This window comes from Danio rerio, chromosome 11 (genome assembly GCF_049306965.1).
Source record: "Danio rerio strain Tuebingen ecotype United States chromosome 11, GRCz12tu, whole genome shotgun sequence".
Classification (NCBI taxonomy): Eukaryota; Metazoa; Chordata; class Actinopteri; order Cypriniformes; family Danionidae; genus Danio; species Danio rerio.
Window position 1 is genome coordinate 46,826,721 of NC_133186.1, and position 72,089 is coordinate 46,898,809.

The following is a 72,089-nucleotide window of genomic DNA, read 5'->3' on the forward strand; positions in this document are numbered from 1 at the left end:
AACAGGTGGAGTTTTGGTATAACGTCACTTGTCAGTCATTGTTCAGTCCTCCATTGGCCGCACCTTCGACATACTTCCTCTTTTTCTACGAATTCTCTGCACAACAACAAAGCATACATCTTTCTGTGTTCTGTGTTCAGTTTTAACCTCTCTCTTCAGACAGGAAGTTTCTGCAGAGCTGAATTTAATTTTGGACCCGCATCTATCTACTTCTGCAAAAATGCTAATTAGTATGCACAGCACTCACACACAACACTAGAAGTTCAGTTAATATATGACCCTTACATGACCAATACAAATAATTGTTTGATTAAAAGAAAAAGAGACAAAAATAATAAAAAATGATTCGTATTATCCAACAATATATATATATATATACCTTTTATCCTTTTTCTGTAAAATTATAGAACATGAATTTTGGTCAATGCGTCTATTTAAAATGTTTTGATTTATATGTTATAAAATATATAAATAATCTATTCATTTCTTTATGTTTTGTTTGGTTTATTTCTTCATAATGATCGCTCATGATATTACATCAAGTTATGAATAAACAACTTATAAAAAATATTGGGCTCATATATAATCTGACTTGTGATGTAAGAGTTAGTTTTAGGTCTTTTTTAATACAAAAAGTGTCAATTTTGTTGTCTTTACTTCTTTATTTTTACAATATTAGCATAATATTATTTTATTTCATATTTCGTGGCATTTCATTCTCTCTCCTTTGCTATGAAAATGGCGTAGTTAGCTGGTATAATGCAAAAATGTGCTAAAATAAAATAATATGATGAAGTATTCCTGTAAATAAAGTTGTGAGATGGGGAAGTTATCTGGTGTGTTTTTGTTGATGATGTGTTTTGAAGTGTGCTGCTCCTGTTGTCGTGTGCAGGATAAGGTTGTGATTGCGGTGGCGTTTGACTGTGTGGATCAGATGATCTACTGGTCTGATATCAGCCAACCGGCCATCAGCAGAGTGGCGCTGCAGGGCGGACAGAGCAGCGTACTCATCAGCAGAGGTCAGAAGTACACACGCAAAAAGCTCATTGTTTGTACTATTTTCTGAGGTACACTTATTATGTATGAAAAGACTTTTACATCAAAACATGATCATTTTGAGGTACTTGACTATTTTCTATTGTGCTCGGTTTGAGTGGGCGTGGCCAACTGTAGATTCAGAAGGAAACTCCCACTGCTCTGGGGTGCATTTCCCATACAACGACAAAAGTCACAGCTAAACTATCATAGTCTGATGCATCGTTTGGGAAAAGAATGATATAGTGATGAGTGTTCACCAAAACCCCTAGTTTTTCTGTCACAGATCCATCGTTAAAGATCTTATTTTAATAGTTTTTTTTTTAATTATCAGCTATTTCATATGTTATTCATCATTATTTCACATTCATTTTTAATATAGTTGTATTGATTTATTGTGCCTTATATTTATTTTAGTGATATTTGCATTTTAAATATTAATAAAAACATAAATATCATATAGTCAATAAATAATTTCAACAAATAAAAATTAGCATTTTCAGAAATTCATCAGTTTTAAGTCATTATGATTGTATTTCCTACAATGTGGGCATCAAATATCCCCACAAGTATAGTAATACCAGTACATTTTGACCTTGTGGGAACAATTTCTTTGGTCTCCATCAGAACAACAGCTCTTTTTTAATTTTTTAAATGTAAAAATGCAGATTGTTTGCTGTGATGATTTATTTAGGGGGGGGGGGGGATACAGTACAGTACAGTACAGTAGAAACCTCATTACACCTGTAAAGAAAGATGTACAAGTGTGTGTGTGCTGATTACTGTCTGGACTCTAGTATTGACCTCTGCTGTGTGTTTTCCTGCAGATCTGGGCAGTCCTGAAGGAATCGCCATCGATCATCTGTCCAGAAACATGTACTGGACGGACTCAGTGCTGGACCGGATCGAGGTTTCCCGTCTGGATGGCAGTAACAGACGCGTTCTGTTCGACAATGACCTCATAAACCCGCGGCCAATCATCGCAGAGCCTGTATATGGGTACGAATGCATGACACGGCTAAAACACGCTAAAGTAGAGCAGCGCGAACGTTTAAAATCAGAATCAGAATGAGCTCCAGAATGTGCAAACATACAGAGTACAAACACACACACATCAACACAAGAAGACATTGAAATAAGTGGAATAATGAAGTAAAAAATAAGATGTAGGAGCCGGGGCTTTCTGTTGCGAATCATTCCCTTAAAGGAATCTAATGGTTAGAGAGGATATCAAACAAATGTTATCATCGGATCAATCAAATCAGTGCATCTGAATTGGTTTTGAGCGCTATACTAAACACATGCAGACGAGTGACTCTAGTTTTCCCTGTCCTGCAGTCGTCTGTACTGGGCTGATTGGAACCGAGATGGGCCGAAGATCGAGAGCTCCAGCATGGATGGGACAGAGCGCACGGTTTTGGTGCAGGACGGCCTGAGCCTCCCCAACGGTCTGACCTACGACAGCCAGAGCCAACTGCTGTGCTGGGCCGACGCTGGTGTGTGCCGTTCTGAAAATATATAATTAAATATATATAATAAAATAATTCATAAATATAATAAATCATATATAATAAAATAATTACTCATTTTTGTCATTTAAATATTTGTTAGTTATTTTCATATATTATAATTTTTTACATTTAAATGTTATTTATTTAGATCACTATTTTGTGTTAATTCTTGATATTTTGATTATATATTTTTTTATAATTTATTTTTATTTTTTTGTAATTATTTTACTGTTTTTTATTTTATAGTTTTTTGATAGATTTGTTTAGTTTTTCTTTGTTTTTTCTTTATTTAATTATTATATTATTTATTTAATTATTTTATTTAATTATTTATTTTATAGTTTTTAATTTATTTAAATTATATATAAATATATATATATATATATTTTTTTTTTTTAGATTGTTTTATTATAAAATTATTGTAAAGATTTTATATTTTGTTTAAATTATAGTAATTAATTATATAAATATTTTTAATATTACATTTTAAAAAGTATTAATTACATTAATTACACACACACACACATATATATATATATATATATATATATATATATATATATATATATATATATATATATATATATATATATATATATATATATATATATATATATATATATACTTTTATTACCTCATATTTCGATTCTTTTATGTTTTTATGTCAAAATATATTTATTATACAATACATTTTAATTTAGTTTCTTTTTATACTCTTCTGCTTTTAGTTGTTTTAAATTATATTTAAATGATCAAATTTTTCATTTTATACATTTTTTATTTGTGGAACATCTTTTATTATTTGAATTATTTAACAAAATATTTTACAAATGTTTCAGGAACTCGTAAGGTGGAGTGTTTGGATCTGTATTCTCGCGTCAGAAGAAAACTGACCGAAGGGATTCAGTATCCATTCGCCATCGTGTCCTATGGCAGAAACCTCTACTACACCGACTGGAGAAGGTGCGCTCAGAGTCACTGATTCACCTGAAGTGACTCTTATGAATCAGTTCATTTGATTATTCCATCAGTTTGAATCATTGAAATGAATCATTGAAGTGGCTAATGAAAACACCTGATTCCATGACGATGTTTATTTGACAATGTGCTGTTAAACATGGAAAATCACAAAAGACAAATGAATATTAATGTATAAAAGTATTAAAAGAAGATCTTTCTTCTCATTGATGAATTTCTTGGAGGAAAATATTGTAAAAATAATTGATAACATGAGCAACATGGGGGCTCAGTTGTTATTACAGCAAGAAGGTTGCTGGTTTGAGTCCCAACTGGGTCAGTTGGCGTTTATTTAGTATAGTTGTCTTATTTTGGTTTGTTTTTAAAGTTTTTATTTTAATTTGACGTCTATATAATTTGATTTATTACGTTTTATTTTGATTTTTTTAAAGATTGGTATGTAATGATGTAAACAATCATTTGTTGAATTTTTTTGAGTTATGATGAAACATTTGTTAATTTTTTTTATTTTATTTTTCATATTAGAAAATTATTCATTTTAATTATTCATATGCTGTCATTTTTAGGAAGATTGCTTGACTATGCTATTTGAATTTTGTTTTCCAGTGTTTCATTGATTTTTACATTTTTGTGATTATTTTAATTTTAGCAAGTGTTTTATTAAGATAATTATTTATTTTAAATAGTTTATAATAATTGTTGTTTTATTCTGATTTTAAATTAAATTAATAAACTTTTACATTTTTATATTTTTTATATTTTAATTATTCATACTCGTGATGTAATTTTATCCAGCATATGTTTTACACAGCAGATGCCCTTCAGCTGCAACCCATCACTAGGAAACACCCATACACACTTAATAACACTCATACACTATGGCCAATTTAGCTTACCCAATCACCTGTACCTCATCTCTTTGAACTTGTGGGGGGACCGGAGCACCCGGAGGAAACCCACACCAACACAGGGAGAACATGCAAACTCCACACAGAAACGCCAACTGACCCAGCCGAGGCTTGAACCAGCGACCTTCTTGCTGTGAGGCGTTTGTGTTACCCACTGCGCCACCGCGTCTCTTCAAATTTTTTATGATTTTTTATATTCAATTGTTTATGAATTTTCATCAGTTGTGTTTTACTTTGACATCAAATTAATTATTATTTATTTTTATTATGTATTTAATTAAATTTATTGGACATATTTATCGTTAATTCATTGTATTTGATATGCATTTATATTATTATTATTATTATCGGATGTTTGATTGTGTGTGTTTTTATGGTGTCTCTAGAGAAGCAGTGGTCGCTCTGGACCGTCATGATGGGATGGAGCTGGAGGAATTTCTTCCTCAGAGACGTTCACGTACATACGGCATCGCCATCACTTACCCACAATGCCCTGCAGGTCTGAGCTCAGATTTATTGCATCACAAACATTAAAGTTCAGTTCACGTTTATTTGTAAAGTGCTTTTGCCCCATTGACTTCCATTATAATCACATTTATTGATTGCAAATCCGTGACAGCAGATAATCCTGGATTCTTGATTGTTGCTGGTTTTCCCTGTTGGGACAAGGGGCAATGTGTCATTTTACTGTTGATCATCAGTCAGCAGTGTGAAGTGTTTTATATGGAGTTTAGTGGAGTAAATCAGCAGCATATAGTGTATGTGCAGAAATACACTGACTGTGTTTACTGGGTTTATTTAGATTTTCTCAGACATATCAAGATAAGTATGCAAAGGTCTCACTATTTGAAAAACAGCAACAATCAAGAATGCATGATTATATGCTGTCATGGCTTTCACAATAAAATTGTGAATATAATGGAAGTCAATTGGGCGTAAACAGCACCAACATTTGAACAATACACATGAGTTAATCACATGACTGTAATCCGCAGGTGGAAACTACTGCTCTCGCGATAATGGAGGCTGTTCTCATTTATGTCTGCCACATCCGGGTGGATTCACCTGCCGCTGTCCCGACGCCAGTGATGCTTCATGTGTCGAAGATGACCAAAACTTCTGAGAACCGAACAGCAGCTCCGTCCCGTCAGGAGGACACAATCAGTACAGTGAGGGAGACTAGAGATTCTAATCTGCCAATAGCAGTGTTTTGCGCTATTGTATTGTTACGTTATTGTTCGTTGTGGTTACTAAGAGACGTCGATCAAATCAGGGATTCCTTTTCCTTAAAATCTTTCAAAAGTACTAAACTGTATGGAAGCTTGTTTCGATCATGGAAGAAAAAACGTAATTGTAAATTCGTAACTCTTTCCTACATTTATAGATTTATATCTTATTAATTTATATCTAGCAATGCTGACTTTTTTCGCTATTACGAATTAATATCTTTCGACTTTTTTCGCAAGTATTTTTTTATATCTTACAATTCTGACATTTTTACAATTACAAGTTTATACCTTGCGCAATTATTACTTTTTTCGCAATTACAAGTTTATATTTTGCAATTCTGACGTTTTTTTTCAATTATGAGTTTTTATATTGCAACTATTTTTTTTTTTGCAATCCTGACTCTTTGTCAATTACGAGTTTATATTACGCAATTCTGACTTTTTTTTTTTTTTTGCAGTTGTAAGCTTATATGCAGTGAGTTTATATGTCGCTATTCTGACTTTTTCGCAATTATGAGTTTATGTTGCAATTCAGACTTTTTCGCAATTGTGAGTTTATACCTCGCAATTGGGACTTTTTCACAATAACAAGTTTATACATCGCAATTTTGATTTTTTCGCAGTTAAGAGTATATATCTCCTAATTCTGACTTTTTATCAGTTACGAGTTTATATCTTGCTATTCGGACTTTTTTGCAATTGCGAGTTTATATCTCGCAATTCTAACCGTTTCGCAATTACAAGTTTATATATCGCAATTCTGACCTTTTCGCAATTGCGAGTTTATAACTCGCAATTCTGACCTTATCGCAATTACGAGTTTATTTCTCGCAATTCTAATTTTTTGCAATAACGAGTTTATACCTCGCAATTTTGACTTTTTTTCAGTTACGAGTTTATATCTTACAATTTTGACTTTTTCTTAATTATGAGGTTATAACTTGCAATTCTGACTTTTTTCACAATTACGAGTTAACATCTCGCAGTTCTGACTTTTTTCGCAATTACGAGTTTATATCTCGCAGTTTTGACTTTTTCTCAGTTACGAGTTATATCTCGCAATTATGACTTTTCTCCAATTACAAATTAATATCTCACAATTACCCCTTTTTCTCAGGAAATCGGGCTTTTCGCAACTGTAAGTTAATTTTTACGTAATTTTGACTTTTCACAGAATGAGTATATTTTATAATTCTCCTTTTTTCCGCAATTACAAGTTTATATCTCCAATGTCTGCCTCATGCGAACTGAGTTTATATCTCACAGTTCTGACTTTTGCAACGGTATTAGCAAAGTCAAATTTCTGCATTTTTATGTGTCTACATGACAGAAACAAGTTTCCATACTTACTCATATTTTTACTTCACATATATAGTTTTCACCTAAGATTTCAATTTTGTTTGCTCATAAAATTCTTTAATGTGAATGTTTTTTTAAAGCAGGTAAAATAGTAAATATGTATTATATTAGGAGCCATTTTAATAATATTTAAAAAATATCAATTGTTTATATTATTGGATTTCAACAGCTGATATGACATCTGCGTATATAATGCTGATACATAGCCTATATTATATTGTTTAATTAATGACAAATTAATTACATTTAATTGTTAAACATGATCCACTGATGAAACTATTAATATTTATATAAATCAGGATGTCTGTATTGATGCATCCCTACTTAAAACCACAACTTGAAAACATGAATCCAGTTGAGCAGTTTTAGTTGATTAGTTAGTTTAATAAATATGATTTTATAGTAGTTTTTTATAGGTAAAATATTAATTACAATTATATTTTTATCTGATTTATGAAACACCAAAGATTTTCCTTTTGTTTATTGTAAATATTAAAAGTATATCATCGTTATCCGCACTGTATTTCTGGTGCTCTGGGGCTGAGAGCCCAATTCAGGCCATTTTATGTGACGTTTACATCTGGACGAGACCCTCCTCAACACACATGGGAAATCACACTGATTGTTTACACATTGCATGATGGGAAGTCGGACCGCTGTGTATACAGCTGGACAGAGGATATGAGAGACACTGATCTGTACAGCTGTTCGATTAAAACACATTTTGTAAGAGTTTTGAGTCCTTGTGTTTTATTGTTCCAGACATGTTCAAATGTGACTTACATAACAGCGTTACAACATATGTTTATTACTGAGAATATTCAGAGCTTTGACCTAATTATTAAAATACACACTTCTCAACAATATTCATTGGTATTGCAGTCAATAAAAGTGCCTTTAAATTAAAATTACAATTAGAATGATAGTGTACAAAAAGTTCTGAAAGGTCTGAAAATAGTCACATTAATATTTTTTGTCTATATAATAATAATTTACTTGAAAATGTTAAGGGGATAACCCATTTCTGATTACTTAATGTTTTTTGGTTAGCATGCTAACATTATCTGGACTTTATTCTGCTAATCCTATCAATTAAATAGAGGAAATATGCCATAAATTAGGGATTCATACTTAGAACATTTGTAATGAATGGATTCTTGGCCCACCCTGCTGAGAAATCCAGCTTAAACCAGCCTAGGCTTGTCAGCTGGTTTTAGCTGGTCGACCAGGCTGGTTTTAGAGGGGTTTTGACCACTTCCAGGCTGGTTTCCAGCCATTTCGAGCCTGGTTTTAGCTGGTCAGGCTGGGAGATTACCAGCTAAAACCAGCTTGACCAGCCTAGCCAAGCTGGAAGTCCAGTCAAAACCAGCTATATCCAGCTTAAACTAGGCTGGTGGTCAGGCTGGTTTTAGCTGGATTTGACTGGTCATTTTCCAGCCTGACCAGCTAAGACCATGCTGGAAATAGCTGGAAACCAGCCTAGAAATGGCCAAAACCCCTCTTAAACCAGGCTGGTTGACCAGCTAAAACCAGCAGGGCAATGACGGCAAATTACAATAAGTATCAAATGTATGACAATAAAAGCAGGTGTATCGATTAAATAAAAGAAAAATACTCAACATGTTTAACAATAATTTAGAGTATTTGACAGTTTATCAATCATGTTAAGGCGGCCATTTCATTGGAAGATGTTATTAAGCGGCGCGAAAAGTTCCCGGGCTTATTTATAAATCGGAAGAGAAACACGCTGCGGCTGATCGTTTTCAGCTGTAAACAAAGGTAAACAACGGTGGAATTGGATAATTACAAATAAAAAACAATATTAGTATACATCTATGCAGCAAATGTGCGTTTGAGGAGAAATCTGCTTTGTATTTGTTTATTAAATGGCGTCGCGTACAAATGTGACGTGAACTGACTGGTAAAAATAGCAATGGAGGTGTAAATTAAGGTAAGTGGCGTTTAATCTACTAACTTACATGCTATATATCTATTTAACGTTTCACAAAACTGTTCTAGTTAACATTAAGCGCCGCTTATGACTGTATTTGACTGGTGTGAGTTCAGGAAAACAAAAAACGCTGGCTTTTTGTTAACATTACGTGTAAAATAGTAATATGCAGGTGGACATCTGATCTGATAGCTTTGTTTTTGACGAGTCTTTCACTATATTTTAGACTTTCACAAGCATGTCAAATAATCGGTTTCCTGCTGAGGCCCAGCAGCTGTTTGCCTTCACGCTGAGCTGTAATCTCTCTCACACACACACACACACACACACACACACACACACACACACACACACACACACACACACACACACACACACACACAGAGGAGAGAGAAACTACACGAGTTAACATAACACACACACACACACACCAGACAAGTTCACACAACACTCACATTTGGAAACCATTTATCTGGTACAAGCATGTGAAAGTCTGAGGTTTTTTCAGTGGACTACAAATGCTCCAGTACATACAGATATGCAAACACACAACTGAAACTTTGTTTATATGTGACCCTGGATCACAGAGATAAGTCATGAGAGTCAATTCTAGGATTTATGCATCATCTGAAAGCTGAATAAATAAGCGTTCCTGTAGTGTGTGGTTTGTTGGGGGATGTGATAATATTTGTCTGAGATACAACTATTGAAAATCTGAGCAAAAATTAAACCGTCTAAATTATACTATCTCTGCAATGCATATTACTAATTTAAAGTTAAGCTTTTATCAGTGCTGGTCAAAAAATTAATCATGATTAATAAACAAAATAATACTTTTATCTTAAACTTTTTGACATAATTTAAGTGTGTATGGTGTAGATTTATTAATAACTCATCTCTAATAACTGATTTATTTTATCTTTGCCATTATGACAATCATAATATTAGACTAGATCTTCTTCAAGACACTTCTGTAGAGCTTAAAGTGACATTTAAAGGGTAATTGGGTTAACTAGGCAGGCTAGGGTAATTAGGCAAGTTATTGTATAACAATGGTTTGTTCTGTAGACAATCCAAAACTAATAATAATTATTCGAATAATTCTGACTTAACAGTAAATACACACATGCATGCATGTATTTGAGAAAATGTTTATTTATATATATGTGCACATGACACATATTTAAATTGATATAATTTGTAATATAATGTTTGTTTCCATGTATGCGTGTATCACATATACATCATAAAAATATATAGAATACAAACACATCTATTATGTCAAAAACTTTTATTGTGGATGTGATTTAATCACGATTAATCTTTGCCCAGCCCTACTTTTTATATATTTACATAAGGAAATGTAGATAATTTTGACTCACACTTTGTATTTTTTGGCTATTTTTATAAATATACCCATGCAACTTTTGGTTTAGTCAAATTTCCAGAATAGTTTTACTATCTTGCAATTTGGACTCACTTTCTAAATTCTGAATTTTTTACTTGCAATTTATAGAACAATTCATAAAACTTTAACTTAAAATTGTAAAAACAATGCCTATGAACATGCAACTGCAACAAAAAATGTTTCAAGTAAAAATGGTAAGGTATAAATAAAAAAAAAAATCAGAATTGCAAGATATATACATTTAAATTGACTAATACTGTTAAATAAATGAGAAACTGCGAGATAATTTCCGTTTTTGTTGCTTTTTATTGTGGCAGAAAGAATAAAAATAATAATATATTTTACAAAAAACACTTTTTTTTTTTACATACGGTTTAATTTGCAAATGCTTACCAAGTACATTGCCAAGTGTAATAAGAAAACATCACAGCAGTATTGCAAGTGTATTTGATGACGTGTTATACTGAATTTATTTTAACTTTAAAAAGACAAGCAGAATAATGACACTAGAGTGAACATGAGCTGTGCATTTCTATGTTAGATTTATCTTATGAATTGATTTTCTTGAGTCTTTCCAGGCACATTGGGTTCATGCAGCTCCACCTGGTGGGGACAGACTGAAATGATTTCCACAAACATAATGCAGTTATACTCTATATTAGGGGTCACCAAACTTGTTCCTGGAGGGCCGGTGTCCTTTTAGCTCCAACCCTAATCAAACACACCTGATCAAGCTAATCAAGCTCTTACTAGGTATACTTGACACACCCAGGCAGGTGTGTTGAGGCAAGTTGGAGCTAAACCCTTGGTGACCTCTGCACTATGTATTAAAAGTTGAGAGTTTGGCGATGCTGTATTGAGTTCTTCCACTAAAGTGTAGTTTTATAATTGTAAACACAAATGTGGAGATGATGGAGGCCAGTAACAGGGAATATTCTCATTTGCTTGTTATGATCCGTGATGTGTTTTGGTGGTCAGTGCAGAAGCTGGTAAATCTTTTGGATTAGTGTGACGCTCAGTCTATAAAACTCATATTTCCCACAAATCACTGTGGTTTCATCAGGACCAGCGCACCAGGATTTTGTCGCCATCCTCCACCGAGTAAAACTGAAGCGGCTTCAGATCGTTGTCAATCTCAATCTCTCTGTCAGCCATCTGGAGGACAAATATAAAACAACACATCCAGTTTCAGATACTTTCTCTTAATGTTGTATTATTTACGATATAGTTCACCATAGGGCTGCATCATATTGGTATTTGGATATTGTGATATTTTTTTCCTTAGCGCTATATTTGTGATATAAATATAATTTTACCCAATGTCCTAAATATCTCTATTTGGAAAGATTTCATGAATTTAGGCCCCATTTACTCTAATGCGTTTTAGTTTGAAAAGGCATGAGTTTTGCTATGGTTACGCCATCCGTCCACACTAAAGCAGAGTTTTTAAGCGCCGAAAACTGAGTGTTTTGGAAACGCTGGAGAGGCCAATTTCATTCTGAAGCGCTGCTGCTGCGTCTCAGTGTGAATGAGGGAAAACGGAGACATCTGAAAACGGAGGCGGGGCTGCTGAGATTCGCTACCTGATTGGGGCTTTTGTTTCATTGCGTATCCTTCCCTTATTCGTCAAGCCCCTATCACATGACTATAACACATGGCTTTAACACTACCGGGAGACAGCAGACCAGCCTTCACTGTAAACAACAACATGGACACAGAAATGGGAGCGTTGTTTGCACTATTGTGAGTTTTAGGCGGCATTGTGCAGTTATTCATTTGTTATGTTTAGTAGCAACTCAACCTCGTCGTCTGTCCACAAAAATACCTCTCTTGCTTTCTTTCCCATCGCGTTCATTGTTCAACCGGCATTTGTTGACTAACAATAACAAAATGCAGAGCGAGACACATGCTTTCTGTTTATACAAGAACGTGCATGCCCAGAGTGCGCGAATGGTCACGTGATGTACGTTTTTGGTGACGTAGTGTGGACGGAGATATGTTCTGAAACGCTAGTGTGGACGCGCCAGATCGTTTTTGATCTAAAACAACGTTTTAAAACTAAAACGCACTAGTGTACATGGGGCCTTAGACTAATTGAGATGAGAGTGCGTCTGCATAAAAATAAACAAATGAAAAACACAGATAAATACAGCAGAGATGAAGATGAAGAGGAAATAAATGATACTTTATGGATTTATCAATATCCAAATACAGAAACTCAATAATTAATCTAAAACAGCACTGTATAGTCGTCACTGTATCAATGATTAAATCACTGTTAAAGCTACAAACATGATCATTTCTTGTGCTTAAATGTTATAAATTAGCTTGAAATGTCTTATGCAAATGAAAATCCTTCATTCTATTAGGGTGACACATTGCAGTGACTCCTCTAATCTCATGTGTTCTCAGCTGTGGTGTCTGCGTATTATTAATCCAGTTTAACTTTGCAGATTCTGTGATGTTTATTGCATATTCACACATTGAAATAGATAGCGATGCTGATTTGACATATTGTGCAGCCTTCCTAACAATAACATTAAACACAATCGTATATTAATAATTATCCTTATTGTGCTTGTGCTTTAGCCTTGTATGTTTAATCGAACATGTGGTAAAAGTCACCTAATCTCATATTAAAAGGTATTTAAAATCTGTATTTCATACAATTTCTTGGTTCATGTTTTCTAATCCTCTTGGCGCCCCTAAAATGTAAGCATTGATCTAGTAAGTCTGATCTAGGTGCAGCTGTTAAATGCCATGAAGCTGAAGTACAGTATTCTTGAAGACACGCTCTGTGATTATTATCAGTGGTTTTACCTTGGCGCAGGTGTATGTGAGCTTTAACTCCACTCCTGGTAATTTGAGCAGCCGGTGTAAAAGCCCCTTCACCTTCTGAACGATCATCGACCCTGAAAACAACACAAAACAGAAAACAGACTGTGTTTTAAGTAAGGGGTAATGTACACACAGCTGATTATGACAGAATAAAGCCCAACAGGTTTGTCAGCAGCTGTTGTATAAAACTGATGGGTTTATTCTGTAACATCAACCAGCTGGATGAACATTATCCTGGTCACTACACGGTTGCTGACCACAACACTTAAGTATTGGATCTGAACTTTTTAATCAAATGTTCAGCTTGCAGAAAGGAAATTGCCACTAACCTGATTATTATTATTATTATTAATATTATTTAGTAAAAAAAATAGCACCAAACTGTCAAGAACAGCGAAGTGATGGATATATGAATATAGATGTAAATATAATAAAAATAAGCACTAGGGCTGTGCAATTAATCGAAAATCCGATTTCGATTTTTGGCTTCTAACAATTATGAAAAACCATTAAACGAGATAAACGATTATTGCATCATATACCAACACACGCACATGCATAAGCACGCGATCAGCATTCGGTCTCATTCGCACACTGAGATGAGCAGAGGAGCGCAGACATCTAAAGTAATCTAAACGTGAGCGCTTTAGTGGTCAAATAGGTGTCAAAACGCGGTGTTTAGTGATTATTCATATTAACCCTCATTTGCGTAATAAACAAACGAGTTGAGAATCAAAAGACACGTGAAAGAGAAACCATAAAGTGACAGTGCGAAATGCTGCCGCCTGTTTTATCATTAATCAAACGACGAGAACATCCCTTACTGCTCCTGACTGAAGGATTTTTGTAGCTAAAGTGTTTTTCTTAGGGTGAAGATGCTTAAATCACAGTTTGTTTCATATTTTTATTCTATTGTATTTATTTCTCTTTCCTTTGCAGGGTGGAAAATAACTGCACATATATATATATATATATATACAGTTGAAGTCAGAATTATTAGCCCTCCTGAATATTAGCAACCCTTTTCCTCCAATTTCTGTTTCATTGAAAAGTTTTTTTTTACGTATTTCTAAACATAATAGTTTTGATATCTCATGTCTAATTACTGATTTGTTTTATCTTTGCTATGATGACAGTACATAACATTTTACTAGATGTTTTTCAAAACACAAGCATTTAAATTAAAGTGCAGTTCAAAGGCTTAACTAGATTATTAAAGTTCGTCGAGACAAACTTTAGGCTGGCTTGAGAAAGTCTGTTGGAAATAGTTTGTTTAATTTAAACAGTTTTAAAAAGTATGAAACGAAGATAGATAGATAGATAGATAGATAGATAGATAGATAGATAGATAGATAGATAGATAGATAGATAGATAGATAGATAGATAAAAACAGTTTATAGATAGATAGATAGATAGATAGATAGATAGATAGATAGATAGATAGATAGATAGATAGATAGATAGATAGATAGATAGATAGATAAAAACAGTTTATAGATAGATAGATAGATAGATAGATAGATAGATAGATAGATAGATAGATAGATAGATAGATAGATAGATAGATAGATAGATAGATAGATAGATAGATAGATAGATAGATAGATAGATAGATAAAAACAGTTTATAGATAGATAGATAGATAGATAGATAGATAGATAGATAGATAGATAGATAGATAGATAGATAGATAGATAGATAGATAGATAGATAGATAGATAGATAGATAAAAACAGTTTATAGATAGATAGATAGATAGATAGATAGATAGATAGATAGATAGATAGATAGATAGATAGATAGATAGATAGATAGATAGATAGATAGATAGATAGAAGATAAAAGCAGTTTGAAAAAGGATAGATAGATAGATAGTTTTGAGGTCACAAAGTTAGATCTATTGTTAAGTCAATGACAGTCTTTTGCAATAAAAGTCTATGGGACAGTTGTTGCTAGGGTGCAGTATCTGGTAGTTAGGGTGTGGCTAGAAAGTTAAAAGCTCATCAGTGATTGGCAGTTTGGTAGTCTGAGTTAAATGAGCTCAGCCATTAGTCTGTATGACAGTCTGATGCAGAGTTATGAGCTCACAAATTTTGATCCCATGTTAAGTCAATGAGAGTCCTTTGAATGGAAGTCTATGGGACAGTTTCTAGGGTCCAAAAGTGGTTGCTAGGGCGTGGCCAGAAAGTTAAAACCTCATCAGTTATTGGCAGTTAGGTAGTCTGAGTTAAATGAGCCTATTAGAAGTCTGTGTGACAGTCTGACGCAGAGTTATAAGGTCACAAAGTTTGGTCCAATGTTAAGTCTATGGGATTTTTCCGACGGTCCCGGGACGTTTTTCGGAAAATCGAAAGTCGGATCAGTCGGAAAAGATATGGCATACCGAGTCAGAATAGTTTGGAGGTCTGGTGTGAGTTTGGGGGTCATAGCTCGAAAGCTCTAGGAGGAGATAGATTTTGAATTTTAGTCTCAGAAGAAGAAGAATAATATATAAAAAAAATAATAAGTTTAAATAGGATTTCAGTAGTCTGGCTTGTTTCTCAAGCCAGCCTAATTAGAGTAATTAGGCAAGTCATTATATAACAGTCGTTTCTTCTGCAGACAATCAAAAAATATATTGCTTAAGGGGGCGAATAATATTGACCTTAAAATGGGTTTCAAAATATTTGAACCTGCTTTTATTCTAGATAAAATAAAACAAATAAGACTTTCTCCAGAAGTAAAAATATTAGAGGAAATACTGTTAAAATTCCTTGCTCTGTTTAACATAATTTGGGAAATAGTTATTTTAAAAAAACTAAATTCTCAGGAGCGCTAATCATTTTGACTTCAACTGATAATCGTTTAGAATAATCGTGATTACAGTTATGACCAAAATAATCGTGATTATGATTTTTTCCAAAATCGAGCAGCCCTAATAAGCACTAGGGGTCAGGATGACTCGTAGTACCTGGATGAGATGAGTAATTAGTGATTAACACGCCTTGTAATGTCATTATTGACCAGAATCAGAATCAAGTTTTCCAGACAGCCTTGTTATAATGTGTTTTTACCTGGCAGCTTCTTCTCAATGGGCTTCCTCTCCAAATCCTCTGGACAAAGAAACGTTATGGCTGAAACCAAAGCAGAAATGTTGAGATGAGACCATATATTGATGTTATCAGTGGTCCTTATAGATTTCACGATGGTGATTTCATACTTAATAATTGATTTTTTAGAGCAAATGGTTTCTGTTCTCTTAGCTCGCCCTCATCTGGAGCGCCATACTCTAAAACAAACAAAGACATCAGTTGGGTTTAACCACACAAAACAAATTCGTCATCAATAAAACCTAACAAAAATTGTTAGGGGCCGATAGGGTTGTCATGATGCTGGAATTCGATACCAATCAATACTTAAATGTTAGCGAGAAATGGACATTTTCAAAATTTAAGCGCTATTGAGCACTTTTTTAAACAGCTCTGATTTGCCATTGTGTTCATGTGCTCAACAGAAATGACTGTGATTGGCTGTGAAGGTCATCAGTTCACCGAACTCACCGCTGTTTACTGAGTGTAAACACAGATACAGGGACACTGGAGCATTTCTGGTTTATTTATAAGCTGACATAGGAGCGATCCGCTGTTGAATCAACTGATCTTCACTGTATTGAAACGCTCCAGTATCCCTGTATCTGTGATATCTAATTCCAGTATCGTGACAACCCTAGACAACCTTGATCACGTCAAACATGATTTTTTTTTTTACTTTGGAAAAGAGCAGTGCACTGTCCTTTTTTGTGCCTAACTGTTATAGCGCTTGACCTTGGGTGCTTTTTCAATTTGGAAAGGTACATTTTTTTTAACTGCATGTGCACACAGTGCTCTGTCCAAAATGTGAGGCGTACCGCACAACCTTATTTTTTACTTTAGAAAAAAAGCAGTGTACTGCGCTTTTTATGTTGCTAGGTAACAACTGTATCAATGGTCTTGGTGCTGGAGTGCATGACATCGGGGGCTTTTTGAAAAATGTTTTTAAAACTAAATGTGCACAGTTGCCTAAAAACATAATGGCTAATTATGATGGCTAAAACACAATAAACAGTTTACAAACGTGAAACATATTAATAGAAAGTCATTTTTGAAAAGCACCTCTCATTGCAAAATAAAACGTGCTCAGTATGATCAAGACCTTAAACAACTAATAAAATTAATCAAAATGTCAACAAAAAATTAGGGGATTCATAAAGATAAATTAAAAAATCCAAAGCACTCGAAGTGCAAAAAGTTTTCATTAACATGGTATCGTATAAAAAAAATAAATAAAACAATAGCCATGTTATTAGCTTTTTAACTTGCGTGGACTTGATTTTTTTATTTATTTTTTTATCTTTATGAATCCCTTATCCAAAAATCACTGACACATCACATCAGTTTGATTTTGCATTTATTCACTAAAAATGTAATTAGCCAATGGGATTCCACTGGGGGTGGAGCTTCCCAGCAGAGTTTAAACAGAGCCTCACTCTGGATGAGCGTGAGGTATCTCGGGTGTTCAGTCATGAAGTCTGTGTTCGGGTTGTTTTTCTCCGCTTCTCTGTGACCTCCAGCCCTCAGCCATGCAGATCCAAACATCTTACAGTAATCCAGCTCCGCACCCCTCCGCTCATCCGACAAAATCTGAGAACAACACGAGACATCAACCTTATTAATTATATCCGACAGGCCTCTGCATCTTAGGAGGTTTAATGTGGAGTCGAGATTATAGTTGATCAGCAGCACAGGTCACAAACATAATAGCTGAACTCTTAATTGTACATTTTTATTTGATGAGCAGTACTGGGACTGCACAATATATTGTTTCAGCATCACTAGCTATGCTTCCATTCACTTATTTCTAGGCTAAACGCTTCAAACGCTATTGGCTATTTATGAAAAGGGGGAGGAGCTACAATATGTCCCGCCCTGTCCTCATGTTTCAGTTGAGATTACGTCAAACATCAACTATAAATGCACAATTAAAAGCACTTCACAGGATTTGTTTAAGTAGTAGGCACTGGACTCACCTGTCTCATGTCGAGCAGCTCTAGTTGACCCAGCCGTGCGATCATTATTTGTCGCGCCGTCTCCAGGTTTTTCTCTTTATGCAGCAGCGGGTTCCTCCTGCAGGATAAATAAACCAGAGACGGCAGCTTCTCCAGCTCATTTACCACACGCCACTGCACACACACACACACACATTAAATAAGCAAACTAAAAAAATGACTATCAAAATTAATACTAGAATTAAAGTACTAAATCTAATAATAACAAATAAGGCTGTGCAATATGACAATATATATCTTGTGGACAAAAATAAAAAGTCTTATCGTTTCATATTATGCTCTATAGTTTAGTGGTGTCGTGAAATACAGTTTATAGCTTTTAATAATTTATATGAGCGCCATATATTACACACCATAACAGAGATGCAGACAGAAACATGACTTACAGCATCAAGAGAAAGTTACAATCTTATAGTTTTTGTATTTAATTTAGCCATATTTTATGTTGGGCCTTTAATAATTTTATATTTAATTCAGATTTATATATATGATTATTAGGATATGAGATTTTACATCTGCTATAAATGCATCTCAATGATAATGAAATAAACAGATTCACTAATACTCACCTCTGATATGTTGTTGTCGTCTAGTAAAAGTTCCTTCAAGGCAGGAAAAAGTGTTGTCTTCTTGCCTTCACAGCACACAAATATTATTTAATATATATATTTTTTTACATCAACACATAATAAAAATATAAAGACTGTCGTTGTAAATGAATATACCTGCTGGAACATCACTGAACTTAATTTCTGATAAACTGGTGCTCGACAGATTCAACCTCTCCAGCCTGAAGACACAAAGATTTATTTATTTATCATACAGTAATGATGTTTAGGATTTTTCTTGCCATTATTTATTTATTTTTACCGGGGTAAATGTGAGATTTCCAGTACAGTCTCCTGGGCTATTTGGTTATTGGACAGATCCAGAACTGTTAACGCCTGTAGCACGTGTTCTGGTCTGAATAAAGGAAAGTTATTTGCATATTGTTCTAATACTCATGTTCTGTGATATGAATGTTATCATTTAGTGACATACCTTAGTAATTCTGTGATGTTGTTGTCAGCCAGATAAAGTTCCTCTACCTGCTGCCACATGGGGGCGCAATGAAGAACCTGACAAAAAATAAAAAATTAATTACTACTGATTTCTCATGCACTACTAGTCAAAAATGTAGAATAAATGCACTATTCTGCTCACTAAATTAGCATTTTTAAAAATCAAATACACAGCAATATTGTGCAATGTTATTACAGTTAATAACAGCTAACATCGATAGTAATCAGAAATGTCTTTCTATAAGCAAATATGCATTTTTAAATGTCTTTTGAAGAATCATGAGATAATTAAATTTTACAATATACTGACAGAAAAAAATGATATTTTAAATTGGAATATTATTTCACAATTTTCTCTTATTTGCATTTTTTACTTTACGACTGAATCAAACAAATGCAGTAAATAACATTTTCCAAACCCTTTGTCTAGTAGTGCACTAAGTACATAATATAAAGTACAAAGTAATCTAGTTGACCAGTGAATCAGCACAAATCAAATCTGTACTACATTGAGTTTGGATTGATCATTTCAGACCTTCTTGTTCATACAGTACATGTTACCTGAGTCCAGGTGAGCGCGCAGCTGTTGATTGACAGGACCCTCAGATGGGAGAAGGCGGAGCTTAAAGAACTGGGGGCGCTGGAGATGCTCAACCTGTTGTGACTGCAGAGAGGTACATAAAGCACTTTGAGCACTCGGACCTGATCTATTCAGACACTTGTAATGAGATTTAAATATAAGTAAGAATTAAGGATGTCACTATTATGACATTTGGCTTTTGATTAATGGTTCAAGAAATAATTGCGGCTATGCAATAAATTGTCTGTTTTAGGGCTCATACAGAGTGTATATAATATTGTAGGGAAAATATTTAAACACACTCACTGGCCACTTTACTAGGTACATCTGTCCAACTGCTCGTTAACGCAAATTTCTAATCAGCCAATCACATGGCAGCCCCTCACTGCATGTAGACGTGGTCAAGACAATCTCCTGCAGTTCAGAGTGAGCATCAGAATGGGGAAGAAAGGGGATTTAAGGGACTTTGAACGTGGCATGGTTGTTGCTGCCAGACGGGCTGCTCTGAGTATTTCAGAAACTGCTGATCTACTGGGATTTTCACGCACAACCATCAAGGGTTTACAGAGAATGCTCCGACAAAGAGGAAATATCCAGCGAGCCGCAGTTCTGTTAATGCCTTGTTGATGAGGCCAGAGGTCAGAGGAGAATGGCCAGACTGGTTCCAGCTGATAGAAAGGCAACAGTAACTCAAATAAGCACTCGTTACAACCGAGCTCTGCAGAAGAGCATCTCTGAACACACAACACGGCCAACCTTGAGGCGGATGGGCTACAGCAGCAGAAGAGCACACCGGGTGCCGCTCCTGTCAGCTAAGAACAGGAAACTGAGGCTACAATTCACACAGACTCACCAAAACTGGACACTAGAAGATTGGAGAAACGTTGCCTGCTGTGACTCACGGTCAAGTCACAATTTGCCCTCAACAACATGAAAGCATGGATCATCCTGCCTTATATCAGCGGTTCAGGCTGGTGGTGGTGGTGTAATGGTGTGGGGGAGATTTTCTTGGCACACTTTGGGCTCATTAGGACCAATCAAGCATCTGGTCAACGAATAAGGCAGTTCTGAAGGATAAAAGGAGTCCAACCCGGTTCTAGTAAGTTGTACCTAATATAGTGGCCGGTGAGTATATATATGTGCATATTAGTAATTCAAATGATTGAATTTAGATGAAGTCCAACACAATCACAATACAATACAGGCCCAGCCCTACCTAGTAGGACTAGAATGACAGTAATGAATGACCTGAGATGCAGCTCCTGCAGGGAGTCCAGCTGCTCCGTAATGGCTGCCAGCACTTCCCATGAGCTCAGCAGATTTCCAGAAAGATCCAGAGACTGAACGACTGAGAGACGCTGTTAAAGGTGCTGTATGTACGTTTTTGACTCCTATATTTAAGAAACGTGCTACTGTAGGTGAACATACTTGTTCTTCTGAAAAGCAATGCTAAAGTCAGTTATTCTGATTATACAATTATAGTTTTAATACACACATGAGGTGCAAACAGTTAATTAATTAGCAAACAATATTCAAATATTCCAAATGTAAACCTTTGATTGGCTTAAATGTAATGGTGTGCTGTGAATAACCTGAGGCTGAATCTCAGCTTGTACAGGCATTCAGAAAATGTGACTTAATGCCTTGTGTTAATGTTATTATTATTAAATGACATTTATTCACAAAGAGTTCATTCGGATGTCAGACCAATGTTAAAACCAAACACATTACAAGAGCAGAGCAATAAAATAATACATATTAAATGACTGTAATTACTTTATCCTGGATTCAAACCCAATCTGTCAGGAACACTAACCGCTCCACTACTAATGTCCTGAATGATGTATTTGGGTGTTCTCAGTGAAGGATACATGGTGTTGTGTTTCTGATCTCGTTCTCTGGGCCCGGAGCTGAAACTTCACATCTCCTCAGACCGACTTCTGTCAGGTTCTTCACACTGTGACCGCACAAACAACATCACAGATCACTTCCTAATAGCAGAGTTATTCCTATAGATATGATGATTACATGTGCTACACATTGATGGATTTGCTGCTCAGCGTTTAGACCCTCAATAGTGACTAATAAACCACATCGAACTGAGCTGAACTTAAATGCTGAACTAAACTGTTTCAATGTGCTATGATCTTTTTATGTGAAGCTGCTTTGACACCGTCTACATTGTAAAAGCGCTGTACAAATAAAGCTGAATTGAAAAAATTGGCCAAAATATGCAAAAACAAACACTTAAGTTATGCAAGCCGTTTTATTCCTTAAAACTCTATATTTTAATTGCATTTATTATTTAAAAATCTATTAGATTTTTATTTAGATTTTAATTAAATTTTATGTTATAGTAGAGGGCAAAATTATAAGCCCTCCTGTAAAATATTTAGTCTTCTTTAAAAAATGTTCACTTGATATTAGGGAAAATTTTCACAGTATTTCCAATCATGTTTTTCTCCTGGAAAAAATCTAATTAGTTTTATTACGCCTAGAATAAAAGCAGTTCTTAATTTTTATTAAAGTCATTTTAAGCTCAATATTATTAGCCCCTTCAGCAATATTAGTGTTGGATTGTCTCCAGAACAAACCACTGTTATACAATGACTTGCCTAATTACCCTAACTTCACCCTAATTACCCTAGTGAAGCCTTGACATGTCACTTTAAGCTGTATAGAAGTGTCTTGAAGAATATCTAGTCTAATATTATTTACTGTCATCATGACAAAGAAATCAGTTATTAGAAATTAGTTATTAAAGCTATTATGTTTAGAAATGTTTCATCTTCTCTCTTAAGGCAAGGCAAGGCAAGGCAAGTTTATTTATATAGCACATTTCATACACAATGGCAATTCAAAGTGCTTTACATAAACAAGAATAAAAGAAACAAGTAAAATAAAAATAGAAACAAATAATAAAAATGCGTAAAAACAAAACATAAAAACAGGTAAAATGTGATATAAAAGTATGAAGAAGAAGAGAAAAACATGATAGTGCAATCTGTCGGACGCAGCACAGTGCTCATTCAGTAAAGGCTCAGCTAAACAGATGTATAGATGTATATAACAGAAATTGTGGAAAAAATATAAAAACAATTCGACTTTAACTGTATATCGTCATATTGCACAGCCATAGTTTAGAAAATAGTTTGACATTTGAAGCGAATCAAATAAAAAGGTTTTCCAAAGACATGAACAGGTGTTATTAAATAGTTTTAGGACAACTTTGATGCATTTCAAATGTTGACTACTGTAGATGTAAAAGCAGTGCTGTAATGATGAGTGAAAGTTCACCTCTGCTTCTTCTTGACATTCTCAAAGCCGACCATGACGACAGTTTTGCTGGAGATCTTCATCTCTTCTGCCGTCACCTCCTCTATCTCCACCTCATAGCGCTGCTTCAGAGCCGTCACATAATCCACTCCAAAACTGGCCTTTTGGGGCCTCACAAAAGAGCCGCCCGTCGGGTGCCTGACCACAATAACAAAAGTATTTTGTTATTTTGTTAACAAAACATATTTTGCTTTTCCATCACTGATGTTTGTAAAAAAAAAAAAAAACTATATGCAGAATTATTTTACACCGTCAAATATATCTGTTAATTATCAGTTTCTGTATTTAGCAGATATGTTATATATGTTATAGAAATAATAAGACTTTTGAGCACCTGCAGGTGAAATATCGCACTCCGTCATGACTGCCATCATGCTTTCCTCTCTCTGGATGATCCCACTCCACTCCCAACCACACACCTAAAGACAGACATCAAGCTGAAGTGTAGAATCAAACAAAACGTGCTTCAGGGGTAATAAATGAAGATACACAAAAAATTGTAAGTCCAAAATTGCTCAAATTAAGTGTGTTCCAGAATGCAAGGTTAAGAAACGCTCCACTTTGGGGACATTTTGCAGCTCTCCTAGAATAAAACAAATGGACTTTACCATTTTTGAATGCATCTTCAAGTCTAGCTGGAGCACTTTTAGCTTAGCTTTTCATGAATCAAATTAAACATTAGCTTAGCATAGACAATTAAATCGGATTAGACCATTATCAACTAAAAAAATAATAAAGCCTGTATTACAAGAGAAAGGATGAAAGAAAGAAAATAGAAATCCATACTTTCTCTTTTCTGTGCAATAATTTGGAAGTTGCCATGAAATGTTACACTAACAATGGCAAGAAAAGTAACATTGGCCCTTTTTGAAGCTTCCATTTATATATAAATAAATTTAATACAATCACAAGATGACTGAAAATGCACATTATTTAGATAGTCAAGGATTGTGCTTAGGCCTTTACACTGTAAACTGATCTGTATATGTACTTTGTTAATATGACCTGTAACTGTTCATTTCAGTTCCGATGTTATTGTATTTTTATTCATTTATTATTTTCTTCCTTAGAAAATAAATAAAAATAAAGTATTATAATTAGATTTTTGAAGCTATCAAAATTTATTATTTTTTTAGCAGCCCTAACAAAAAAAATTCCAGAGCCGCTACTGGTTCCTATATACAGAGTGCAATGATATATATGAAAATATGTGGTAAATTAGAGGTGGTTGAAGTGGGAAATGGCCTGGGAATTACACTGTTCTGGTGTCTGGCTGTTTTGGTGCATAATGCTCTGTAGCTCTGGGTCAAATGCAACAGTGCAAAGAGAAATTAATGAACCAAGGAATGAACCACCAACTTATCCAGCATATATTTTACACAGCGGATGCCCTTCCAGCTGCAACCCAATACTGGGAAACATCCACACACACATTTATTCACACACATACACTATGGACACCAGAGCTATACACACACACACACACATATATATATATATATATATATATATATATATATATATATATATATATATATATATATATATATATAGCCCCCCTGACTTATTAGCGCCCCTGTTTATTTTTTTCCCAAATTTCTGTTTAATGGAGGGAATATTGTTTCAGCACATTTCTAAGCATAATAGTTTTAGAAACCTATTTCTAATAACTGATTTATTTCATTTTTGTCATGATGACAGTAAATAATATTTTACTTGATATTTTTCAAGGCACTTCTATACAGCTTAAAGGGACATTTAAAGGCTTCACTAGGTTAATAAGGTGAACTAGGCAGCTTAGGGTAATTAGGCAAGTTATTGTATAACGATGTTTTATTCAGAAGATTATCGGAAAAAAAATTAGCTTAAAGGGGTTAATAATTTTCTCCCAAAATTGTTTTTTTAAAAATTTAAAACTGCTTTTATTCTAGCCAAAATAAAACAAATAAGATTTTCTCCAGAAGAAAAAATATTATCAGACATACTGTGAACATTTCCTTACTCTGTTAAACATAATTTGGGAAAAATTAAAAAAGGGGGCGAATAATTCTGACTTCAACTGTATATATATATATATATATATATATATATATATATATATATATATATATATATATATATACAATTAGGAATGAACACAGACCTGCAGTGGGAGGAACTGGACCGACATAACGGACGGTTCCTCTTTCTCCATCACAACACACACGTCTGCCCACAGCCTCGTCCAACATCATCAACACACTGCTAAAACACTGACACAATAACAAGATATTAATTAACATGCTTATCAAAGAGTACTGCTATCATGAAAGCAATGAGTAATGAATAATACCACGCTAGCACACCCTAAAAGTTCAAGTATAGTACAAGTATTCACATTAAATAATTATGAGACATTTTTATCATCTTGGAAACAGGTTCTATATGACATTTGTCAAAATGGTCAGACTTTACAGTAAGGTTTCATTAGTTAATGTGTTTACTAACGTGAACAATAATTTATCACATTTCAACATTTACTAAATGTCAATTATTAGTCAAATCCATTGTTGTGCTTCTTAACATTGGTTAACGCACTGAGTTAAGAATGATCGACTTTATTTTCAGTAGCTAACATTAACAAAGATGAATGTACTAAATGTATATTATGTATGACTGTAATAAATGTATATTTCATTATTTGTTCGTGTTAGTAAGTAAATCTTAATATAAAATGTTATCTTTAATATAAATCCCACATTGTTTTCGATAATTTATATACATTATGTGACGTGTTTAACCTAAATACCTCAAATCTACTTTGAAAATGAACATTGAACCACATCATTCCTAAAACATAGCTTAAATACAGCTAAACTCCTAAAATATAGCTCTGTATTCCTCTATTTTCCCTACAGATTGTTAGATAAGTGACGTCCGCGATTACTTACTCGTGTCTGTATATATTAAATTAGCTTTATAAAACATCTCGTATGAGCTTAAACAAGCAGAGAATGTGAATTAGGAGCGGCGACTTACATGTTAAACAATAATAACGGAATGAAAACATCTCCGCATCATTCTCACCTGCAGAACCGGCAACCGGATGTAGCATCACAAGGTTTCGCGCCTAATGCTGCGCCGACGAGAAACATTACAGTTGCAAAAGCGCTGCTGTTACTGAGTTTGTGTCATGTAGATTTCCTTTTAAAAAACAAATGCTATTAGAGTGATGTGTAAACCTTATTATATTCATCAAGAGCCGCGTATTTTGGTGTGCCACTCGAGGAATATTTCTCACTAGGAACTGATTATGAGTGTTTGTGGTTTCCAAGAGACAGAAAAACTGCGCATGCGCGGGGCAGCGAAATAAACGTGTTTATGTGTGAAACTTCAGCACCTCGCTGTAACTTTAATTACGCTTAACTTACAGAAATATCGTCCAGATCATTCTACATAGACATGCGCTCTGAGTGACATCATGAAGAAGGAGATTAAAAAGAGGTTTGTTTTTATACGTTTTATTACCCGCTATAACTGATTAAACATCAAGATTGTTTTCTGAATTTATTGTTTTAAGTAATTTATAGTCAATATTATATAACAGATTAACCATACTACAGTAAGGTCTATTATACTGCATATATTAGTATCTACAACTGTTAATGACTGCACCAGCATTCTGTGAACTGATCAGCTGTAATAAGTGCTGTACTATACATTAGTTTTAGAGTAAACCGGGCTGTTTTGTAGTGTAATACACACACTTGTGGAAAACTTAGTACAGCATTGGGTCATTTGTTTATTTTATTTTAGATGTTGTACTACAGGATTACCGCAAACGATTAAATTAAGTGTTTAACTACTATAGTATGATTTAACTGAGGTAAAGTTGTTTTTTTATTCGCACATTCGTTCATTTTAACGGTCCCTATAGAGTTTACCACTCAACTTTGAATATTGGGTGTGAAATGGCATGTATGAATGACTTCAAAACAACATTAGCACTGTTTAATTGACTGAACAATGTTTTATTTTGATCGTCATCGGCAGCTAATATGATTTCCATAATCAGAATTTGCAAACAATACTTTTCATTCATTTTCTCGTCGACTTAGTCCCTTTATTAATCCGGGGTCGCCACAGCAGAATGAACCGCCAACTTATCCAGCAAGTTTTTACGCAGCGGATGCCCTTCCAGCCGAAACCCATCTCTGTTAAACAAACAATGCTTTTATAAAATGATATTATTGAGAAAGTCTGAATGTGCAAATATAAAACCAACTTTACCTCAGTTATGTTTCAGAAACGCTATGGTGTTTACTATACATTACATACATTTATATTAACTTGCTAAATTGTAACTGGATTTCACATGATTTTTATGGGTGAAAGATAAGCCTTACTACTTTGGAGTCTACATCAAATTAAATTTAGCTTGGTGATTTATTATAAACAGAAGGAATATTGGATTGTGGTATTTATTTACTATATTAATTTTTCAGCTGGTACTTTCAAGGGAAGAATCAAATATAATAAACACACACACATACACATGGGCTGCTATAAGATTCTGATGGTATGATAACCTCGGATAAAAATATCACGGTTTTGTGATGAAGACAATGTATTTAACTTTCAGTAACATTTAAAATATTTTGGAGCTGTAAACATGACAGGCTTAATGAATTATTGACTTCTGCTGTCTTCATTTGTTTCTTAAACACAGATTTTCTTGTACAATTTAAAAAAGCTTCTTTTGTGCTGGAGATACTGTTGTCCTAAAAAAAAAACAAATAAAAAAATCGTACACATACCTTAGGCACATTATTGCAGAAAATTTTGACTGTTTTGAAACCTTGACTTTTCCAAACCGCAGTATACCTCAAACTGTTATTGTCCCATGCCTAATAAATAAATAAATATATATATATATATATATATATATATATATATATATATATATTGCATTAGGGTTGCACGATACTGGAAAAATTAGTGACATGCAATATTGTGATATTTCTTATCATATAATATTTCCGTTGGAAAAAAAAAGTTAAATGCATTTATGTAACGATATTAAAATAAACGGGTAAAATATATTTTTCAAATCTAAATAAATATAATTTATAAAAAGCTGTCATAGTGCCAACATGAACTCTTTAAAAAACACTGCGAATGAGTGAAAAGCTCATCTGATTGGCTGTTGTTATTTTCTGCTCTTGTCTTGACTCCGCCCATTAGTGTTTATTTTCAGCTCTGGGTTCAGCTTCCAGCTAAACAGCACCTACTGTGGAGGCGGAGCTAGAGATAGCAAGGCCCCATCCAATTGGTTAAATCTATATAAACAATCAATGCAGAAAATAAATGTAATTCATCACACGTCTGCGGTGTGTATATTGCATATACTATTATCATATAACAATCATTTCACAATATATTGTGCTGCCCTAAACTGCATCTTTTGATATTGTATTGTGAGTATATTGAGGATGTTTGTGTTAACTCAGTTTTCTTGTTGTTTCAGCAGTGATGGTGGCGATGCTGGAGGATATAAAGTCGGTCAGGTGTCCGGCAGCCTCTTCCCAGAAAAACACAAATCCTCAGCTCTGTCTTCATTATTCGCCTCCACTTCATCTGCAAATACTTTAGTGTTCCTTCCTCCACCAAAAGTACGTTTTTTATGGTCTCCGACATCATTTGGTGTCTATAGAGCAGGGATGTTGAACTCAATTCCTGGAGGGCCGCAGCCCTGCACAGTTTAGTTCCAACCCTGCTTCAGCACACTTACTTGTAGGTTTCAAACTCTGCATGGAGTGTATGTATTTCATGTTTGACATCTGTGTTTTCTCTCATTAGATTGAGCCTAAAGTCACGCCTGCAGTGTCTGATAATGCAGTAGTCAAGAGCAAAGATCAGGTTCAGAAACAGAAGAAAAAACCAAAGACTCTTTCAGCTGCTGAGAAGAAACTCCAGGACAGGTAACCTAGCATCCCTCCATTGTCATATTAAACATGGTTTAGGTTCAAACTGTTACAATCCAGATCTGGAACAGTAATGGAGCTTAAATATACACTCTGCGACATGCCTAAAACAGAAATATATGCATGTTCATTATATTATTGTTTTTAAAGGGTCATGAAACAGCAAAACACATTTTTTGAGCTGTTGACAGTAGTATATGTGTCCCACATTGCTAAAAACACTATTAGGACACGTATATCTCACTAAAAAGTACTAAAGACGCGGCTCCAGTTGGTGTTGTTTGTCCTGTCTCTACAGATTTGGCAAGCGAGCGACCAGTGGTCTGTGTTTGTTTATTCAGGTGGCAAAGTTATTTCGTATCGAACTAACTATTAAACCGAGTGTAAACATGTTAGCATTACAATCAAACTTACCGTTGTGTTGGATTTTCACTGCATTTTGTGACCGGAATAACCAGGCCCGGATTAAGAACTCAGGGGCCCCTGGGCACATTGTCTTGTAAGGCCCCCTACCTGGCTGCACCCCTATAGTTGAATTTAAAAAATAAGAATAATATAATCATTTTTAAATAAAATGAATCTATAATTTGTTGCCCACATATTTAAATAAATGATATATAGTACATATGTATTGATAGTCTACAAAGATTTAATTTATTTTTCAAAGCATTGAATAAAAATACTAATAAAACTATATATATATACAGATAACCGAGGTAATACTGGAAACCGGTGTAAAATAGGGAGGAGGTTTGACGGTATCAAAATCTGGATACTTCTCAAGCCTTGTGCGTGTGTGTGTGTGTGTGTGTTTGATGCCTCTGTAAAAATCAGCGGGTGCCCAAACCAAAACTCCCATTTTTATGCAAATTTTTACAGACTCCTTCTTTTGCTCCTCTGACACTCCCCCCTACACAGAGCTGGACACGCCCACTTTCCTGACTTTTTCCAAAGTAGAGGTGTGAAAACACCCTGCTGAAACAGGCGGGTTTCACGGCCCTTTAAAGAGTGAATTGACTGAAATATCTCAGTAACAGAGTTGACACGTTATTAATCTACTATTGGCGAATTTTAAATAGGGCTGTGCGATATAGGCAAAAGTAACCTATCACAATTTTCTTGAACAATATTGTGTTTTTGATTTTGACACACACAGATGTGTACAGTGTGCATCTGAAACATATTTCCAAAGAAAAACAATTAGATCTTTATCAAAGACCTGTAACATGGCTCTAAAACAGACACAAGGCAAAAAATGTATAATGCAAATTTTAAAAAATGTGAATAATTCTGACTTTACCTGTATATTAAGTATACCTGCAATTCTAGAGTCACCAATAAATGTAGTGAAAAATGCATGCAATTTAAAACTGTTAAACTCTGCAGGGAAAGCGCTCTACAGAACGCTGATGAAGAAGGACAAGCGAGTGCAAAGAAAGTCAAACGTAAACGTGCAGACGGAGGAGAAGACGAAGAAGAGCGACCCACCAAACACAAGAAAACCGTCAAGTTCAATGCGGAGGAACGGCTCAAAATGAAACGAACGGTGTTTGTGGGAAATCTCCCGTCCAGCTGCAAGAAGAAGGTTTATCAAAAATCATTTCTTTTTATTCCTTTTAGGACATGTTTAAGTTCAAATTGATTTGTACTGGGTTATTTCTATAAACATATATAGGGCTGCACAATATTGGAATAATCAGGCATTGTGTTATTTTGTTCTTCAGCATTATATATATTTCGTCACCTTAGAATTATAATGTTCTCTCTGTGTTCTGAATGATTTTGAGATATTGAGCTTCAAAGTTTTTGCATTCCATATAACAAACAATGTGTGTGTAACAGTTCTGTTTCATACATTAACATGACCGAGACCCTAAAGGTACTCTAAATGTACATGATCAAAGTTCTCTTACAGTTGCAAATTGGAGTAAAAGGAAGACGGTAAATGCAGGTAGAACCTTCTCATTCTGAAAAGTCATTTTCCGCTTGGAATTATAAGGTTCCCTCTGGCAGATCATTCATTGAAGCTTTACTTTTCAAGATATAGAATCAAAAAATAAATAATTTGGTGTTGAAACAATATGTTGATGCTTGAGAAAGTTACATTTGTCCTTTCTATAACATTTATTTAATGCTTTAGGCTGAATGTTTTTACTTGTTCAAATTTACCATCCAAGGCTGTGCAAAATATTTTATCCAGTGCAGATGTTAGTTTTATATAATTAATATGGTCATAGTTATTAAACTTCATGCTTTATATGAATTATTGAATTATATTTATTAAAATGTATGCTATATTTATTGAATTATATGCTCCATGAAAATGATATGCCCTTCAAGGCTTAATATTAAATGAAAAGACTTTAAAAGAAAACAGACAATGAGCAAATGAGTTTAATAAACACTGAAAAGTGTTTCACTGACTATATATACACAAATAAAAAATATTCCACATTAATATATACATTTTTTTAATATTCGTTTTCAACAGTGTAAAATTTAACATTTAATCTCAATGTCAAAAAATGCTTCTAAATCATCACATTTACACACATCTCAATTTGTGTGGTGCGGCATCATTTAGCCGACTCTGATTTTGTGTGATTTTTGTGTTTCTTTAGTCTTTCCTGCTTTCAATGGAGCAGTCCGGCAAAATGACAAAGAAAGCTGATCCTGATTGGTCCTCGTGTGTGCATTAAAGTGCTGATTGGCTCACAGAAAGTACCTTATAGAGCCAAGCTAGAGTTCAACTTTGTAGATAAACTGTTTTTGTTTTTTAAATAAAAAGTCTTAAAATGTAAACAACATGAAAAACATCCCATAATGTAAATAAGCTGCCATTAAATAAGAATATGTCAATAACTCCATTTTAACAAAAATGTCAGACAGAGCCTTATAATTCTAAGGTGACGATTTATTTTTGTGATAAACATAATTTCACCCGATGACTTGAATATTTTTTATATATTAATATATTTGGAAAGAATTCATGAATTTAGACTGATTGGGATGATTTTGTATGAGAGTGCGTCTGCATAAAATATAATAAACAAATGAAAACCACAGATAAATACAGCAGAGCAGAGATAAAGATGAAATAAATGATTCTTTATGGATTTATCAGTATCCGAGTACAGAAACTCAATAATTAAATCTAAAACAGCTCTGTCTAGTCGTCACTATATCAATGATTAAATCACTGTTAAAGCTATAAACATGATCATTTCTTGTGCTTAAATGTTATAATCTTGCTTGAAATGTCTTATGCAAATGAAAATCCTTCATTCTATTAGGGTGAAACATTGCAGTGACTCCTCTAATCTCATGTGTTCTCAGCTGTGGTGTCTGCTTATTAATAATCCAGTTTAACTTTGCAGATGCTGTGATGTTTATTGCATATTCACACATTGAAATAGATAGCGATGCTGATATCATATATTTAAATCTAAATCAGACATGAAGTCTGATCAGGCGCTTCAGTGATAAACTCTACAGATTAAACAGAGCCTCGTGAATCATTACTGACTGTGTTTTCATCTTGTTTTACAGGATCTTCTGTCCGTGTTCAAGAAGTCTGGAGTCATCGAATCGGTTCGCTTTCGTTCAGTGGTGCGTGATACATTGATTACAAGCCTTTTAAAACGTTTTTCCTGTGCATTTTTACAAAGTTTTATGTAGAGTTGAAGACAATTCTTAACCCTTCTGTTACGCTAAAGTGTTTTTTAGCGTAATAGTGTATATATAACTCATCTCTAATAACTGATTTCTTGTCTCTCTGTCATGATGACAGCACATAATATTAGACTTGATATTCTTCAAGACACTTCTGTATAGCTTTAAGTGACATTTAAAGGCTTTACTAGATTAATTAGGGTAAAGTTTGTTTAATTAAGGTAGTCATTGGATAAAATCTTATCGGGACTTAAAATACTGACCATAGCAGAATTCATTTTATTGAATTTTTTAAGAACAATACAAGTGTCACTGGAGGGCTAATAACTTTCTCTTATGTAACACAACAATGTATTGAAGATCATCCACGTTTACATCCATCTGCCAAAAATACTGTAGTGGCCTGTAGTGGGCGCTGTCACGTTGTTAATTAACAATGTTTACTAACAACATTCACTAGCATCTTGTTAGTTGTGTTTGTTTGTTGGTGCTTGCCGTATTGCGCATATCTACATACCTAAAGCATATTTCCCACGTGTACAATGTTACTGTTTTCAAAGATTCCCATTTTGAGTGTTTACACAGAAATGATAATGCAGTGTTATCAGAAACTTCCACTTTGGAAAAATTCATGCATTTTCAGACCACAAAATTGCCATTGTCATGTAAACTCGCAGGCAAAATAACCTAAAACGTTTGTGCATGCATGTTTTACAGATTCGGGAAGATCCAACTATGTCCCGCAAAGTGGCTGCCATCCAGTGAGTGTTTCATCTTTTAGTGTGAAGTTTGATGGATTCCATTGTGATGTAAATACCACATTTGCCAGAATCCTGTTTTCCATTTGAAACATGCTGAGGGTTTACTGAAGCAGTTACTGTCAAACATAGACATAGGTGCACATGGTTGGGTGGATTAACTCTGGATTGTAATGACAAATTGCATTAAAAAGTTAGTAGTCGTAATATTATCTCTTGGATTGCACAGTTATGATAATTTAATCTGACTAATTAATGTGACTGGATTACATTTAGATTACTTTTAGATTACTTTTGTAGTCTTTTGTATGTTTTACTTTTATATTACTTTTGCTGTCTTTTGTAGATTACTTTTATATTACTTTTTTGGTCTTCTAGATTACTTTTAGATGACTTTTTTAGTATTTTGTAGATTACTTTTAGATTACTTTGCTCTTTTGTAGATTACTTTTAGATTACTTTGCTCTTTTGTAGATTACTTTTAGATTACATTTTGCTCTTTTGTAGATTACTCTTAGATTACTTTTGTGCTCTTTTGTAGATTACTCTTAGATTACATTTTGCTCTTTTGTAGATTACTCTTAGATTACTTTTGTGCTCTTTTGTAGATTACCTTTAGATTACTTTGCTCTTTTGTAGAGTACTTTTAGATTACATTTTGCTCTTTTGTAGATTACTCTTAGAATATTTTTGTGCTCTTTTGTAGATTACTTTTAGATTACATTTTGCTCTTTTGTAGATTACTCTTAGATTACTTTTGTGCTCTTTTGTAGATTACTTTTAGATTACTTTGCTCTTTTGTAGAATACTTTTAGATTACATTTTGCTCTTTTGTAGATTACTCTTAGATTACTTTTGTGCTCTTTTGTAGATTACTTTTAGATTACTTTGCTCTTTTGTAGAGTACTTTTAGATTACATTTTGCTCTTTTGTAGATTACTCTTAGATTACTTTTGTGCTCTTTTGTAGATTACTCTTAGATTACATTTTACTCTTTTGTAGATTACTCTTAGATTACTTTTGTGCTCTTTTGTAGATTACTTTTAGATTACTTTGCTCTTTTGTAGAGTACTTTTAGATTACATTTTGCTCTTTTGTAGATTACTCTTAGAATATTTTTGTGCTCTTTTGTAGATTACTTTTAGATTACATTTTGCTCTTTTGTAGATTACTCTTAGATTACTTTTGTGCTCTTTTGTAGATTACTTTTAGATTACTTTGCTCTTTTGTAGATTACTTTTAGATTACTTTGCTCTTTTGTAGATTACTTTTAGATTACTTTGCTCTTTTGTAGATTACTTTTAGATTACATTTTGCTCTTTTGTAGATTACTCTTAGATTACTTTGCTCTTTTGTAGATTACTTTTAGATTACATTTTGCTCTTTTGTAGATTACTCTTAGATTACTTTGCTCTTTTGTAGATTACTTTTAGATTACTTTTGTGCTCTTTTGTAGATTACTTTTAGATTACATTTTGCTCTTTTGTAGATTACTCTTAGATTACTTTTGTGCTCTTTTGTAGATTACTTTTAGATTACTTTGCTCTTTTGTAGATTACTTTTAGAATACTTTGCTCTTTTGTAGAGTACTTTTAGATTACTTTGCTCTTTTGTAGATTACTTTTAGATTACATTTTGCTCTTTTGTAGAGTACTTTTAGATTACTTTTGTGCTCTTTTGTAGATTACTTTTGTGCTCTTTTGTAGAGTACTTTTATATTACTTTTGTGCTCTTTTGTAGATTACTTTTAGATTACATTTTGCTCTTTTGTAGATTACTCTTAGATTACTTTTGTGCTCTTTTGTAGATTACTTTTAGATTACTTTGCTCTTTTGTAGATTACTTTTAGATTACATTTTGCTCTTTTGTAGAGTACTTTTAGATTACTTTTGTGCTCTTTTGTAGATTACTTTTGTGCTCTTTTGTAGAGTACTTTTATATTACTTTTGTGCTCTTTTGTAGATTACTTTTAGATTACATTTTGCTCTTTTGTAGATTACTCTTAGATTACTTTTGTGCTCTTTTGTAGATTACTTTTAGATTACTTTGCTCTTTTGTAGATTACTTTTAGATTACTTTGCTCTTTTGTAGAGTACTTTTAGATTACTTTGCTCTTTTGTAGATTACTTTTAGATTACATTTTGCTCTTTTGTAGAGTACTTTTAGATTACTTTTGTGCTCTTTTGTAGATTACTTTTGTGCTCTTTTGTAGAGTACTTTTATATTACTTTTGTGCTCTTTTGTAGATTACTTTTGTGCTCTTGTAGATTACTTTTGTGCTCTTTTGTAGAGTACTTTTAGATTACTTTTGTGCTCTTTTGTAGAGTACTTTGATTATTTTTGTGCTCTTTTGTAGATTACTTTTAGATGACTTTTGTAGCCTTTTAGATTGCATTCAGATTATTTTTTACTATTTTGCAGATTACTATTAGATTGCATTCAGATCACTTCTGTGCTCTTTTACAGATTAGAAAAATTTTCAGAATTAATATTTTTCACATTCATTTAAGTTCTGAATACTATTAAATTTTAATTATTGGTTGTAGACTTAGGGAACCAAAATACGTCTTTACAATGTGTAAATATTTCATGCATGTTTTACAAAACTTCTTCACACCAGTGCAATTTATCAGCGTTATTTCTAAACTATGCAATTCCTACTTATTCCCCCCAACTGCCACCCTATCACCCGCCTCCTCCCTCAAAAATAAAACTTTACTAATCTCATCCTTTTTAATTTGTAGGAGAAAAGTACATCCCAAGAAACAAAATATTAATGCTTACATCGTCTTCAAAGAGGAAGAATCAGCCACTGATGCTCTCAAATGGTAGGAGTTTTCCACAAGCATAATAAAATGATTAAGAACCTGCAGTTTTAAAACCTGCTGGAACTAACTTTAGCTGTGTGTTTATGTGCAAGCCTTAGAATGTTCATCAGCCAATCAGAATCAAGCATTCTGTAGTATAAATAGTAATAAATGTTTACACTTTTTATATATATATATATATATATATATATATATATATATATATATATATATATATATATATATATATATATATATATATATATATAGGAATGGCCATGAGATTCAGGCAGGTTTCTACATACGAGTGGACCGAGTTTCTCAGCACAGCAAAGTGAGTGTCATAAATACATTTATGAATATAATTCATCAGTAGATTGTGAAAGCGTTTGTGTAATAATGAATCCATTTTTTTACAGCATGATCATAAACGCTCCATATTTGTGGGGAATTTACCGTACGGTGAGTAACAGTGTTCTGTCAAAACTCCACATCTATAATCCTCTTAGTCTATGCTGACATCATCTTCAGCAGCTCAAACACTCTAATATCTAATGCAAAGACGGCTGCTTCTCACTCAGGGCTGCTGTTTATGCTAATGAGATGGAGAGATGTGCACTAGTGGGCGGGGCTTTCCCCCTCTGATGACACGTCCAAAGGGAGAATGTCAATCAAAGTGTTTCTGCATCAAGTCTGATTAGATCAAACACAACTAATTCATGTTTATCATTAGAGGCTGCTGGAGATATTCACACACTGCTGACACACAACTGGGTATAAAGGTGATTTCTGCATATTAGCTCCCCTTTAATATGTATATTTATTCTCTCAGATATAAGTGAGCTTCCGCTGCAGAATCACTTCCAGGAGTGTGGAAACATCGAGGCCGTGCGTTTGGTGCGAGACAGGGATTCTGGCATGGGGAAAGGCTTCGGCTATGTCCTTTTTGAGGTAAAAATTCAGATATAATATATCTCAAACCTATAAACCTGACTATTTGATGTGCTTTTAAATAGTCGACTTGATCAAAGATTTCCTGTGTGCAACAATTGGGTCTCACTTTACAACAAGGTTTCATTAGTTAATGTGTTCACTAGCATAAACGAAGTATGAGCAGTACTTGTACAGCATTTAATAATACCAATCCATGCTTGTTAACATTATTATTGCACTGAGAGTTAGCAACCAACAATAAATGATTTTATTTTCATTAACTAACATTATAACAAAATAAAATAAACCCTGTGATAAATGCTATGGTCAGTGTTTGTTAATGTTAATAAATACATTCACTAATACAACCTTATTGTAAAGTGTGATCCTTTATTTATGCTGTCCTTTACTATTTATTTAACTACTGAGCAATATAAATTCATTACATGTACTTACTGTATGGATGGGGTTAGAATGCAGATTAGGTTTAGCATTAGTTGCGTGTAATTATGCATAATTTATTGTAAATACTTGTGAAGTGTAACAAGGACACATTAAGATCAAGTGTTACCATCAGTTGTGTGTATCATTAATATTGTTGGTAATATTTCATCAAGTTTGTTTAGAAACATTACAAATAGGTTCATCTGGCTATTGAAGGTTTATTTCCAGAACCTTTGCTTTCTCTGTTCTTCAGTGGTAAATAAAATATTTTAAAGGAAATATTTAAATAAATTAGTGGAAAATAAAATATTTTGAAAATTACTGATGCTGAAAACTGTAGAATTTGTATCATGTGTTCACATTAAAAATCTTATTTAATTGATGTTTTCACTTGTTTGCTGATGTTTAATTGTATATTTATTATTGAAATGAGCGGAGATTACATTAAATAAAAAATCCATTACATTACATCACTGGTCCTTCTGTGAAGATGTTTTTTAAATATATATTAATTAATACATTTCCCAAATGACGTTTAACAAAGCAAGGACATTATTTACAGTATTTCTTATTACATTATGTTATTTATTTTCATTTTAATACCTAATTAATCTAGTTACGCCTATAAATGTCACTTTAAGCTGAACATTATCTTGTAAAGTAACTAGTGACAGATTATGTACTGCCATCATGGCAAAGACAAAACAAATGAGCTATTAGGAATGAGTTATTAAATCTTGTTTAAAAATGTTAAGAGATATTTGGGAAATCGTTTAGTTTTCAACGCTATATTTGTCATTATACGAGCTATAAAAGCCAGGTGTATTAAATAGTATTTGTGCAAAGTTAGTACATTTTAAGGTGCAACATTTATCCATTAACAAATTGATTTCATTTACAAGATGAATAAAGTGTCAAACCTGCTGTTTTCTGTTTCAGAGCCCAGACTCAGTGATGTTAGCATTGAAACTCAACGGCTCGACATTACAGCAGCGAAAGATCCGGGTGAAACGCTCCGTGAAGAAGGAGAAAGAAAAGAAAACTCCACCAGGACGAAAAGCAGAAGGACAGCGAACGGGAGGAGGACTCAAAGGGCCGAAGCAGGAGTTCAGAAATAACACGGGCAGAAAAAACTTCACCAAGAACCCCAGAAATAAACCAACACAAGCGTCCTCGTTTAAAGGAGAAATGGCGGATCCCACTGCCAAAAGAGGAAAACCGCAGAAGAAGAAGTTCAAGCACAAGAAGAAGAAACACAGCGGTCATGTTTAGGTTTATCATGTATACGTGTGTTTTAATTGTGCTGATTAAAAATACTGACTGATTAACTGGACTCCAGAGCTGAAGAGCATTGATTTGGTCATCCTGTGAGGGATTATCTGGATAATAATGTCAGATAAAGAAGAATCTGGGCCGTGTTCACAAAGCGTTTTAAGGATGAAAGTAGCTCCAAACTTTCTGATTTAGTCCACAGGCATAGGCGGAGTGTGTGTAAGGCTGGGGAAGGCTTAAGCCCAATCCCAATTCTACCCCTTAGCCCTACCCCTCATTTTGCGCGTTCCCCTCAAGGAAAAGTGGTGTCCCAATTCTCTTCAGCTTAAAGGCGTAGGGCAGGCATGTCCAAACTCGGTCCTGGAGGGCCGGTGTCCTGCAAAGTTTAGTTCCAACCCCAATCAGACACACCTGGGCTACCTAATCCAGCTCTTACTAGGCTTTCTAGAAACATCTTGCAGGTGTGTTGAGGCTAAAATCTGCAGGACACCGGCCCTCCAGGACCGAGTTTGGACATCCCTGGCGTTGGGCTAAGGGGAAGAGGTGAATAGCCCTTCGAACGAAGATTATTTAGGACCACACTCAAAACCAAGGGGTAAGAAAATTTCCCAGAATGCACCATCTACAACAGCAGGATCGCAGCACCCAGAGGTCAGGAGATTTATAAATCAGTATTTTTTTTGTCATTGCGAATTTTTAATAACAAACAAGCACATGTTTTAATACACTCATAACCACCGTCATGCTTTAAAAAATGCTGAAATAAAAACCGCTAAATTTCATGATCTATAATCCTTAATAATACCTCCTGTCCAGCAGTCCCACAGCATGCTGACACTTGTTGACTCTGGAATGCCCTGTCGGAAAAGTCTAGTGGCTGGGAATGAGCTGTTTGCAGTGTCTGCTATAATGTTCATGCTGTTTTTGGTGTGTTTACATTGATGAATGTGTTACAGTGATAATATATCTGCCTTCAGTGATTTCATGAAGATAAACATAAAAAATAACACAACTGGAATCACTACAGCAGTCGCCATCGTCTGATCTCAAATGATGCTACAGAGATCGTGATGACATGTGATGACGCTTGCAGGAGCTGTAGTGCTGTCCCAATTCTTAGGGGTAAGTTTCTTAATTCTTAAGGGTAAAGCCTCCTCCTTTTCCAGAGACCACGGAGTTGGCAGCAAAGAAAATAACTCACTGAAAACATGTAAAGGTGTAAGGTAGAATTATATGAATGTATTTAAATGTTAATGATTACATGAATACTTCAGTCATTGTAAGTTTGTCAATCAAATTTAAAATCCCCCTCCATACAAAAATGGACCTTTGCACTGAAGAGCGCTGTTTATTACTGGAGTTCACAGCAGCTCTGAAAACCAAACCAAAAGTGCTGGCCAGCGAACTATTCTGATTTGCTGGACAAGGACATAAGTATACATCAAGCCATACTTATACAACCTCAACACATCCACTCCCAAGATTAAAATGAATAAAGAACTTTAAAATACTGATTAAAAAGTCCCCAAACATCAGCAGCATTATTATTATTAATCAGGGGTCACCAATCTCGGTCCTGGAGGTCTGGTGTCCTGCATAGTGTAGCTCCAACTTGCCTCAACACACCTGCCTGGATGTTTCAAGTATACCGAGTAAGAGCTTGATTAGTTTGATCAGGTGTGTTTGATTAGGGTTGGAGCTAAAATCTGCAGGACACCGGCCCTCTAGGAACAAGTTTGGTGTCCCCTGTTATTAATAATAAATAGTCGAATACACAAAGCAACTTTATAAATCCACACCTGGCTCTGTTAAATAGAAAATTTAAATAAATCAAATTTAATTAAATGCATTTAAATAATCTTAATTAAAAAAAAGGTTTTGAATTATTAATTCCTGCCAAATTTTTCATGAAGATTTGTGCAGCAAATAAAATATTTTTATGCAAATAAATGTTCTATAAATACAAATTTGGCCATTTTTGTACATTTTTCTAAATAAATGTAAAAATCCTTGATATTAAAAATCCTCATAGAAAATGTAGTCTTTGATATTCAATATCTTTAATATTAAAAATAATTAAAAATTCTAAATCTTTTATATTTATATTTTAAAAATATTTTTATTTAAAAATGTAAGTTTTTTTTGAAGCTCTTAAATGCATATTTGCTTAATTATTTTCTAAGAAAATTGGTTATTACTGCCAGTTTTTCATGCACCACATCATCTTGTCCCTAAAAAATAAATTGCCAATATCAATAAAGTAAACAGTGTTTCCCAACCTTGTTCCTAAAGGCACACCAACAGTACACATTCTCAACCTCTGATCAAACACACCTGAATCAGAGCTGTAGAAGAGACTCCAAAACCTGAAGGGAGACGTTTAACATATGTACTGCTGGTGCTCAAAACAACAAATGAAACACGAACATCCTAATCTGAATGAATGAAATATTCTCATTAAATACTTTGTACTTTACATAGTTGGATGCACAAATGAATTGAACACAGCGATTATTCGACATTGATTTATTTGGATTTTAAAAAAAGAGGAAACTCCGAGCACCTTTAATCGTGCTTCACCACATCAGACGTCTCACAGCCAATAAAAATAACTTAAATACATGAACACAGACAAATGACTTCTCCATTTCCCCATCACAGACTAAAGACAGTGTAAACATCGCGTCTACAAGCCTTCGCGATATTCAATGACTTCCAAAACTCAACACTGTTAGTAAATCAAATGACTCAAATAGATGAGTGTTAGCGGGTCATGCTTGTCTTCTGTCATTCAAACGCACTGAAACACCATCACCAAACTGATGTCTCTCACTTCTGTTCCCCTCCTCAGATGCTGCTTTAGATCCGCTTCTGTGCGTTCGCTGTTCGTGAATGGAAAAGGGGCGGGACTGTAGATTCAGGACAGACAGGAAGTGATGTCGTACAGCGGCTGGAGTTCCTGCTACTCGATGTCGTCGTCGCTGATGCTCTGAGCGCTGACGATACGCTGCAGGAAACATATTAGATTGAATTCACACTGACGTGGACATTTACGGCACAGCTTGTTCAGGGGATTCGGAGTTTGAATTTGAAGTTCACGTCTTGCTATTTTAAATATATTTATTTTGTAATTGGGTTGAACGCGGACTCTTCAGTTCACATCGAAAAATTCAGATGTAATTCCCAGAATTCTCACAAATCTGAATTCAGAGTTTGGATCTCATAGTTCGGACTTTCATTCATTTTCTTTTCAGATTAGTCCCTTTATTCGCGGTCGCCACAGCAGAATGAACCGCCAACTTATCCAGCATATGTTTTACGCAGCCAATGCCATTCCAGCTGCAACCCAGTATTGGGAAACACCCATACACGACAGCCAATTTCCCTATTAGGGTTGGATTGATAGACGATGCCTGATAGATATCATGATGCTGAGCCAGCTTCACGATCCTCCGCCCCGTCGCAGCACCAACCCGCTCGCGAACACACACTCAGGCCTCGATTACACTAATCTGTCTTAAAGGGTCACGAAACACCAGAACACATGTGTTGAGCTGTTGACAGTGGTATATGTGTCCCACACTGCTAAAAACACTATTAGGACACCTATATTTCACTAAAAAGTGTAAATTGGTTGTTTTTGCGTTATTTCAAGCAAATTCGTACTTCCGGTTTGAAACTAATTTTTAAAGCTGCGTCACGGTCATGAGATAATAGCGTGTATTCCAGCGTGCAGACTGGACGTCTGTGCCAGAGTGTGTCTTATTACGTCTTACAGTGTGCTGCATTAATGCATGAGTAAAGCTTGGTTCAAACCAATCAGCGCGCTCTATTGTGCACCTTCATTAATATTCATTACTGTCACAGTGTTTAGACGACAGAGACGCCACGTTGTGTTGGCGAAACAAGCGTGAAGTGTTGCTTTTATAGTTTGCTGCAGTGAAGTTTTGTTTTCATTTTCTCTCTGTGAGAGCGCAGCTGGAGTCACGTGTGGATTAACAGTGTACGCGACGCTCCACAACAATAACTTACGTGTCTAAGGAGGATTATTGTTTACCTGAGAGCTGTTCTCATCTGCAAACGCTGAGATCCGGATTCGCTTTAGTCTCCTCTTAATACAGACGCGGCTCTAGTTGCTGGTGATTGTCCTGTCTCTACAGATTTGGTAAGTGAGCGGCCAGTGCTCTTTGTTTATTCAGTTTGTTCGTAATGAACTAACTATTGCACCGAGTGTAAACATGTCAGCACCACAACCAAACTTTAACCTCGTGTAGGATTTTCACCGCATTTAGTGACCGGAATAACACACGCGGCTTTCTGACGCTACCTGCCGTGTGCATCTAAGTTTCCGGGAAATGCGGAGGGTTTTTTTCTCTCATTCGCCGTGCGGTATCAAACATTGCATGAAAAATACACGCTTAGAGCAGCTCCTCCAATCAAATATCTCGTTTGTAGCGAGGGACATGAATGAATTACCTAAATGAAAGAGTCAAACTGCAGTTAAAGTCCACCGTTTAATCATTTGGCAAATAATTTGACTACAGATGTCCATGTAAACACAGTCACATTGTCCCCTGTGTGTGTGTGTGTGTGTTTTAACTCGGTTACTTTCGATTCAGCACGCCCAAATAGACACTCCAACACCATGCCTCTTTTCTTCCTCCGACACTCCCCCCTAAACAGAGCTGGACACGCCCACTTTTCTGACTTTTTCCAAAATAGAGGTGTGAAAACACCCTGCTGAAACGAGGGGCCCTTTAAGCCTGGTTTATACTTCTGCGTCAAGTGACCGGCGTAACTCACGGCGCAGCCAACGCGTGCAGCTGTGCATTTATACTTCTGCGCGCTGTCTCAGTTGGTCTGCATTAACACTTCCGAAACTCTAGTTGGCAGTGAGGTGTTCATGTGTCTTGAGTTTCTTCGCTGGTGTTTTGTTTCTTCTGAACGCTTTCTGGTTGTACAAGTGGCTCAAACTCGCTCATTTTGAGGCAGGAACCGGCGGACGTGCAACAACTTTAACTATGAGGTAAACACAAAACAAAACTTTCCATCCGGAGCTCCTTCACGGGACTCCACACTTGTAAACAATCGCTCCATCAGGGTCGCGCAGCTATCGGTCCCGCCCAAACTCGTCAGCGCTACCAAGCCAACCAATCACAGAGCTTGCGCTACGCGTCGTTGCGACGTGAGGTTACATTTTTTAAGAGGTGCACGTCCACGACGCCGACAGCGTAGGGCTATGCGTCAACGCGTTGGCTGCGCCATAGCATAAGCGTTCGCTTGACGCAGAAGTATCAATCAGCCTTTCGTTTTAAAATGCCATTTGGACACGACTGTCGGAGTACGCCCCCTTGTGGCAGCCACACAGAATTTTCAGTGTTATTGTGCACACCGAGAGCTGATTTTCGTGGTGAAAAAGTTTCTAAGGAAATGTGGAGACAACATAAAATGCTTATTTTATATTCCTCATTTATGAATAGAAATTTTTTTTTTAATAGACTTTTTCTGATTCAAACAAGTGACGAAAAACTCCTATTTCTGATCTGGTGTGCACAGATCTGCTTGGACAACACTGGAATACTTCACATCCGGTTGACCAGTAGCATACGGTCTGGTCGCAGGAATTTAAATATTTAATCACATCCGAGTTTTACGCATACGGAAGTAAAGGTGTGTTAGTAAAGGTCTGTCTGTATGTATGTATGTGTGTGTGTTTTTTTGTCTGAGCTGTGTCTGTCAGTATGTGTGTCTGTCTCTCTCTGTGTGTATGTGTGTGTGTGTGTGTGTGTGTATGTTCACCTGGCTGATGGTGGGCAGTTTGGTGAGGAGCATCTGGAAGACTGGAGGAGGGAGCGTCTGCTGCAGGACCTGCAGGAGCTGCTGAGGCTGACCACACACTGCGATGGCGTTCGTCAGGTGATCCACACCTTTCTCATAGTCTCCTGACACACACACACACACACGCACAGAAAAGTGTTAAAGTCTGCGTAAACCAAAGGTAGCTGAGACTTTTATTTCAGTATGCTGAAGTACTGAAACTGAATATTGAGTAGGGGGCGGGGCTTTCTTTTAGAGCATCATTCCCTCACAGTAAACTAACAGGAAGCGAAGAATACCGAGTCTGAAGCACCAAACTGACATCATCAGAGAAGCAGCCAATCCACACGCAGAAGCAGACACTCCGATTTTGATTTAAAATGACCGAAACAAACATTATTTTCAGTGGAATAACGTGCGCAGATTAATTGTTCACCTAAAGCGGGGAGTCCAAACTTGTTCCTGAAGGGGCCAGTGTCCTGGAGACATGAACTCCAACCCAAATCAAACACACCTAAACAAGCTAATCAAGCTCTTACTAGGGCTGTTTCTCAATTCCAAGAACGCAGAGACCGGACTTGCGTTCTTCTGGAGATCGGACTTGCCAGATGTCCTCGGAAGAACGAACTCAGGAGACCACGAGAACAGAGAACACGTCCTGTGAGAAATGAGATGCTGTGTTCTTCCTGATGGTCACATGACCTTCACGTGTTTAAATGGTAGATTATTTAAACATTACAGCCTTCATACAACAATTACTGTCTTTCCCCTTTTCAAAATATACTCTGCATGAAAACATTATCAATATACACTGAACGGTGTAAATAAAACAGATTTTTATACGAATTTCAGCAAACAAACACCCTTAATGTGTTTATTCCTTTATTAAGATGTTCATGGTAATGTTTAATTTCACCGTTTCATTCAGGGAAACTCCTGAGGTAAGTTAAATCTCTGAACTAATAATAAATCTAGATAAAATGCTGCGCTCGCGAGGCAGTGGTGCAGTAGGTAGTGCTGTCGCCTCACAGCAAGAAGGTCACTGGTTCGAACCTCGGCTCAGTTGGCGTTTCTTTGTGGAGTTTGCATGTTCTCCCTGCCTTCGCGTGGGTTTCCTCCGGGTGCTCCGGTTTCCCCCACAGTCCAAAGACATGCGGTACAGGTGAATTGGGTAGGCTAAATTGACCGTAGTGTATGAGTGTGTGTGTGAATGTGTGTGTGGATGTTTCCCAGAGAAGGGTTTTGGCTGGAAGGGCATCCGCTGCGTAAAAACTTGCTGGATAAATTGGTGGTTCATTCCACTGTGGCGACCTCGGTTTAATAAAGGGACTAAGCCGACAAGAAATTGAATGAATGAAAATGCTGCGCTTCCCACCTCCAGTTGCAATGACTTCTGGGACTTCCAGAGCGAGTTCGGTGCTCAAGTCTGCATCGGTGCGTCCTCGATATCAAGAACACATCCGGGAAGTTTCACGCGTCCTCTGTTCTTGAACTGAACTTTAGCAGCTGATGATGACGTCACACGAAAACGCAAGACCGCTGAAGAGCGCATATTGAGAAACAGCCTTGATATACTGGATTAACTAGAAACATCCTGGCAAGTGCAATGAAGCAAGTTGGAGCTAAACTCAGCAGGACACTGGCCCTCCAGGACCGAGTTTTGACACCCCTGACCTAAAGCAATGGTCTCTAACTCAATTCCTGGAGTGCCGCGGCTTACTCCACCTCAAACCTGCTTATTAATGTCTGGTAAGCTGCGTCCCAAATGGCACACTATACACTATGCACTTATGCACTATGTACTTATGCACTTACACACTCAACAGTATAGTATATGTATGTAGTGTCGTCCCAAATGGCGCACTAATGTTTTTTTACTAAGCGGAAATTCAAACCGTTTCCCTGATGACGGTCGCCAAATCAGTGAAATAAAGACCGAATGATCAAATAATACCTGCCGTGAGTATAACCGCATTCACCATCGGGAGGCGCTATAATCACTCTCGTAGGAGAGTTTTGCTTTCACCATCCGAAACAAATAAAGTTATTCAACATGTGCGCCCGATAGCTCCGCCCCTTCCGCTACGCAAGCAGACCTTCGGTGGTTGAGTGCGTGAAGTGTCCATCATTACACACTTCACTTTACCGGCTGAATGAGTGATCATCCGGGTAATTAAAGTGCACTTATTATTGTTAGAGTTTTCAGTGTGAACACTACTTACACTATTTAAACTACAAAATGGCGCAGAATAGAGCATAAGTATGCGATTAGGGACGCAGCTGTAGTCTTGAACAGCTTGATTAGTTGATCAGCTGTGTTTAATTAGGGCTGCCTCCCTCCAGGATTCCAGACCTATGACCTAAAGATGAACACAAGGTGACCTAGCAAAACAACCGATGAACGTTTGGATTTCACACAGACCTCACGGGCCGGGACACGCCAAGCTGACTGTGTTGTCGCCTCATTTCTGGAGCAAAAAGCTTCCCGTGAACACACCAAACGGATGGCCGTCGACTGATTCAAGAGCAAAATAAAACCAGAATTTCTGACGCACACATGCAAAGTGTAAACAAAGCAGCGTTCTGCTCCATTCCCACAGCAATCACCTCTCACCACGGGAGAGATGAAGGACTGATAATCCAATAACCCATATCGTTTGCTAATATTTGAGATGTGTAATGATGAAGTTACAGCCGGCCTCTGTGTGTTCCTGAATTGATTTGTTTTCATGCTACATCACACTCGCACTGCTGATTCGCTGCTGATTAACCAATCAGAGGGATGGAACAGACTAATCACACTAGTGTTGCCACCATACTAGGATTGCGGTACTGAAATCTGAAAAACGTCTATTTCCTGCTAACATTTGAGCATGTTCCTAAACACCGCTGATTGGCCATTGTGTTCACCAGTGCTCAACAGAAATGACTGTGATTGGCCATGAAGGTCATCAGTTCACCGAGGGCGAACACAGACATACACACACTGGAGCAGAGCTCACCCTGAGCCAGCAGCTCTTCACCCAGCTGAATCTCCTCCAGGAAAAACTTCTGAACCGCCTCTGCGTCCTTCAGGTCTGGTAACTGCATATATACACACACACACACAAATATAACAGATGAGAGAGTTCATAATTCAGTGTGTCTACGGTATTAATGTGTGTGTGTGTGTGTGTGTGTGTGTGTGTGTGTGTGTGTGTGTGAAATTACCCTTGATAATCCAGCTTTCTCCTGAGCTGCCTTCTGCTTTTTTCTTCCTGCAAGAAAACACATTGATCAGCCTTTCTGACTGTAACTTACCCGTCCAACTGACGGTACATCTACTAGAGGAGAACTAATCTGAACACTCATCACCACTTCAGTTCACATGTAGACAGACAAAATTATAGATAGATAGATAGATAGATAGATAGATAGATAGATAGATAGATAGATAGATAGATAGATAGATAGATAGATAGATAGATAGATAGATAGATAGATAGAAAAGACAAATAGATGATAGAGAAGGACAAATTGACAAACATATTTATTTATATATGAATACACTCACTGGCCACTTTATTAGGTACACCTGTCCAACTGCTCGTTAATGCAAATTTCTCATCAGCCAATCACATGGCAGCAACTCAATGCATTTAGGCATGTAAATATGGTCAAGACGATCTGCTGCAGTTCAAAGCGAGCATCAGAATGGGGAAGAAAGGGGATTTAAGAGACTTTGAATGTGGCATGGTTGTTGCCTGTACAGCTAAGAACAGGAAACTGAGTCTCCATTTCTGCTGCCACATTCAGAATTTGGCCTCAACAACATGAAAGCATGGATCATCCTGCCTTGTATCAGCGGTTCAGGCTGGTGGTGGTGGTGTAATGGTGTGGGGGAGATTTTCTTTGGGTCCATTAGTACCAATTGAGCATCAACGCCACAGCCTACCTGAGTATTGCTGCTGACCATGTCCATCCCTTTATGAGCACAGTGTCTCCATCTTCTGATGGCTACTTCCAGCAGGATAACGCAGCATGTCATAAAGCTCAATCATCTCAGACTGCTGAACATGACGATGAGTTCACTGTACTCAAATGGCCTCCACAGTCACCAGAGCTCAATCCAATAGAGCAGCTTTGGGATGTGGTGGAACGGGAGATTGGCATCATGGATGTGCAGCCGACAAATCTGCAGCAACTGTGTGATGCTATCATGACAACATGGAGCAAAATCTCTGAGGAATATTTCCAGCAGCTTGTTGAATCTCTGACATGAAGGATTAAGGCAGTTCTGAAAGCAAAAGGTGGTTTAACCCCGTACTAGTAAGGTGTACCTAATAAAGTGTCCGGTTAGTGTATATGTGTGTGTAATTTTGAACACCTTGTGACATGCTACTTTAAATATTCACTCTAAAATTGCATGCAAGTATGACTTCAAAAGTAATTGACTGAACAGTGCAGTACTTTGACAGTCATTAGCTGATAATATGACTATTTAGAATTTGCATATTATATTTTTCTACATTTATATTATAAAGGAGAAAGTTAGAATGTGTGAATATAGAACCAACTTTACCCCAATATGAGAGAGTGATAGACAGATGGACGGACAGATAGAAAAATACATATATAGAGAGAGCAAGATGGAGAAAATGACAGATAAGCAGGAGGAAGGACAGACAGAACACATGCAGAATGACAGACAGATATAGATGTATACAGATAGATATAGATGTATACAGATAGATATAGATGTATACAGAAAGACAGACAGATATAGATGTATACAGAAAGACAAACAGATATAGATGTATACAGAAAGACAAACAGATATAGATGTATACAGAAAGACAAACAGATATAGATGTATACAGAAAGACAAACAGATATAGATGTATACAGATAGACAGACAGATATAGATGTATACAGAAAGACAAACAGATATAGATGTATACAGAAAGACAAACAGATATAGATGTATACAGATAGACAGACAGATATAGATGTATACAGAAAGACAAACAGATATAGATGTATACAGAAAGACAAACAGATATAGATGTATACAGATAGACAGACAGATATAGATGTATACAGAAAGACAAACAGATATAGATGTATACAGAAAGACAAACAGATATAGATGTATACAGATAGACAGACAGATATAGATGTATACAGAAAGACAAACAGATATAGATGTATACAGATAGACAGACAGATATAGATGTATACAGAAAGACAAACAGATATAGATGTATACAGAAAGACAAACAGATATAGATGTATACAGATAGACAGACAGATATAGATGTATACAGAAAGACAAACAGATATAGATGTATACAGAAAGACAAACAGATATAGATGTATACAGATAGACAGACAGATATAGATGTATACAGAAAGACAAACAGATATAGATGTATACAGAAAGACAAACAGATATAGATGTATACAGATAGACAGACAGATATAGATGTATACAGAAAGACAAACAGATATAGATGTATACAGAAAGACAAACAGATATAGATGTATACAGATAGACAGACAGATATAGATGTATACAGAAAGACAAACAGATATAGATGTATACAGAAAGACAAACAGATATAGATGTATACAGAAAGACAAACAGATATAGATGTATACAGATAGACAGACAGATATAGATGTACGCATAGATATAGATGTATAGAGAAAGACAGACATATATAGATGCATACAGTAAGACAGATATAGATGTATACAGTAAGACAGATATAGATGTATACAGACAGGTACAGATGTATACAGAAAGACAGACAGATATAGATGTATACAGAAAGACAGACAGATATAGATGTATACAGAATGACAGATAGATATAGATGTATACAGAATGACAGACAGATATAGATGTATACAGAAAGACAAACAGATATAGATGTATACAGAATGACAGATATAGATATATACAGAATGACAGACAGATATAGATGTATACAGATAGACAGACAGATATAGATGTACGCAGATAGATATAGATGTATAGAGAAAGACAGACAGATATAGATGTATACAGACAGATATAGATGTATAGAGAAAGACAGACAGATATAGATGTATAAAGACAGACAGATATAGATGTATACAGACAGATATAGATGTATAGAGAAAGACAGACAGATATAGATGTATAGAGAAAGACAGACAGATATAGATGTATACAGAATGACAGACAGGCACAGACTCTATGCAGAGGGATAAACAGGCCGCTGCTTCTCTCACGTTCTCGTAGTTTGTTCTTGTAGTTCGGGTCACTCCGTCTCTTCCTGTCGAAATAAATGCAGTAACCGACGAAGAGCGCCGCGCCCAAACCAGCCGCGATCCTGCTGCTGCTGCCGCCCATCATGACGAGAGAAACCCACACAGAACCGCAAGCAAAAACACCGGAAAATTACAAATAATCACGTCGATCAGAGCCACTGCATGACCCTCAGCGGAGCCACACGAGGAAGGACCCTAGCGACGTCACTCAGATAAGCGGCCGCTGATGGCGCCTGAGCACAAACACTGAGCGACTCTACACAACTCTACACTTTACTCAAATGAGGAGTAATCCATGTAAGAGCGATTTAACTTAATGTAGAAAATACTATTCTTTTTATTAAAAATCAACGTTTTAGAAGAGCTGCTACTTCTAGATTGACAGCAGGTGGCAGTAAAGACCCGCTGAATACAATTAAACAGTTATTTAAGGTGAAGTCTAGATGGGATACAGCTGCGGATATTCGCGTCAACGTAGCATAACCTTTTATAACACTGTACAGCCATAATTAATATTTTTTACCTTATCATGATAGTTTGGTTTAGGAATGAAGAAGTTAATAAAATACTATTTAATGGGTAATTTGATACATAATATCGTTAACTTCCATCCGCAGCTGTATCCCATTGTTTCATGAGTTGTTAGTGTTAGTGATTTTTGGTTAAGATGTTTAGATTAAGTTGTGTTAATTGTGCTTTAAGGCTTAAAATAACGTTATTTAACTCAAAATTGCTTAATAAAAAATGTATTCAACTCTTTTTATTCTCCGAAAGTCTGTATTATTTATTTGTTGGTATTTTATGTATTATTTATTTGATTATTTTCAACAGTAACAAACTATATTTGTTTGAGAAACTTATAGTGATGTCCTTTGTATTCTTATGAATTGTAATTTTTCCATGTAACACGTATTGATGACCAAACTATTGATTTAATAATTAATTTAATAGCTATTTTTATTATTATTATTATTAATAATATTGTTATTATTATTAACATTATTTGTTTATGTTTGGTAAATTCAGAACGATTTGATTAATAAAAATATTGATTCTCTAGTTTTAGGTGCAGGATTATATAAAGGAGTAAATAGTTGTATGAATGTTTAGGTGTTTAAGTAGGGTGTTGTGAGCATGTTCAGCCTGCTGTTATGTTTTATCTTTTTATCTTCAAGATTGATGTATATTTATTTATTTTATATTTTTATTAATTGTGTGATGCTTTTTAATCTTTTTTGGCTCTGTCCTTTATTATTCTGTATCTGCCCCTTCATCTCAGTTTCTAAGCCTGTAGAAAACATCAGATATTTTAGGTAATGTGGTATTAGATGAGGAATACATGTCAGTTTCTTTTCCTCATCCACAAATGAAGTCCTCTGGTCCAGATGTGAGTTCCAGCAGCTCTGGAGTCAGTTGTCTGTGGGTTTAGTGTTTTGGGTTTGTCAGGTCTCCTCCTCTTTCCCCTTCAGAGACACAAGTGTAATTATTTTTACCCAGAGCTGCAGCTGTTTTTCAGAAGGGCTGGCAGACGCTGCGCTGCTCGGAGTCACGCCAGCAGACGACAACTGAAAAAATCAGCCATTACAACTGGAAGAAAATACAGCACAGTTGAGCTGCTGCCCAGCAGCGGCCCAGCAGAAGCCTTTATGGCAGCAGAGGCTGTATTTTCCATCAACTGGAGCTGTCTGATGTCATGCGATGTGTTTTCAAGGATGAACACGTAGTGGAACCTGGAGCCGGTGCTGTCTGCCCCATCCAGAAGCATCGAGAGCTCGTTCTTCAGTCCACGAAAGGCTCTTTATAGTCAGCATGAAACTGAAATTAAGATTAGATGTACATCACCATATGGGGGAAAAGGCAATTGAAACAGCCCCAGCTCTACAGCCATGTCACCCTGCAGCCCAAGACCGGTTACTCACTGAAGCTAAGCAGGGCTGAGCCTGGTCAGTACCTGGATGGGAGACCACTAGGGAACACTAGGTTGCTGTTGGAAGTGGTGTTAGTGAGGCCAGCAGGGGGCGCTCAACCTGTGGTCTGTGTGAGTCCTAATGCCCCAGTAAAAGTGAAGGGGACACTAAACTGTCAGTGGGCGCCGTCTTTCGGATGAGACGTTAAACCGAGGTCCTGACTCTCTGAAGGCACTTCTCGTGAAAGAGCAGGGGTGTAACCCCGGTGTCTTGGCCAAAGTCCCTCTATCGGCCCTTACGATCATGGCCTCCCAATCATCCCCTCTCCACGAATTGGCTCTATCACTGTCCCTCCACTCCACCAATAGCTGGTGTGTGGTGAGCGCACTGGCGCCGTTGTCCTGTGGCAGCTGTCGCATCATCCAAGTGGATGCTGCACACTGGTGGTGGTGTGGAGAGACCCTCCCTCATGATTGTGAAGCGCTTTGGGTGTATTGCTATACACAATAAATGCGCTATATATAAATACACATTACATTACATTACATTACATTACTCCAAAGGACTGATAGCTCCGCCCTAAATAACTGATAGCTCCACCCTAAAGAAATGAAAGATCCGCCCCTAAAAGACTGATAGCTCCACCCTAAAAGAATGATAGCTCCACCCCTAAAGGACTGATACCCCCGGCCTAAAGGACTGATAGCTCCACACTAAAAGAATGATAGCTCCACCCCTAAAGGACTGAAGGCTCCACCCTAAAGGAATGAAAGTTCCGCCCCTAAAAGACTGATAGCTCCACTCCAAAGGACTGATAGCTCCGCCCTAAATAACTGATAGCTCCACCCTAAAGAAATGAAAGATCCGCCCCTAAAAGACTGATAGCTCCACCCCAAAGGACTGATAGCTCCACCCTAAAGGACTAATAGCTCCACCCTAAAGGAATGAAAGTTCCGCCCATAAAAGACTGATAGCTCCACTCCAAAGGACTGATAGCTCCGCCCTAAATAACTGATAGCTATGCCCGAAAAGGACTGATAGCTCCACCCTAAAGGAATGATAGCTCCGCCCTAAAGAATTAATAACCATGTCCAAAAGGACTGTTAGCTCCACCCTAAAGGAATGATAGCTCCACCCTAAAGGAATGAAAGTTCCGCCCCTAAAAGACTGATAGCTCCACTCCAACGGACTGATAGCTCCGCCCTAAATAACTGATCGCTCCACCCTAAAGAAATGAAAGATCCGCCCCTAAAAGACTGATAGCTCCACTCCAACGGACTGATAGCTCCGCCCTAAATAACTGATCGCTCCACCCTAAAGAAATGAAAGATCCGCCCCTTAAAGACTGATAGCTCCACTCCAAAGGACTGATAGCTCCGCCCTAAATAACTGATAGCTATGCCCGAAAAGGACTGATAGCTCCACCCTAAAGAAATGATAGCTCCGCCCTAAAGAATTAATAACCATGTCCAAAAGGACTGTTAGCTCCACCCTAAAGGAATGATAGCTCCGCCCTAAAGGACGGATAGCACCACCCAAAAGGAATGATAGTTCCGCCCCTAAAGGACTGATAGCTTCGCCCTAAATAACAGATAGCTATGCCCGAAAAGACTAATAGCTCCACCCTAAAGGAATGATAGCTCCGCCCTAAAGAACTAATAACCCTGTCCAAAAGGACTGATAGCCCCACCCAAAAGGACTAATAGCTCCACCCTAAAGGACTGATAACCCTGCCCGAAAGGGCTGATAGCTCCACCCTAAAGGACTGATAGCTCCACCCTAAATGACTGATAACCCCTCCCAAAAGACTGATAGCTCCACCCTAAAAGACTGATAGCTCCACCCTAAATGACTGATAACCCCTCCCAAAAGACTGATTGCTTCACCCTAAAAGACTGATAACCCATCCAAAAGGCCACTAGGGCTGATAGTATGACCGGTACTATTTTCTAATTTGGTAATTTATTTCACGTTTAATTATTTCGCATTTAATTTGGCAATCATTAAATATAGGCTGGTTGTAATTTACATTAAGTAAAGAAATACTAGTGTTCCTCATTCTGCTGTGGCCACCCCTGATAAATCAGGGACTAAGCAGAGGAGAATGAATGAATGAATGAATAAATGAATGTGTGTGTTCCATTAGGGACAACTCTAAACTCATACACATGGTTAAGTGCATGCATAGTAAAACTAGGTTATGAATCAATAACTTACGTCTTATCTTCGGTATGCCTCATCTGATCGTGCATGCATCATGGACAGCAGAGACTCTGTTTAGAAGCTTGTGGGCATTCGGGTGGTTTCCGTCATGTGATTATAGACTTTTATTTTAACAATTAAAAAAAAAAAGTATCACCTTCTGGCCATCTAATATAAGGCATGGATATATATTGCCATCATGATTTGTTAAAAGTATTACAGTGCTCTATAAACATTTGTAAGTATTTGTTACTATTTGTTAAGCCTGATTGGTATAATCTGATTGGTAATTGGACCCTAATCTGCATCATGTGACATCACACTTAACGAATGGATATTGATCATTGATTGGCTCCTTTACCAGAGAGCAGGGCTTCCTTCACTGATGCGGCCATATTGTTGTTACACTTTCCCCTATTTGTGACTATAGAAGTGACATGTGTGGTGTATTCTCCATTCTCTGAGTCCGCCGTGGGCTTCAGACGGTGTGTTTCTGGCCTGAAGGCTCCACTGAAGCTCTTTTCACACTCAGTAAACAGCAATCTCTCTCTCTCTCTCTCTCTCTCTCTCCATCCAACACCTGCTCGTGTTTCTGCTCGGATTCTCCGGTGCCGTCAGCTGTGAAAATGAGAGCGCTGGAGGAGGTGTAAAAAACCCAGAAATGTGTTTTTGCAGGAGTGTGTGTGTGTGTGTGAGAGAGAGAAATAGGGTGTTTGTGATGGGAATGAAAATGAAGGAAGTGTGAGTGGAGTTTTGTGAGGATTCAGTAGGGGGCGCTGCTGCTGCATCACACACTTATCAACACACACACACACACTTAACACATACACAGTCACTCACACATACATTCACACATGCACACACATTTAGAGGAGTGAAAGATCATAAAAGAAGGTTCGCCTGATACAGACTCTACATTTGACCAGTTCATGCATTCATGCTGGAATCCAACCAATGACTTTAGTGTTTGTAGTGCCGCGATTTGCCCTTTGAGTTTATTATTACATACAGTGCATCCGGAAAGTACTGATAGCGCTTCACTTTGTCCACATTTGTTTATGTGACAGTCTTATTCCAAAATGGATTAAACTGATGTATTTCCTCAACACTCTACACACAATCCCCCATAATGACCACATGAAGAAAGAGTTTCTGAAACTGTTGCAGATTTATTTAAAATTAAAAGCTGATAAATCAGATGAGCATCAGTGTTCACAGCCTTTCCTCAATACTCTGTTGATGCCCCTTTGGCAGCGATTCCAGCCTGGAGTCTTCTTGAATATGAGCTCTGCACATCCGTCTTTGGGAATGTTTGCTCGTTCCTCTTTGCAGGACCTCTCAAGCTCTATCAGGTTGTATGGGAAGTGACGGTGTGCAGCCATTTTCAGATCTCTCCAGAGATGTTCAATAGGATTTAGGTCTGGGCTCTGGCTGGGCCACTCAAGGGCATTCACCGGGTTGTTGTGAAGTCACTGCATTGATGTGTTGGCGGTGTGCTTTGGGTCATTGTCCTGCTGGAAGATGAAGTGTCGTCCCAGTCTGAGGTGGAGAGCACTCTTGTGCAGGTCTTCATTCAGGATGTCTCTGTACATCGCTGCATTCATCTTTCCCTCTATCCTGACTAGTCTTCCAGTTCCTGCTGCTGAAACACATCCCCACAGCATGATGCCAACACCACCATGCTTCACTGTAGGGATGCTGTTAGCCTGCTGATGAGCGCCGCCTGCTGTTCTCCAAATGTAACGCCTGGCGTTCACTCCAAACACTTCAGTTTGAGTCTGATCAGAGCAGAGAGTTCAGTTTCTGATGCTCTGAGAGTCCTGCAGATGGTGAACCCCAGGCGGGGAGTGAATGCCCGCTCCACCATACAGATGCCTGATTGGTGGATTGCTGCACAGATGGTTGTCCTTCTGTAAGGTTCTCCTCTCTCCACAGAAGAACGCTGGAGATCAGACAGAGAGACCATCGGGTTATTGATCACCTCCCTGACTAAGGCCCGATCACTCAGCTTAGATGTCCGGCCAGCTCTAGGAAGAGTCCAGGTGGTTAAACATCTTCCACTGATGGATGATGGAGGCCGCTGTGCTCATTGGAGCTTTCAGAGCAGCAGAAATGTTTCTGTCACCTTCCCCAGCCTTGTGCCTCCAGACAATCCTGTCTCTGAGATCTACAGACGATTCCTTTGTCTTCATGCTTGGTTTGTGCTTTGACATGCACCGTCAACCCTGGGCCCTTAAATAGACAGCTGTATGACTTTAGGCGTAAATCAATTTAATCCATTTCGGAATAAGGCTGTAACATAAATAAATGTTGAAAAAGTGAAGCGCTATCAATACTTTCCGGATGCACTGTATTACATATTCCCCTATAGCGGATAAGTTTGGACTGTGGGGGAAACCGGGGCACCCGGAGGAAACCCATGCCAACACAGGGAGAACATGCAAACTCCACACAGAAATGCCAACTGACCCAGCCGGAACTCAAACCAGCGACCTTCTTGCAGTGAGGTGATCATGCTACCCACTGCGCCACATTGACGCCATCAAAAGTAGTTTATAATTTAATTTAATAAAAAAATACTCTCTTTAGCATCAGTCTCCCGTCTCACGCCTCAAAAAGCCACCCGTTCACCATTCACCGCGTTCATTGCGTTTCGTCTTCTGAGGCGCAGCTCATTTATCACCACAGTGGATTGGCTGCTCTATTTGCAAATCTTTTATGCAGTATTACACAATTCTAATTGGATGGAAACACAGCTATTAACTCAAACTATTAACAAGCTTGGAGATAAATGGCCAAAAAAGTAAACATGACGCTCTCACCATCACACACACACACACACACACCATGTATTTTCAGCGCTGATACTGTACACACGCATAATATCCAGCACAGCGGCGTCCACTGAAGCTTTTTGAGGTGAACAAAAGCCTCCTAGTGTGGTGTTTCCAGGCAGGAGACGCTGCTAATCCGCACCTGCTCTTCAGTTCCTGTGTGTGTGTGTGTGTGTGTGCACAGGAGACTCCTGGCACTGCCCGCGCCACTGCAGATGGCCTGGGATTGATGCTCTGCACGCGGATCTGATTAAAGCCTTTGAGAAGAGACAGGCATTGATCACGTCGAGCTGCATCCGAGAATACCAATTAAACTCTTTGAACTCCCTTTAAATTATATCACCATCCAATAATTACGCATCCATGAATAGTCATCACTGGGAAGAAGAGCTGTTTTCTGGTGTCATCCGTGTCCAGGGCTGCATAATCAGCGTGTTTTGCTGGAGTTTCACACGTGTCGTTCTCCTGCCGCGACGCCACATGATTCCCAGAACATTGAGACCCGCACTGTTCCCAGATTAAAACTAAAATGCTTTTGGATGTTTGTTTACGAGACCATGTTTATAGGTGGAAACGGGGGCTGAAAGTTGTTGTACGGTTTCAGTCTCTTTCTATACATGTTATGTTGTTTTTTTAATGCAAACACAGGGTGTCCACAGGGTCTTAAAGTGTCTCAAATCTCAAAAACTACATTTTAGGCCTTAAAATGTCTTAAATTGACTGAAATATTGTGTTGTAGGTCTTAAATCCTTTTAAACAGGTCTTCATTTTCCTGTGTTCATGTAAAGTTACTCAATCCAGCAGTACATCTCAATACAACTTAACAAAAGTTTAGTTTTTAACTGTATTTTCTAATATATTTCCTCAAAATAGTGGTCAGCACACTCAACTCACAGCAGGAAGGTCGCTGGTTTGAGCCCCGGCTGGGTCAGTTGGTGTTTCTGTGTGGAGTTTGCATGTTCTCCCTGTGTTGGTGTGGGTTAAGTGGGCGTGGTTAAGTGTGTTAGCCCCACCCAATACCTCAGACATCCCAGGTGAAACAAATATAATTAAATGCAATTAAAATGCACTTAAATACCCGCAGATACATTTTTAGCACATTGTTGTGCTATGATGAGTGAAAAGCTTAGGTGCTGGCTCCAGACAGTGCAAAACACAACAACACACAACAGCACACTCTCTCGTAAAGAGGTACATTTGAAAATTCATGGATAACAACAATAGTCAAATTTAGTATTAAAATTAGCATTAATATGCCTTAAAATGAACTTTTGTTGCTTCACAGCTTTTAATTGGTCATTTTTTTTCTTTCAAGAATAAGATTTAAGATTTAGAATAAAAGTTACTTGTAAAAGGTTTTTCTATTTAACAACAATACAGTCGCTTAATAGTGAAAGATGACTTTACTTGCATTAGATTTCTGTCTTAAAGCTTTCTTCAATTGGTTTTTTCACTATTTATGATGGGATAGCAATTAATGATGGTATTAAATCATCACATTAGAATTATAAGGTTCTGTCTCGCAAAATTGAGTTACTGACATGTTCTTATTAAGGGTGTCACGATCCTCCAAATCCTCGATTCGATTACATTTTCGATTCTAAAGGCACGATTCGATTCGATTTTCGATTATGAATAATTAATTAATTAATGACCAATTAATTATTTGTAGCCTACCGTTTAAACTACCTGACCTGCATGGTCTTTGTTTTACCCATAAACAAATCATACAGTAAATGAATAAAGGCAAGATACACACATAATTACCACCTGTCAATCACTTTTCCTGCGGGACTCGTGAATAGGCAGTGATCTGTGTCGTTATAATGGCGTCGGTAAAAAAGACGCACAACCAACAGGAACCAGCCAACAGTATCTGAGGTGTTCGCTAAAATGACTAAGTACAAGTGAGTGAAAGATTGAAGCAGTCCTGGACCCGCTGTCTCGAGCGCATGGCTGTGTGTGTCTGTGTGGTCACGTGATGTGCATTTTCAGAGGTAGAGAGGAAGGAGGGCTGCTCAGAAATGCTACACGCCACTGTGGATGTCAAATCGTTGTCGTTCTAAAATGCCATTTAAAAACAAAGACAGTGTAAACAGGGCCTGAGTGTGTACTTTACGCAAGCGGATTTGCAACGGGGGCGGGCGGAGGATCGCGATGCCGGTGTTGTCTATCGGACGAACCGTACGTAATACGTATATAGCAGAGCTTGCAAAACTGTATTTTTTTTGTCGACAACACGAACGTTGTCAACATAACTCACTGGAAATCCAAAATGCTTACACACCGGCGACTTCATTGAAAGAGGAGAGGGTTTAAGCTCTGTCGACGGGTCTCCTGCTTCTGCAGTTTACAAACACTTCAACAAGCCGGTTTTTTCCCGCTTGGCAAGCCAAGCTGACATGACATGGGGGCGTGGCAGCATCGACAATTCTATTTTTTGATTCGATAATCGAAATCGAGCATAAATTTTGAACGATTTCGAAATGGTGATAACCCTAGTCCTAGTTCTTATTAAATGACAACTTATTTTCATGACTGAAGAAAGTGTTGCATGCAGAACTGTTGCAAACAATGTATCTGTGTTGAATTTAAACAAATTAAGTTTAATAATGTTCAACTTAATTTGTTTGTTTAAAATCAACACAAATAAATTGTTTACAACCACTTAACGTAAAAAAATTGAGTAAATCCAAGGAATCATCTCTTGAATATTTTTTTTTTCAGTGTGGGATGTTTTTTTTTTTATAAGTTGTTTACATTTTAAGAGTTTTTATTTAAATAAAAAGAAATGTTACACACACACTGTTTGCTATGGAATGCAAAAACTTCTAAGCTCAATATCTCAAAATCACTCAGAAGCACAGAGAGAACCCTTTAATTCTAAGGTGACGAAATGACAACTTCTGGACCTTTTTCAGTGGAGGAGTGGGTCTTCCCCCTGGGTGCAGGCCTGTATAACCAACTAAAATGTTCTGAATATTCAGAAATATTAATCTAAAATAGCACGTGTAATACACTGACTCCTCCATCTGCAATCCCAGAAATCGCGGAAACTGCAGGCACTTTTTCACCTTTCAGCCCCCACCGTCAATAACTTTGGACTTCGGAGTGTGTTTTATTCTCGTCCGATAAGCGCTGAAGTCTGCAGGACGAGCTTGTTTTTGCTGATCTGCTCACGTTCTGCTCCAGAACTTTGAAGTCTTTGTTTCGGGACGGGGAGCGCATGAATATTTTGGCACGCGCCCGAGGCCATGTTTTTCTGAGCTGGACTGGAATGAAAGCCTTGGAAAACATCACCAGTTTAACCGCGTTTACCCGAGTCTCTCTCCCTCGCTCTGTCTTTCTGCTCTGTTCCCCCAAGCTCGCCTCAGGAAACACTGGAATGATGAAAGGCGTTTGCGCTTTTTTTCTCGCTCTCTCTGCTCACATTCATCATTGCAGTTCACATTTCCTGTTTACATGCCCGAGGGCAGAGCAGAGCGCGCGTCTGATGATGATGCAACCGCGCGCTCACTCTCTGCGCGCGCTCGTGTTGCACAATCCTGTTTCCCGCTGAAACACAATGCAGGCCTTCTCCTGTTTTACTGTCGCCGATCACTGTGTGCACGAGGCAAAAGTTGTGCATGATTAATACGAAGATGTGCACGCATATTCGCCTAAAAGAAAGCAGCAGTTTACATTTGCATCCATGCATTTTGCAGATGCATACTATTATTTTGCATTATTGTAATTTTGTTGCATGCATGGCAAAGAATATGCCCCCCCCCCTTTTTAATGTGCAGTTTGTTTTATCCACATTTCTGCTATTGATGATCGACAATTAAATGCAAAAGATTTATTATAAATAAATAGCAAAGTGCATTTTAGTTCCAGCTTGGAAATATATGTTTATTATTCATGAATATGTGTGTTCATGATGCAATCTAAGAATACATAATGCAGAAAAATTCAAATAGTTTATATTTTATCATTTTAAAAGAAAGCAGTCATTTACATTTGCATTCATGCATTTTGCAGATGCATTTAATATGTGAGTTTTTAATTGCATTACTGTTATTTTGATGCATGCATTGCAAAAAATAAGGTTTTTAGTTTGTTATTATTGTTTATTATAAATAATTGTATTAATAGTTTTCATTTTAATAAATTCAATTAATATATATATATATATATATATATATATATATATATATATATATATATATATATATATATATATATATATATATATATATATATATATATATATATATATATATAGCGAAGTGCATTTTAATTCCAGCTTGGAAATCTATGTTTATTATTCATGAATATTCATGTCTATGATGGCATCTTAGAATACATAATGCAGATTTTTTTTTTTTTTGTATTTTGTTATTTTAAAAGAAAGCAGTCATTTACATTTGCGGTCATGCATTCTGCTGATGTATTTGATATGTGAGTATTTAATTGCATTACTGTTATTTTGTTGCATGCATTGCAAAAAATAAGGTTTTTAGTTTGTTATTGTTTATTGTAAATATTAGTATCATCAATAGTAATAATTTTATTAAATTCAATTAAAATATATGTATTTTGCAAAGTGCATTTTAATTCCGGCTTGGAAGTGTATGTTTATTATTCTTTATTATGTGTGTTTATGATGCCATCTAAGAATACATAATGCAGAAAAATACAAACTGTTTATTTATTTTTTTTTAAAGAAAGCAGTAATTTACTTTTGCATTCATGCATTTTGCAGATGCATTTAATATGTGAGTATATAATTGCATTACTGTTGTTTTGTTGCATGCATTTAAAAAACATGCTTTTGTTTGTTATTATTGTTTATTATAAATAATTGTATCATCAATAGTTATAATTTTATTAAAATCAATTAAAATATATATTTAGCAAAGTGCATTTTATTTCCAGCTTGGAAATATGTTTATTATTCATGAATATGCATGTTTATGATGCCATCTAAGAATACATATGAAGATTTTTAAAAATATATTTTAGAATTTTAAAAGAAACAAGCAATTTACATTTGCCTTCGTGCATTTTGCAGATGCATTTAATAAGTGACTATTTAATCACACTATTATTTTGTTGCATGCATTGCAAAAAAATGTTAGTTGTTATTTTTATTATGATTAATTGTATTATTAATAGTCATAATTTATTAAGTTCAATTCAGTGTATATATATATATATAAATATGATGTTTCTTCTTGATATCATCGTCTAAGTATACATAATGCAGAAAAATACATTTAATGGCAAAATCAAACTACAATTATTCATAATGATATCATCGCAATATTATTATACTATATTATTATATATTATTATACAATTGTATTTTTATATTTTTATATAGTTTTAGAAAAAGTGTTTGTCTTTTTTTTTTCTAAAAAAAATATATTGAATATTTCCTTAGCAACTGTCTAAAATATAATAAATTAAGCATTATTTGTAATTTATTTCAGTTTAACCTAATATAAATATTATCCACCCTAAAAGATTTATAATGTAATGGAATAATTAGCTTTGAAACGCTAATATTGGGAAATGCGCGATACAAATAAACTTGAATTGAACTGAAACTTCATCTAATTTGAAGTACCTTCATGGCTTTATTTTGAGTCATCATTTAATCCTGCTCAACCAGACGTTTCCTCAAACAGTCGTTTCTGATTTCACACCGATTAGGACTCAATAAAGCGCATCAATGACTCAAAGTCCACACATAACATGATAAGAAGACCAGTTGAGCAAACATTGACAGACACAGGTGTGTAAACCAGTAAACGATCTGCTCTTTAACAATGTTACACCTGAAAAACAAATGCTAGACATTTGCATTGCATCTTTTTCATTGTACGTCGTTTTATAAGACAACAAATCTCCCATACATCCCACATTTACAGACTTCAGACTTGTGTTCGTTGTTTTAATGAAGGAATTTAAGCAATACCTTTCATTGATCCAACCCAGCAGGCACACTGCATTATAAGGTGTTAATATTGGTTAGATTTAGGTCGTGAGTGAGCAAAATTCAAGCCAGCGTCTAAGGACAACGTTATGTTGATGTCCAATACTGATGTCAAATGACGTTGATATTTGGTTGATTTTAGGCTGTGCTTAAAGTGACTAAAATCCAACATCTTAAACAAGCGTCATATTGACGTCAAATTCTGAGATGTATTCGTCAAATATGGCAACCAAAATCCAACATCTGGTAGAATGTCAAGCTGTAACATCATTGGACGTTGATATTTGGTTGATTTTAGGTTAGATGTTGGACACTGATGTTGACTTGAGTTGGGTTCTGATGTCAACTCCATTTTTATTCCCAAACAAAATGCAACGTCTCCGCAATGTTGGGGTACAAACAAGGTCAATCATGAAATCTAGCAACAAAAAGGCTCTAAAAGAAACTCTTTTCCTATATTTGATGACTTGTAAATTTCTTGTTTTTCATTTGTGTTTTTTAATACCCACATGATCAGTTGTTTCTTGTTTTTCTTTGTAATTATTGATCGTTTTTCGTTAATTTCGGATAATGATTAATATTTAAAATATGACAAAAATGTTAGATTATGATGTCATTTTAGTAGAAATATACAGTGCTCAGCATATATGAGTTCACCCCTCACTAATCTCTCTTTTAAACTCATATTCTTAATAGGAAGCTCTACAATATTATATTTGTGCATGTACATTAGATTAGTCAGTACTGAAGCCAAATCTGGAGCTCATCTAACAAAATAGCTTACAATAACACTCCAATAGACTACAGCCGAATATAATTGTTATAGACCTTTTTCTTGGAACGCATAATTACCCATGATGCTTTGCGTGTATGCGCAAGGAGAATGCGAAGAACTTCCGGTCGGCAGTTGATGCGTGTAAACAGTCACATTTGGACAGCTTTGAAACGATAGTTTTAATCTATTTTACCTGCTTTTATACTCTTTGAGCTAATACTGTTGTCCATCAGCAGCATCTCCTGGACTGATCATTTACAGAAATGTGATCTAATAGGATGGAAAACAGCTGCTGTGAGGCGTTTTCCCCTCGGTGTCAGACGGCATCTTCTGCAGTTTAAATGAAGCCTCGTCATCGCTAAAGTCAACATTTTCTCTTTATTTCAAATATATAACCAGGCCAAACTAATGTAATTCAGCAAAATGTTTGACACACACACGCAGCCTGTACTGTGCCACTGACACACTGATTTAATAACCGTGACAAAGTGAAAATACAGGCTAGTGTCATTTCAACATGACAGAAAAACACAAACCGTAGTGAAAACAACACACGAAATAAAACACAAACGGCTCGCGATTAGAATGAACAGCAAATCAGCCAGCAGAGGATCAATAACAGACTTTTATTGCTCATTTTTGTAAATTGCACGACTTTCATACCTGTTAAGTTCAACACAATCTCACGGCAATTCGTAACTTTTTCATTTAGTGGCTAATTCGTATGAATTCGTACGATCTAATTCGTACAATTTAGTACGATTTGCTTATCCCCCAATGACGGTTGGGGTTAGGGTCGGGGTCAGGTGCCACGCCTCCTTGTTAAAATCGTACCATTTCGTACGACTGAACTCGTACGAATTCGTACGAATTAGGCACTAAACTGGCAAAACGTAAAATACTTACGTTTTCTCGTGAGATCAGGCTGGTTAAGTTTCATGCCAGTACTCTGGTTTGCTCTCTCTCTCTCTCTCTCTCTCTCTCTCTCTCTGTGTGTGTGTGTTAAAGAGCCGCTGAGCTAACAGCTGACAGGCCGGTAATACACACACACACACTGTATTTCTGACGGCAGACACGTGAACTAGGAGAACGTTTTTCTCGTATTTCTGACGCGCTTGAACCACATGTGACCGATTATAACGGCTTTAACAGACACATTTCTAAGTTGTGTGTCACAAAAACACTCTGTTATCCTTCAAAAACGTTATTGAAACCCATTTTCGGAGCGGAAATTACCAGTTGTACACGCTGTACACGGAAGTTTTTAGCATTCTACCGGAAGACGCTGGTCGCTATGGCGCCCTCTATGCAGCAGCCATGAAAAAGGTCCTTTATTTTGATGGTCTATTTGAGTATTAGGCTGTACTCACACTATGTACAGTTGCCTTGAACCGGGCTAAAGCATGCTTGTCCCCCCTCCCATCTCCCCCGACGGCCCGCACTCACATTACATCGGTCCTGGGCACGCTTACGTCATCGATCCTGCGCTGTTCAGTATTGGAGCGCTCTCGCTCTGCACAGTGGACATTTCAATAGTTATATCGTTTAAGTCGTTAGGGATGCGGTGACACAGTCAGATTTTTCGCCGAACAGATCCGCCACTTTTGGCGCTCATAAACAATCATAAAGCCCTCGTGCTGCAGGAATGAGGAGGTCTGCTGAAGGTGCAGCTGTGGTGCAGTGAGGGGTTTGCGTCTTTAATAAGCTACGGCAGTTTGCGTTCACTGAACAGTAAGAATGATTAATAAACACAAATGAAACAGCCCCTTAAAGTCACGTCTCGTCTTCAGTTTTGGGCTCAGGCGCGTTTTGCACTCTCACACAAGCGTACCGCGCCAAAGCCCAAGTGAACCGTGCCTGAGCCTGATTCAGCGCACTCCAACGATCTGGGAAACATGCTGGATAAGTTGGCGGTTCATTCCGCTGATTATTAATGGGATTAGGCTGAAAGAAAATGAATGAATTAGTTTTATTCATAATTCTGCTATTGACAATTGTTATTGACATTTAAACAAAAGATATATACTTACACTATGTAAATACCAGCCTGATCTCACGAGAAAACGTAAGTATTTTACGCTTTGCCAGTTTAGTGGCTAATTCGTACGAATTCGTACGAGTTCAGTCGTACGAAATGGTATGATTTTAAAAAGGAGGCGTGGCACCTAACCCCACCCCTAACCCCAACCGTCATTGGGGGATGAGCAAATCGTACTAAATTGTATGAATTAGATCGTACGAATTCACACGAATTAGCCACTAAATGAAAAAGTTACGAATTGCCATAAGATAGTGTTGATAAATACACATGAATTATGCTTATTATATTCAATAAATCATTTAAATTTTTAATAAATTAAATTTTTCTATTATAGTTCCAGCTTGGAAATACATTTTATTATTATTTTATCATTTGTTATTCATGAATATGCGTCTTTATGATGCTGTCTAATGCAAAGAAATACATTTAAAGTTATTAAAATGTTAAATTAAAATTAAATTACACTTATTTTAGTATTATCGCAATATTATTATACACTTTTACTTTTCTTACATTTTTTTTTAAATATTATTTATACAGCAATATTCGCCCTCCTGTGACTTTTCTTTATTAAATATTTCCCAAATGATGTAGGACAGATTCAGGAAATGTTCACAGTGTTTCCTCTAATATCTGTTCTTCTGGAGAAAGTCTGATTTATTTTATTTGGGCTAGAATAAAAGCAGTTTTTAATTTTTAAACCCATATTAATGTCAATATTATTGGCCCCTTCAGCAATATTAGTGTTGGATTGTCTCCAGAACAAACCACTGTTATACAATGACTTGCCTAATTACCCTAACTTTACCCTAATTACCCTAGTGAAGCCTTTACATGTCACTTTAAGCTGAACACTAGTGTCTTGAAGAATATCTAGTCTAATATTATGTGCTGTCATCATGACAAAGAGAAAATAAAACATTGATTATCATGATTAGAAATGTGTTTCTACATCAATATGATCTGACACAGCTCTTTTCCTGACCTCTTTCCATTTAAAGTGTGGTTTTGCTCAGGTCACAGGGGCTGTGCATGCACATAAAAGCAGGCATCATCATCATCTATTAACGTGAGCCCGTGCCTGTTTATTTTCTCACACACACACACACAGATGGTGCACTGATTTAATTACACCTCAATCCTGTCACACACAGACACGAGAGCTGCGACGCTAAAAATAAAGTCCAACATGAGAGCAGGGCATGTGTGTGTGTTTGTGCGCTCCAGCTGTCCTCCAGCAGAAACTCTGCGTTTACTTTGATTTATTTAGTCCAGCTGAAATGTGAACGCTGCGACGCACATCTGCGCCAAAAATACAGGCCTCAGTCTGGAAATATGTCCCCGTGCAGGCCTCAGTCTGGAAACACACGTCCTCCATGCGCTCACGGACGCGGAGAAACATTTCAACAATTATTCAGTGGTGGAGTGACAACTTTTCCATCTAATAATCTCCTGACCCTGTTTAATGTTCATTGATGAATATCAGTAAACACTTCGCTCAATCCGCCAATCAGTTTACAGCTCTAATCATACTTACAGTTTGGGGGCGTGGCTAATTTATCCAGTAAAGTGTGGATGTGGCTACTGTATTGTTAGGGGTGTGGCTACTGTTGTGTTTAGGGTGTGGTTAATGTTGTGTTTGGGGTGTGGCTACGGTTGTGTTAGAGATGTGGCTATTGTAGTGTTGGGGGTGCGGCTACTGTAGTGTCAGGGGTGTGGCTATTGTAGTATTTAAGGTGTGGCTACAGTTGTGTTAGGGGTGTGGCTACAGTTGTGTTTGAGGTGTGGCTACTGTAGTGTTTGGGGTGTGGCTACTGTAGTATTTAAGGTGTGGCTACAGTTGTGTTAGGGGTGTGGCTACAGTTGTGTTTGGGGTGTGGCTACTGTTTTGTTTGAGGTGTGGCTACTGTAGTGTTTGAGGTGTGGCTACTGTAGTGTTTGGGGTGTGGCTACTGTAGTGTCAGGGGTGTGGCTACAGTTGTGTTAGGGGTGTGGCTACTGTAGTGTTTGGGGTGTGGTTAATGTTGTGTTTGAGGTGTGGCTACAGTTGTGTTAGAGATGTGGCTACTTTAGTGTTTGGGGTGTGGCTACTGTAGTGTCAGGGATGTGGCTATTGTAGTATTTGAGGTGTGGCTACAGTTTCGTTTGGGGTGTGGCTATTGTAGTGTTTGGGGTGTGGTTACTGTAGTGTTTGGGGTGTGGCTACTTTAGTGTTTGGGGTGTGGCTATTGTAGTATTTGAGGTGTGGCTACAGTTGTGTTAGGGGTGTGGCTACAGTTGTGTTTGGGGTGTGGCTACTGTAGTGTTTGAGGTGTGGCTACAGTTGTGTTAGAGATGTGGCTACTTTAGTGTTTGGGGTGTGGCTACTGTAGTGTTAGGGGTGTGGCTACTGTTGTGTTTGGGGTGTAACTACTGTATTAATGTGGTGTTTTTATTGTAGTGTTTGGGGTGTGGCTACTGTAGTGTTTGGGATGTGGCTACTGTAGTATTGTGATGTTGTTATATTAGTGTTTGGGGTGTGGCTACAGTTGTGTTGGGGTGGGGCTTCTGTAGTGTTGGGGTGTGGCTTCTGGAGTGCTTTGGGTGTGGCTGCTGTTGTGGTAGGGTGTGGCTACTTCATCAAGCAGAGTTTGGGTGTTGCTTCTGTTTTGTTTTGGGTGTGGCTTCTGTAGTGTTTGGGGTGTGGCCTTGTAGTGCTGGGATCTGGCTTCTGTAGTGTTTGGGGTGTGGCAACTGTAGTGTTGGGGGTGTGGATTCTGTAGTGTTTTGAGTGTTGCTTTATCAATCAGATTTAGGGTGTGGCTTATAGTGATATGGGTGTGGCTACTGTAGTGTTGGGGTGTGGCTACGTCATCAAGCAGAGTTTGGGTGTGGCTTTATCAATCAGTTTGGGTGTGGATTTTGTAGTGCTGGGGTGTGGCTTATGTAGTGATATAGGTGTGGCTACTGTAGTGTTGGGGTGTGGCTACGTCATCAAGCAGAGTTTGGGTGTGGCTACTTCTTTAAGCAGAGTTTCATTCTAAACACTTCATTGAACATGTACACATAGACGTCACCTATATACTATATAACTGCAGATTAACTGTTTATATATAGTAGTTTGAACTGTTAAAGCTGTAGTGTGGTGTGGCTGTAGTGTTAAAGGCCTGGCGGCTACTTTATAATATTTAATGCATAACCATAACAAACATTATCTAGTTCATCTCACAGTTTTCCTCATTTTAGAAATATGAGCTTGTCGTGGTCAGAGTTGACTCCGGCTTCATCCATTCATTCTCTTTCATTGCCATTAAATGCCCAACACTTCTTAATCCTCAGTGGAGTCGTGCCTGTGAATAATTGTGACGTTGATACTGAAACATGTTTTTTTATTTATACTAAGCACTGCTGCAGCGATTTGCATATGAAAGAGCCTTTGATGTCTTTATCTGAAACATGCGGCGCTTTGAAGCCTCTGACTCCTACAATATGAATATACAACACTGTCGCCTTCTGATGTAGACCCCAATGAAGCAAATATCAGAAAACATCAGCCCTCCTCGATCTTTTTCCCACACGTAATCTGCGTGCTAAAGTCCGCAAGCTCTCAATTAATCAGACATTTTGTCGATTAACAAATCAATGATCTGATGGTGTAAGGATCATCTCTTATGTCATGTGTTTTCCTTTCTAATATCCGTACGCCCACATGATTGCATGTATTCCCAGTTTAATTCTGAAACGTGTTGTGTATGAAGTGTGTTTGTGTGGAAAAGCATGAACCGTGAGCTGAATGTTTGACAGCGAGTCAAAGCATCGCGCCGGAGGAGGGATACACGTTGCCAAGACAACAGCATCCAACCTGCCAAACACTTCAGGAGGCGATGCAACGCTCTGAACATGATGGAATAAGCCTTCGCCGGGGAATCCATCTCCACGCTTCTGAAGGGCGTTTGCAGCATTAAATCAAGTTTTGACTGTCCAGATTTGGTCATAATGCAGAGTGCTGCAATCGAATGCAATATCACCAAACTGCATTAGCATTTCCTGAAGGACTTAGCATGCAGAACTAGAATTATATAAGGATAATTGCACTAAGATGGCTTCTTTTACTTCCACATTCCCGATCTGTACAACACTGGCTAATTCATTGATTCATTTTCTTTCGGCTTAGTTCCTTATTTGTTCAGTGTCTCCACAGCGGAATGAACCAATAACTATTCCAGCATATGTTTTAAGCAGCAGATGCCCTTTCAGAACTGGGAAAAACCTACTGTATACACATTCATTCACACACACACACACACACACACACACACACATACACTACGGCCAGTTTAGTTGATCAGTTCCCCTATAGCGCATGTGTTTGGGCTGTTGGGGAAACCAGAGCACCCGGAGGAAACCCACACCAACATGCAAACTCCACACAGAAACGCCAACTGACCGTGCTGGGACTCAAACCAGTGACCTTCTTGCTGTGTGGCCACAGTGCAACCCACTGTGACGCCACATTTAATACATTTCTGACAATAACATCTGATTTTTTTCTGGCTCCAGACTTAAAATATCCTTCAAGAATCCCTGTAATATGAGGATTTACTGATGCAGAAACATTAGTGATTATCATCGCTGTCCTGAACAGCTCGTCCTGAGATAAATGTTGCAAAGCAGTTTCACTTGACACAATGTCATATTCACCCTCACTCATAAAGATAAGATCCTAAAGGTCAGTCCGTCACCTCAGAACAGGACAGACCACATTCATTTCTCCAGCAGAAACACAAAGAGAACCGGTTCACATGTCTGAAATCAGATCAGGTCGGCGTAATAAACACACACACACACACACACACACACACACACACTCGCTACTCTAATGCTTCCTTCATGTACTGTATGTATTACAACATCCGCTGGAAAACACCAGAATAGATACGAGAACTACAGAATGTTCCAGCGCTTTCAGATAACAGCGAGAGCGGCATCTGTGTTTTATCATCCGTCACTATTCAACCGGCCGGAGAAAACAAAAACCCTGCAGTCCTCTTCTACACTGTACTAACAGATTCAACTGCTTTAGCTGGATAAAATCTGAATAACCAGTTTTAAAGTAATTTCAACAGTTC

General features: G+C 36.9%; 3 protein-coding genes and 1 pseudogene across 14 annotated transcripts; 2 read left to right on the forward strand and 2 right to left on the reverse strand.

The window, feature by feature from the left end:
• The first annotated feature begins 5,421 nt into the window (after nucleotides 1-5,421).
• Nucleotides 5,422-6,061, forward strand: nid1b (nidogen 1b; annotated as a pseudogene). The gene is given in 1 exon segment (NR_023340.1): nucleotides 5,422-6,061. The product of NR_023340.1 is annotated as a nidogen 1b (transcript).
• Nucleotides 6,062-10,665: 4,604 nt separating this feature from the next.
• Nucleotides 10,666-26,375, reverse strand: tbce (tubulin folding cofactor E). 9 transcript variants are annotated; one of them, NM_001039989.2, is made up of 17 exons: nucleotides 26,345-26,375; nucleotides 25,422-25,530; nucleotides 23,613-23,697; nucleotides 23,240-23,416; nucleotides 21,814-21,899; nucleotides 21,191-21,290; nucleotides 19,924-20,026; nucleotides 19,343-19,419; nucleotides 19,172-19,264; nucleotides 19,027-19,091; nucleotides 18,871-18,935; nucleotides 18,263-18,415; nucleotides 17,723-17,876; nucleotides 16,418-16,486; nucleotides 16,272-16,331; nucleotides 13,200-13,291; nucleotides 10,666-11,534 (listed from the first exon to the last, which is right to left on the reverse strand). In NM_001039989.2, exons 2-17 carry the CDS (start codon nucleotides 25,510-25,512, stop codon nucleotides 11,439-11,441), a joined length of 1,566 nt encoding a protein of 521 aa, NP_001035078.2. In that variant the 5' UTR covers nucleotides 25,513-25,530; nucleotides 26,345-26,375; the 3' UTR covers nucleotides 10,666-11,438. The 9 variants fall into 9 exon arrangements, with proteins under 9 accessions (NP_001035078.2, XP_073772197.1, XP_005155982.1 ...); XM_073916096.1 differs by having other exon boundaries at nucleotides 10,672-11,534; nucleotides 23,613-23,715; XM_005155925.6 differs by having other exon boundaries at nucleotides 10,672-11,534; nucleotides 26,297-26,375.
• Nucleotides 21,267-39,188, forward strand: rbm34 (RNA binding motif protein 34). Of its 3 annotated transcripts, NM_001002382.1 has the most exons (12): nucleotides 21,267-21,318; nucleotides 26,691-26,761; nucleotides 28,785-28,929; nucleotides 29,117-29,238; nucleotides 30,628-30,826; nucleotides 32,791-32,850; nucleotides 33,631-33,674; nucleotides 36,416-36,499; nucleotides 36,749-36,812; nucleotides 36,898-36,940; nucleotides 37,311-37,429; nucleotides 38,795-39,183. In NM_001002382.1, exons 2-12 carry the CDS (start codon nucleotides 26,739-26,741, stop codon nucleotides 39,125-39,127), a joined length of 1,236 nt encoding a protein of 411 aa, NP_001002382.1. In that variant the 5' UTR covers nucleotides 21,267-21,318; nucleotides 26,691-26,738; the 3' UTR covers nucleotides 39,128-39,183. The 3 variants fall into 3 exon arrangements, with proteins under 3 accessions (NP_001002382.1, XP_068080242.1, XP_005155981.1); XM_068224141.2 differs by lacking the exon at nucleotides 21,267-21,318 and having other exon boundaries at nucleotides 26,616-26,761; nucleotides 38,795-39,188; XM_005155924.5 differs by lacking the exon at nucleotides 21,267-21,318 and having other exon boundaries at nucleotides 26,616-26,761; nucleotides 28,788-28,929; nucleotides 38,795-39,188.
• Nucleotides 39,189-41,638: 2,450 nt separating this feature from the next.
• tomm20b (translocase of outer mitochondrial membrane 20b) lies at nucleotides 41,639-51,433 on the reverse strand. Its single transcript, NM_001002698.1, is given in 5 exon segments — nucleotides 41,639-42,134; nucleotides 44,927-45,069; nucleotides 47,947-48,028; nucleotides 48,155-48,201; nucleotides 51,204-51,433. Coding segments are annotated over 5 exon segments (441 nt in total). The 5' UTR covers nucleotides 51,328-51,433; the 3' UTR covers nucleotides 41,639-42,089.
• Between the last annotated feature and the right edge of the window lie 20,656 nt (nucleotides 51,434-72,089).

What these genes read in the sequence shown, in the direction of transcription:
- tbce (NM_001039989.2), bottom strand. Translation starts at nt 25,512, where the DNA reads ATGATGTTGGACGAGGCTGTGGGCAGACGTGTGTGTTGTGATGGAGAA. An exon ending in GTTCAGTGATGTTCCAGCAG is followed by an intron (nt 18,936 to 19,026) that starts GTATATTCATTT and finishes TGTGCTGTGAAG; the next exon opens with GCAAGAAGACAACACTTTTT. An exon ending in TCACATACACCTGCGCCAAG is followed by an intron (nt 11,535 to 13,199) that starts GTAAAACCACTG and finishes TTTGTCCTCCAG; the next exon opens with ATGGCTGACAGAGAGATTGA.
- rbm34 (NM_001002382.1), top strand. Translation starts at nt 26,739, where the DNA reads ATGAAGAAGGAGATTAAAAAGAG. An exon ending in AAGAAGGAGATTAAAAAGAG is followed by an intron (nt 26,762 to 28,784) that starts GTTTGTTTTTAT and finishes TTGTTGTTTCAG; the next exon opens with CAGTGATGGTGGCGATGCTG. An exon ending in CGGTTCGCTTTCGTTCAGTG is followed by an intron (nt 32,851 to 33,630) that starts GTGCGTGATACA and finishes CATGTTTTACAG; the next exon opens with ATTCGGGAAGATCCAACTAT.